Genomic DNA, 72,089 nt, shown 5'->3' with positions numbered 1-72,089 from the left:
AGCAACGAAATCTGGGTCGGGGTCTTCCTCAACTGCTCTATAATTGAGTAGTCATGTGCCTTCATCTTCTTTAAAAACTCCTCTGCTTCTTCCTCCGTTACTGGTTTTTTTATTGTTACAGGATTGACCCTTCTCAATTCTGCAGGAACAAAACACCTTCCCGAATGAGTTAGTCCCTGAGTTTCGCATACTTCTTCCACCACCTCCTTCCCCTTATGCATTACTGTCACTTGACTGTAGCTCCACGACACAGCTTTCTCATTTGTTATCGGCAACTGCATGACCAGCTTGATAACAACTGGTTCTACGTGGACCCCCTTTACCACCAACACTGGTGTGCTTGATACTCCCTGCAGCACTGCCTTGGCTGACTCTGGATTCTTCGCAGCAACAGACGAACCTTTCCCCACTACCACAAATGGCTTGTCATCTACCTTTACCAACTATACCACTGCCTTTCCATTGGTCGAATTTTCATTGGGACTGGCACAAATCATCATTACCGTTTGTGAGGGTGTTTGAAGTTTCCCTCCTTCGTGCACTAATTCGATCATGTGGGCCTCATGGTGCACCGATAACGGGTTTTCATTGATGTTAGGTGCCTCTGGTAACTGAACCTCGATCCTATTTGTGTCAATAAGATCTTGTATGGCAGTCTTCAACTTCCAACACTTCTCAGTATCATGCCCGGGAGCTCCTGAACAATATTTACAGCTTACTGAATGGTCCAGATTTCTGGGAAAGGGATTTGGCAATTTGGGTTCAACAGGACTTAATAAGCCTATCTGCCTCAACTTGTGAAACAGAGTAGTATAGGTTTCGTCCAACGGAGTGAATGTTCTCGGCTTCTGCATCCTTTCGTTTCTGAAAGCCTGCTTTCCGCGGAAGCTTGGCCCTGAAGGATTCTTGTAGGCCCTTGGTGGTGGATATGTGTTTTGTGGAGGGGGGTATATGTTTTGTGGAGGTGGATATGTATGTTGGAGAGCCGGCGCACGCCATTGCGGACGAACCGGAGGTTGGGTGTAAGTTTGGTCATGATGGACGGAAAAGTGGGGTTCTTATGGTGGATAATAGGGTTGTGGAGGGTTGTATGGATTGTGTGGATAGTTTGGGTAATGGGGTCTGGTTTGATAGCGAGGGGCTGGACCTCTTGACCTGGACCAAGTACCTGCTTCGACTGTTGCGACCTCATCTCTCTTCTTTTTCCCGAGCGCACCTCCCGTGCCACTTTGGATAGCCTAAGTTGTGGCCTTGATCGCTGAATAACTCATTATTTTATTGGACCTGAGTCCCTCTTCAACCATGTTGCCCATTTTTACTACTTCATTAAACGATTTACCAACCGACGTCACCAGGTGACCAAAGTAGGTTGGTTCCAACGTTTGTAAGAAGTAGTCCACCATTTCGCCTTCCCTCATTGGTGGGTCGACTCTTGCTGCTTGTTCTCTCTAACGGAATCCGAATTCCCTGAAACTCTCTCCGGGCTTTTTCTCAAGTTTTAACAGTGTGAGACGGTCGGGGACGATCTCAAGGTTATACTGGAAATGACCTGCAAATGCTTGTGCTAGATCATCCCACGTATACCACCTGCTGGGATCCTACCTCGTGTACCATTCTAATGCGGACCCGCTTAAACTTTGACCGAAATAAGCAATCAGCAACTCATCCTTTCCACCTGCCCCTCTCATCTTACTGCAGAAGCCTCGTAGATGTACCATGGGATCACCATGTCCCTCATATAAGTCAAACTTTGGCATCTTAAAACCTGCCGGCAATTGAACATCGGGGAAGGGACGCAGATATTTGTAGGCCACACTAACTTGGCTGCCTAATCCATGCATAATCCTGAAGGATTGCTCCAGGCTTTTCACTTTACAGAGCGCTTTATCCTGCTCCAGGTTCTTAGCTGGCCTCTCAACTTCTGTAGGGAACTGAAAGTGAGGATTGTAAGTGTATGGCTCGGGTGCTTTGAAGGTGAGTTCAGGAGGATAGTATTGATTATCTTGAACTTGAAACACTGGTTCATCAGGTGATTTTTGCAACGTGGCGGGTGGAGGTGCCACGAAAATAGGAACAGTTGGTGGAGGAGGGTTTTATTTGGGTGGTGAGGCTTGGGGATTATAGGAAGTTTCCCCCTGATAGTATTGGGTAATGGGGGAGCTCGCTGATGGACCAGTGGTAGGGTGTTCCGGAGTCCGAGCTGGTGAAAGGGTAGGAGTAGGGGGAAGCATTGGTGGTGTTTGTCCCTTAGCCCAGGCTAGGTGCATCCCAGTAATCTCTTGTCTCAACCTGTCCATTTCCTCCTTCATCATTTGTATCTCCGTCTTTTCCTCCTCAACACTTTTGTCCGAACCAGACATACTTTCCGGAATGGGCCCTTTTGATCTTGTGTGTTAGTGGTAATCTGCCAGAACGTTCTAACGAGTTAACTTTTTTGAAATCTCTTTCTCTGGTATAAACAACAAACTTGTTAGCGTTAGAGCTTAACACATAGTGCAATTTCACATTGGGGAATACAATGTTCCTAGGTAGTTTAACCATTTCTAATATGTTTTTGCTTCGATTGCATGCGTCATTCCGGCTTATGTCCTTTATTTATTCACTTTGCCCTTTCTTTTTATCTCTTAGTGGTGGTCAAATCTTATGTAGATTGCCTACGTATCATGTCTCGCATGAATCAGACCGGGCGTAGTTCTGCCCTAAGTAAAATAAAGACACAATTTTGCATTACCAAAATATGCTATTACAAGCTATTTTTGAAAAAGAAACAAACGAAATACAGACTCCACACTATTAACATTGTTTGATATGAAAAGAGAACAAAGGGGTAGACAACAGACTCTTAAAACAAACAAGTGCAGATTTGATTTAGGGATACATTAAAGCCTTGAATTTTGGTGTCCGCGAGGCATCGTTCGGCCTTTCCGCGGGTTTTGGTGCCAGGCCTCTTTGCAAGCTTTTTAATTCCTCCATGATCCGGTGGACATAATCCATGACTGAGGCAAAAAGGATATCACGGGGCATTTCTTCACATGCTAGGCACTTCGTGGTGATGTAGCGCCCAATCTCATTGATCCTACCCCTGATTCTATCCCTTTCTATGCACAGTTGTTCTATTCGTTGATTCTTTAGTCCCAATACTCGAGTGTTGTCAATGAGCTGATCTTGGAACCTCTCCATTTGTTCTTCCATTCGGGCTATTGAATCATAGCAGCGCTCCCTGTCTGTTCTAGCATCTCGGGCTTGTTTAAGGACCCGCTCCTGAAGAGTGGAGTTTGTTTCTCTTAATAGTCCAATGCTTATTTCAGAATCCCTTATGACTTGTTGTAGATGCTTTCTCCGTGCCATTGTACCTTTTGCCCATCTGACCCGCATTCTTGTTATGCAGGCCTCGGATCTTTCCAAGTCCTCTCGGCTTTTGCTGACTTGATTTCTCAACTCTGCTATCAACCTTTCATCGGAGCGACGTTTCTGTCGGTCGTTGTTACTCTTACTGACTTGGCGAATTCGGGCTTTCAGTGCCTGGTTTTCTTTGGTTAATTTATTCTTTTCACCCTGCTCCGAGGTAACTTGCACGCTGTTCTCAAATTTAAGCCTTTCCACCTGTCGCTTCAGCTTCCCGATTTCAGCCCGGTAACCTTCTTCTCTCGCCAACCAACCCCACTGTTCCTGCGAATCATCCGTAAATTGTTGGATATGAGCTCTTTTAGCAGGTCTTTGACGAATCTAGAACCTTCTCCCAAACCAAGCATTGTACTTTGGGTCGACCTCACCCTTAGCCAGTTCTCGAACCATAGTCTTGGGCTCAAGGAATCTACATTCGTGCCACAGCTTTCTAATTTTTCCTTCGGGGAATACGACTCCTGGGCTTAACTCAATGGCATGCTTGCTTAGATCGTCATCAGTGGGAATTACCTGAAATTTTCCTAGCTGGCGCAATACCCGATGAGGAGCATATGGTTGGATACTGCGAACTCCCATCAAAAGAATATGACATTCCTCGGCCGTCATGTATATTACCTCAGTATCAGGCAACCACCCAAATGCCCATTCAATTTGGTCGGCTGTTATTGACCTTAATCGTGCAAGCCACGCTTCGACACCTTCGGGGAATACAACTCCTGTCATCCGTTTCTCAAAACCACTGATACAGTTTTTTTCGGTCAACCCGTGATTCATGTATCCTACTCGGTGACAGAGGTGTTCTTGCATCCACAACTGGAGTAACAGATTGCATCCCTAGAAGAAATTGCCTCTTTCTCGGCATATAGTTAAGGCTCGGTAGATTTCGGACAAAACCAAAGGGACCACATTACTGTTAGTTTTTTTGATTGCAACATCAGTCATCCCTACAAGGCCTATCTCTATTTTATTATCTTTACGGGGACAAACCACGATCCCCAGGAATGCTGTTATGAACGCCAAAGTACGTCTCGCCTCCCACTTGTTCCTGTTCCCAGCATGAGTTAGTCCGAGGTTTGGCTCTTCAAAACCCTGAGGAGTACCATACCGTTGATATAAGAATTGGAGAGCGCAGCATCCTCTCGACAAATCATCATTTTGCACCTTCCGACTAATGTTCAGCAAATCCAAAAACCCGTGCGGAGATACCGGTCTTGGTGAAAGCAAATATTGTCCCCTTAATTTCCCATTCAATCCCGCATATCCTGCGATTTCCTCTAGTGTAGGTGAAAGTTCAAAGTCAACAAAACGGAATACATTGCGGGTTGGGTCCCAGAACGGTATTAGAGCCTCGAGGATATCTGTCCTTGGCTTGATATTTAACAGATTGACAAAACCTCCCAAAATTCTTCCCACTATCTCTTTACTAGTTGTAGAGGGACCTCGCTAAAGACTGAGAACGGTTCATTTTGATTTGTGCTCATCCTGCACATTTATTAAGGTGATTAAAGGAAAAACTTTTATTTGACTCTAAACAAAACTATCTATATTCCCTTTTCAATTTTGAAGATGAAGGACTCGGTTTTCAGATACGGCCTTTCAGCACTTCAGGGACGAAGATTTTAAGGCTGTGTAGGTCTACCGGTCAAAATCTAAAAAATGACCCAAAGGTGGCTGTTTATGCAAGGTCAGCCTTCCGGCGTCCCATTCGGGAACATTCGGCTATGTTTTGACAGAACAGCGTCACCCGACTTCTTTATGAAGAAATTAAAATTTGACATATTTTTTGGCTATTTTAGCAAAAGGGGAGGTTGGACCCGATGAGGGTTGCCTACGTATCTCACATCTGGTGAGAATCAAACCGGCGTAGTTCACCCAATTAAACAAACTATTTTAAAACATGACTCTCTTTTTTTATTTAATTTTTAGCATTTTAAGCAAAATAAATTAATAATAAAAAAAACTACTTTTAAAAACGACATATTTTCGCTTCCGTTGGCAAATAAACTATTTTCAAACAAAAATCAAGACTCTTTTTCTTTTCCCATAACAGAACAAACTATTTTTCATTTTCCATTTTTGCGGACCAAACAAACTAAAAAATGATAGACCTTTTTTTCCCTTTTTTTTGTTTAAATTTCTAACATCCCCGAGATTCAGAAACCGGTCAACATGCAAGCCCGAGCAAGTAAATACACAGAAAACAAATAGGATGCATCAGGATGGTCTTTTCATTTCAGGTTGCTAGCCCTAGACGGACCCAACCCCTGTGTTGAGTCCCCTAAGTCAACATGCACATGATGCAGATAAGCGTTCCTATTAGGGATCCGGCATGAAGTTGAGTTATTCTAGGTTCAAAACTTGGATGTTTGTTCTAGACCTGGCTTACCCGAATGGACAGCTCGAGCCGAGGGGGAGGCAGCAATCCGGGAATACAGAAGCTTCGCTGGCTTTGCAACTTATCCAAACCTCGTTCTAAATTGGGATTTGACACTATACAGAAAAGAAGTCGTACGAAGTACACCCTTCTTCATGATTCAGAAGACTCAGAGAGGAGATGGGTTTCAGCACAGTTTATATACAATTCATATAATATCAAAGCGGTAAAAGGCAATCAATTAGCACATTAGGCACATATCATTTAACAAAATCAAACAAAGCCAAATACAACAATTATTCCTAGCTCGAATTCTGAACCCTGAACCAGAGATTCTGGGTCTGTTCCCCAGCAGAGTCGCCAGAGCTGTCACACCTCCTGTTTCCTACCCCATAGGGTATAAGGGAGTTTTTCCAATTAAAGGACAATCGAAACGGGATTTGTTTATGTAATTCAGAGTCGCCACTTGGGAGATTTGTGGTGTCCCAAGTCACTGGTTGAATCCTGAATCGAGGAAAAGATTGACTCTGTTGAAAAGTCCGTGAACCAGAAATCCGGATAAGGAATTCTGTTAACCCGGGAGAAGGTGTTAGGCATTCCCGAGTTCCGTGGTTCTAGCACGGTCGCTCAACTGTTATATTTGGCTTATTTTATCTGATTTTAACAATTAAGAACTTATATACAAATTTTAACTTTGAACCGCTTTTATCAATTGTATTATTATTGTTATTATTTTACGGAGAATTACAACGTTGTGAAAACGTATCTCGAACCACTTCACAGTCAATGCACCCGTGGTTATCGACACATTTCGACTCCGTTGAGATTTGGATTTGGGCCACATGAATGCGCACCCGTATTTAAGGAAATAATTTATTAAAGACGCGCCTAAAGCGACTAGCGTATTGCTGTTTTGGGAGGAGGCCGTGAAAATTCATTAGACGGCCAACTCCAAAGTCTATCCGGTTATTGAGTCCTTTTATTGAGGGCCCCGCAATTTGTGATTTATTGTGGCAAGGCACGCCTCCTTTATTTTAAGGACCTAAAGTGACTACATTTCTATTTAAATTAGTCTCTAAAAATAAAATAAAAATCCTAATTAATTACATGCTTAATCGGTCCGTTGTTTATTATTTACCAACTTACGACCATTGTTGAAAAGTAAACATTACCAAAGCTGAAATTGTAAATAAAGTACAAAATTGACAAGCAGTAAAAAAAGAAAACTAAACATCTTATAACTATCCTAAATCCATTTTGTTAAATGAACAAACCATGGGTATTAACAAATTGCAAATATTGGCAACTAGAATTAACTTTAATCGCTAATGCTCTTTTGAACTTCAATATTAACTCATTTTTGAACTCGACTCATGTCTATTGGATTAATATTCTTAGCCTTGCTATATTGATTCACTCTTCAAATATACTAAACCTGCTAATTCTACAAGTTAAGAGTCCCTATGTTTGCCTAAATTTGCGGGTCTTTTTACTTAAAGATTCAACAATTACAAAATTGCGAGTTCAAAACTAGATTTTTGTTAACCAACCAATATTAAATTGATATCCTACATGGATTATTTGCCCAAATGATTCCGAACTAAGGTATTTGATGACACGCATTAACAAAATGACATTATTTAACTATGAAACTCACGCGAGACTAAAAAAAGTTCAAAATACCTACATCTTACTCAAATTGAACACACATATTATACTAATTGATGCTCATATCTTATCAAAGAATTCAATTCCACAATCTAAGGTTACTTATTACTTATTGCTAACAACATGATCTTATAGAAGTAACAGTCATACTTATACAAATGTCTAACATTCATTTAACAACATAATTAAAGTCTATCTAAAACATGCTAAAATTCTGCATCTCATTTCATCTTCAAAGTGTACATCAAAATAATTTGTAGAAGTGTACCTGGTATGGACACAAGAAGAAAAGGGGAAGATCAGTGCAGGAACACAGCAGTAGCATATACAGCAACACAACAGCAACAACAACCAATAAACCCAGGAAATACTAAACTGAAAAACCCAGCAGTACCAAAACTAAACATAGTCAGATGCAATGAAACAGTAGTTTTCTGTTTTTATCAAACACTTCAAAGAAAGCAGCCTGAAACTTTGAATGCAAAAGTTCAGCCTTAATACTTTAACTCTAGCTCTTAATGCACAAGTTTTGATTTTTCTGAATATTAGAGTTCTTTGTTCCAGAATTCTCTTTCTCCCTGTAATTCTTGCTTTTTTTTCCTCTTTTTTAAATTCTCTCCTTTTTAAGTCAGATTCACAGCTTCTTAAATAAGCATTTCAGTTAGTGCATTGTCCACTTAATGTTCTACTTTTCATTTCTTAATTAACCCATTATACTAGTGCTAATTATTTTAACAATTAGTGCACTTTTCAGCCCCTTAAAATCAGCAACAAGTGTCATTCCCATTAAGAAATGTTTCCACTTAGTCTAATAGAACCCTAGTTTAATTAGTGGGTATCCTAATTCCCAAACTAACCCTGAAAACCCTTTGATATTACTGCCTAGCAACTGTATTAAAACTTTTAATTCTGCAATTTGTTCCAGCTGAAAATTAACTCTGACTAACAACTATAACCAAACTTATTGACAACTAAATGACTAAGGTCGAATCCCAGTTGAAACAAACAAAACTGAATTTACAGAACTCTAACAGAATTATTTAAACTGAAATTGAAACTTGCATCAATATGCACATGAATGAAGGTAATATGAATGCATGTTCATTGTCAGCTTAATGACAATGTCCTGAAACTAGGTGGCCATAGATCAAACATACACAACAACATTTGACGAACTTGTTGATTTAACAAACAAGAACGAATTAATCGACGAGAACTAATTAACTGATTACCTACAACAAATGATAACAATCAATCTAAATTAGATAAACAGGCTGTTTCAATCAGCATTAACAGGAACAGGGATTTATAATAAAACAACTAATCGACGAACTTAATCGAATCGATTACACACATTGTAACTCATAACAATTACAACAAACAGAAGCAATGCTAGAATTGGATCAAATAAACAGGTCTAGTGGAGATGAGAAGATGAACTGAAAAGCAGGGAAAATCAATAAAACTAAACTAAGCAGATACCTAGATAGAAAATCATAAATACAGAATAAAGGAAAAAGAAAAATACCTCAGAACCTCAAAATTATATGGACCCAGGCTCGAACTCAGACCTAAGCACTTTGAGGTCGAAAAGACTTTAATCGAAGTGTTCTCAACTGAGAACACCTCGATTAAGGTCTATTAGACCCCAACCCTTCATTTAATTTGGACAAATTCCATGATTTGGAATTTTAGGGTTCTGTTTTTTTCAGATTTAGGGCTCGAACATTTCTAGGCATATTCGAAGGGAGTCAATGGTGGTTTAGGGGTGAGGGAGGCCTGGGGGTCACCTGGTATGAATTTGAAATAGATCTGGGTAAATTCATGTTTGGCTCGAACCTTAAAAAGAAGATTCGAGGAGTTTCAGGAAGATTCGAAGTAAAAGGTTGACAGATCCATGATGAGGGTGGTCAGTGGATGCTGTGGTGTTAATTTGGTGGTCATTGGAACATGTGGAGTTTATGATGAACTCTTCGATTGAAGATTCGAGAAGGTTGGTGATGATTCGAAACAAACGGGTACTGGATTTGGATTGGGGGTGGTTAGGAGGTTCAGGGGTGTTATTTTGGTGGTCGGCGGCGTCGTTGTCGCCGGGTTTCAGGCGAAGGGGAGCTAGGGAGGCTAGGGTTTTGGGGGGCTTCGTCTCAAAGACGATAATGAACAGGAAGACGATGGGGGTTTGGTTTGGGGGGGCTGGGGTAGGATATTTAGTTTATATAGGGGAGGGTTGGTCTTATCTGGGCCGTTCGATCAAGAGAAATCGAAGGTCCAGATCAATTCACTTAACTCAACGGTGTCGTTTGGTTTAAGTTGGGGAATGGGTTGGGTATGGGTTACGGGTAAGGATATTGAATCTTAGCCGTTGGATTGATTTAATCCAACGGCCTTGATGAAAAGTGACCAAACGACGTCATTTGGCTTACCCCTGAGCTGGACTGGATTGGGGTGGGTCTTTTGGAATATTTGGGCCTGATTTTTGGGTCTAGATTCCTGGCCCAGATCTGATTGGCCCTATATTTTAACTCTTTTCACTTTCTTCTTTTAATTAACAATTCCTAATTAAAAATAAAAAGAAACACTACACAATTATTAATTAATATTTACAATAATTAACATAAATTAAAACCTTAAAATAAAATCACATAATGACAACAAATAAATGACAAAATTACAACAATTACATTTTTTGTTTTTGATTTTCCTTCTTTTAAAACCCAATTATGGTTTAATTAATTCCTATTTGTAAGAAATAAAAAATCCTAAGTGCACATGCCACATATTTTTTATTATTTCAATTAATTATAACAGGATAAACATTCACTGACAAAACACAAATAATTATCCAAAAATGCCACGCAAATCCTAAAAATTGTACACCAAGAAAATGGAGGTTTTATTTTTTGATTTCTTTTGGAGTAGTTTTCGTGAAGCAAAAATCACGTGCTCACAAGTGTCTCAAACCTCCTCAAAACATTTTCGAACCCGAGCCAACCAACACGATCACATATAGAACCAATAAACAAAGCAATAAGAAGCAGAAATGGGGGGAAATGGAGCGGTAACTCATGAAACGACCGGCCGGGTCGTTACAGTCGAAGTTAGCATATATATAGTGAGGAAAAATATAAAGAGTAGTAGTGTGAATAAACAACCTTTTTTTTCTTTCCCCAAAAAAAGGAATAGCACAAAGAAGGTTGATTGAGTTGAGTTCATAGAAATTAACATAGTTAAAGGTATGAGAGAAATTCAGTAGGAAAAAGAAAGATGAAAAATTAGAGAGTAATTGCTAGAGTTTTGAAACTTGAAAGAAAGACAAGTATGCGAAGAGAGAGAGCAAAGAATCTTTGTTAAAAGAAAAGAAGCATTACAGGAAGAAACCGTTGCGTATGTGAAGTGGTTCGATGGTCAATTTCAGATTTTAAAGTGCAAAAAATCCCTAAAGCAAGAAAATTCATTTGCTTCTAAATGAGAGTGCCACGTAGCCGATGTAAGTCTCTCAATTATAGATATATATAGATTGGGCCAAATACCAGAAAATAAAAGACTAGCTTACATTATTCTAGCCCAAAATACAAAATTACACAAATAGCTAAGTTGGACCATCTTCCGTCATTTATGTTTGGGCCTTGTGTGTATCATGTGTATCAACAATTATTCAGGAGAGTTACTGAAGAATACACCAAAATCAGCAGTGCCTTTAAGATACCTTAGAAGATGTAGAGCAGCTTGCATGTGTGGAAATCTAGGAGTTTGAAGAAACTGACTGAATAGTTGGACTGCAAAGCACAAGTCAAGCATTGCGTGTGTCAAGAAGTTGAGCTTTCCAACCAAACTTCTACAAGATTCAGGTGAATAGAGAAGTTCACCACAATCAGCCATCAACTTAGTGGACTGATCCAAGGTGAAACCACAAGGGATACTAGTTCACAAGCATAGTCATGCAACAGATCTCTAATGAACTTCTTCTGATGAAGCATAAGACTAGAAGAAGAGTAAGAGATCTCTATTCCCAGGAAATAGTTGAGAATCCCAAATCTTTGATTTTAAGCTGAGAATCCAGAAAAGCTTTAAAAGAAGATACCTCATCCAAGTCATCACCAAGTGGGCCGGGCTGGGCTGCAAACGGGCCAAACGAGTCGATATCGCGGGCAGCAGTCTCGGTCCCGGTGCGGTTCCTAAATAAATAGTTCAAATAATCCCGGGCTAAACGGGTCGGGCCCGCGGTCCAAACAGGCCGGGCCCGCAGTCCAAACGGGCTAAATGAGCCCAACGGCTATAAAAAATTAATTTTTTTCATTAAATACAACTTAAAGACAAAAAGATGTTAAAAAAATATTTAAAGCAATGCCTTGTAATTTTATTATAAAATTGTAACCTAATTTTTGAATTTGGACTCCTAATTTGCAAGTTTTTTGATTATGATCGTTGGTCCAACGGCTAATTTTTAAAAATAGTCGTTGGGCCCGTTTGACCTGCAAATTGCATACAAGTTACATACTAATTTTTGAATTGAAATTTAGAGACAAAATATTGTAAAAAAACATTCAAAGCAATGTCTTATAATTTTATTATAGCAATAAAAAATATGGCAACATCTTTCTTAGTCTTCCTCCCCATATGGAATGAGCACAACAAGGTTAATACCATCATTGAGAAGAAAAAGGAAATAATCAACAAGTGCCAAAAATACAAGTTACATACTAATTTTTGAATTCAAATTTAAACTCCTTATTTGTAAGTTATTGTGATGGAAAACAAACTTGAAAATATAATATTTAATATATTCTAAAAACTTGAAATTAATTTCCATAGCTATCTCTTACAAACTTCATAAATTCTTCAAGGTTCAGAGGAAGTTCTGTTGATGGTGGCAGAAAAAAAACTTGTTCATCGCTGCTTCCGTTGTCGGACGAAGCAGCATCCCAGCAAGTTCAGCTAGCATTTCTTTATAAGCTTTGTCTATCTCTGGTTGTGATCAGCAATTCAACAATTTCTTCTTTCTAACGGATCCAATCTTTGAAAAGTACTGATTTTTCCAAGCTATCCTTCATAGACTATCTATGATCACCGGTTTGAAGTCTTCCTTGACTGAAAGTGTTCTCCGATGTCACTGTTGAAGCTTGAATAATTAAAATGTCTCAGGCCATCCTTAAAAAAATTGAAAAGTATTTTTCTTTGTCCTTCAACCATTGCAAAATATTAAAAGTGCCGTCGGGATTCACTTCCTCGAGCCTCTGTGACAAATAAACTTCAAGCTCATTTAATTATAAAAAGTCATTATTACTAGAACTAAAAGAACCCTAAACCCACCCCAAACACTAAGTCTGCTTACTATCGCAGTTCTTTAGAAGATTGAGAATCAGAAGAAGAAGGAGTTGGAACACTTGATCTAGCCTGATTTATTGCAACTTGATAAGCATTATAAATAGTTTTAGCGTTTGTTCTAATTGAGGCTATTGCTTCCAGAAGTTTAAGCTCCTCATCATTTTCAAGTGCTAAACCCTTATAAACAGTTTCATACCAAAATTGAGGACCTCAAAATTTCATACAAGAATTTAACAAATTTGCAACACCATAACTAGCGGGAATAGGGGAAAAAATATTTTTTAAACTTTCTTCTCATAGAATCAATAACAAGTTGATAAATTTCTCTACCCTGTAAAAATGAGCAAACAAATTTGCAAGTTCTGCATATAAACCAAACAATTAGAAATAGTAGGATAATATTGCCCCAATTTTTTCTTTTATAGCAATATGAAATTTTTTTAAAAATCAACAAGCATTTTAACATTAGCCCAATCCCCATTCGTAAGGTAATCGTCATCATCACTTGCATGTGCATTAAATGTTGAACTTATGGAGTTTCTATAGTCATATGCAACAACCAAATTTTCATATATATTATTCTATCTAGTTGGACAAGGTTTAGAAACCTTTCTTTCTCTTAGGCCACAAGCATCACACCTTCTAAAATATCCTCTAAGGTGGGAGGGCACATATGGTATAAGGAATCATATCAAGGGTTGTCTTGTGCGTCTTCCAGGAATTCGTATTTAAGTTGATTTGAGATAATTTGTATTATTTTGAATTTATTAGACTTATTTAAGCTTAATGTGTTAGTTTATTTGACAACTGCTCTTATTGGCATTTGGCAGTAGTAAACAATGAACTTTTAATCACTGTAAAATTTTAAATTGCAAGTTCAAAAATAAAAAAATCAAAATAGAAATTGCAAGTTAATTTGAAGTATTATTATGTAATAAAAATATGAAATGAAAGGCTTTGAAGTTTGATCCTTACATATTGTAAAAATTGCACGGGGCGCCCTATTTGGTCGCCCCCATTTAACTTATACCCACTTTTTCAAAAAGTTTTAATTTGTACCCACTTTTTAAACAACTTCAAGCCTCTTTCTCCTCCTTCATTTTCTTCTTCTTCTTCAGGTGATAATGATTTTATATGGTGGTTATGAACATATTTTAATGTAGTTTATGATATTTTACAATGGCGAGATGTTATGACGCTTTATTTATTACTATTGCTTAGGGTTTTTTCTTCTTTTTTTCTTAATCACAAAATGAGTTCATTATATTTGTTATTGTTTTGATAAATTGATGATTGAGATTTGTTCCTGATGATATTTGGAGGTTATGTTTCAAATTTGAGCTCATTTGGAGTAGATTTAGATATTAAATCGTATATTGGATTGTTATAATTCAAAGAACAAATTTTTGTTTCTGGGCAATTCGCACTTCAGGTCATTTGGCCCTAAGTGCATAAAAACGTTGGTTGCACTTCAGACCTTTTGGCATTAAGTGCATCTGAAGTGCAATTTTTTACTTTAGACTTATTGGCCTTAAGTGTAGCAAAACTTCTGTTACACTTCAGACCTTTTGGCCTTAAGTGCATCTGAAGTGCAATTTTTTACTTCACACTTATGGCCTTAAGTGTAGCAAAACGTTTGTTGCACTTCAGACCTTTTGGCCTTAGGTGCATCTGAAATGCAATTTTTCACTTCAGACTTACTGGCCTTAAGTGCATGAAACTATTGGTTACACTTCGGACCTATTTAGTCTTAAGTGCATCTGAAGGCAAATTTTCACTTCAGACTTTTTTGTCTTAAGTGCATATGAAGTGCAATTTTTCCAATTCAAACTTATTGGTCTTAAGTGCATCTGAAGTGCAATTTTTCACTTCAGACTTATTAGCCTTAAGTGCATGAAATCATTAGTTGCACTTCAGACCTATTTGGCCTTATTTGCATTTGAAGTGTAATTTTTCACTTTAGACTAATTTTTTTTAACTTCAGACCCGATAAGTCTGAAGTTGATCGTAAAGTAGGTACGCTTGCAAACTTTTTTGCAAGTGGGTATAGGTTCAATTGTGACTCCAAAATCGGGTATAGATGCAAAAGCCCATAATCTTATTAAATTATTTTATGTAGCCACTTAATTTCAATTTTCAAATTCAAATTTAAAATTTAACACTTTAAAGTTTAAAAGTTTAATTTTACGTCTTCAAATACTTATTTTATTATTTAGAAGTTTGCAAACACTTAAGTATCAATTACATTGAACAAGAGAATACAATACACTAAAACAAATTAAACCTAGTTTGAACTGGATAGGCCGAACGCGGATGGGCCCACTAGAATCCAAAAATACTCAACCCACTAAACAACCCGCCCCACTAATTGGAAGGACTATTTTTTCCCATGATCAACCCGGTCCAGCCTGTCCAGATAGTTTATATACATGATAATTTTCCTGAATTTAGTTGACAGACTCCGATAAGAAGAGTTACAATGCAGGTCCGAAGTCAGAGATTCTTTCTCCCTTTTTTAGTAGTTCAAACTCAAGAATTATTTTTCTTGACATAAAAGTTACAACATTAAAAATTAAAAATTATAACTTAATAAAATCAAATTCTTGAAGGTTTATGAAAGTTACAAGGAAGCATAATGGTGCAAAATTCTGAACAATGCTAATTTGAAAAAAGGACATAAAATAAAAAAGAGAAAGTATTTTGGCAAAATACATAGGTTATCACCTGAACTATAGACCAAATCTTTGTTACACACTTTTTAACGGCAAAAATTATCTTACATTCAACCCTGCAAAAGTGTGTCTATGACACATCACTTTGCTTAGCTGCCACTCGCGTGTTATACACAGAAAAAGGGCGAGTGAACTCCAAAAATCTTCTTTTTTTAAAAAAAAAAAAACTTAAAACTTTAACTGGATTTTGAACTCATAAGAACTCAAACATGGAAATTCAAAATTCCTCCTCAAATCGCTCTGTTCAAATGTTTTAAGCTCAAGGAATTAGTTCTTAATCAATTCCAAGCAGCAAACAATCCACATAAGTTTTAATCTTGGATTCGCATCAACCTAGAACTCAACAACTATTTTTGCATTCTGCTCGCCTATGAAGTCTTTTGAAATCAGCAGTTGCTTTCAAAATTCAACCCAAACAATTATTATCCATTTATGCCAACTAAAAATTCGAGTTCGAAATTAAATTTTATTTGTGGCTAGAACAATGGAACCCACCTCAAGTCTATTACATTAAAATCAATATTTTGTTAAATCGACAATTTTTTTAAAAAGTATGGTGTTTTTGAAATCGAAAATTGAATTTTAATCACTTGTTTGGGATGAGATTTGGGTGGAGTAATGTTCACATCACCATTGCCGGCAAGATTCGGAGGTTGAAGTCGAAATATACATTTGATATGAAATTTCATGTTCAAATTCAAGTGGGTGTTCTAGGTCCTTGATGAAGACACTTGCACAAAGCTAAATTTGATGTTTGGAATGAACTGAAATTGATTAGGGTTAGAGCTGTCAATATGGGCAGGGCAGGGCTAGCCCATCCCAACTCATGTGGGCTTTAGCAATTGACGTGCTGGGCCGGGGAGGCCACCATTTTGATAAGCCGGGCTAGCCCACCATTTTGATGGACCTTATAATGGTCAGCCCACCTCAGCCTATGTGGACTGCGGGCCCCCACAACCTGCCCATCATTTTTTTAAATACAATTTTTTATTTTTTATTTAAGTTCTAACCTAAAAATAGATAAATATTTAAAAGTTAAAAAAATCTTATTGGAAAAATTTCACAAAACTTAATAACTAATTTTTATACTATTCCAATATATCACAATAAACACTAAAAAGGTGAAAGACAATACTATATTTCATTCACTAAAAGTCAAAACTCAAAACAAGCTATTTAAAATAACGTCCATGATGCTTATGGGATATCCAACACATCATCTTCATCAAATACATTTGAATCCGCTTGTGAGAAGTTTGTCTTGAAATCTTCACTTTCACCTACATCTACAATTCGTTTGCAATATTAATTAGTTAAATATTAAGAATAATTAAATTTTTAAAACTAATTATCGTTTTAAGACTTCTTTTAATATGATGAGCTTAATAAACTTTAAGCTTGGGATACTCTTCTTGTTATTTTTTGTATCATATACTTTTTGTATTTTATATATTTTAAAATACGTATTTTTATTAGGCCCATGAACCGACCCAGTCCAGCCTCAATCAAGCCTCACGGGCCATGGGTTTACTCGGACCGAGCTTAAAAGCCTCATTTTTAAATGGGTTTCAAAAACTCTAGTCCAACCCTGCTAAATTACGGGTTGGGCTGGACTGGGCCAACGGATCAAGCCCATATTGACGGCTCTAATTAGGGTGGCTTCGAAAGAAAAAAAAGTAACTAAAAGAGAAGTTGAATCTAAAAAAAACATCCAGAAACCTAAGAAGGAAGGAGATGAGGTAGATTTGTAACTCTAAGTATATTTTAAGCTAAGGACACGTGTTGCAGCCCCATTGTTGTGTGATGTAGACATGTTTTATGAAAGTTGTCAACTACAAAAGTGGTGTGTCATATACATACTTTTAAAAAATTGAGTGTGTAAGATAATTTTTACTATCAGAAAGTGTGTAAGAGTGATTTTGTCAGTAGCTCAGGTAGCAATATATGTATCTTGCCGAAGTATTTTCGATTTAGGACGTACCTCAAATTTCAATTTAAAAAAGTATGACCAGTGAAAAATCATATAATTGACCGTAAATAGTTTGGTATTGATTGGTAGTTGTATGATGTAACTAATTTTTTACAAAATTTCACCAAACGAATGATTTTATCTTAAAAAGATTCATTTAATTAGTTATGCAATGTATTTCACTTGATATATTTTTTTTTGGGAATTTTGGGTCCTTCCGTTTCACAAACGGTGCGGTATGTGCGTATGTGGAAGCCTCCTGATTCCAGAATCGTGGAGATAGCAACCATTTAGATGAAGCGGGGTCCATTGGTATTATGACACATGTCATTCTCAAATGACCCATTAATGAGAACAGTCAATGTTCAGTTTGACCAGCCTGCTTCTTCTTCTTTTCTCTTTAAAAAAAAAAAAAAAAATTCTGTGGTTTTTATCGGATGTTACTTTCGGTGGGGAGTTGAATATTTGTCCACAGGGGCCCATCCAATCTGCTTGAATGTTTTTATTCTTCAATAAGACGAAAAGGCAGAGCCTTCGGTTTTAATATTACATTATTAACTTGCATTTTAACCAAAACATTACTTTATATTTGTCTGCTAATCTTGATGCATGAAAAAAAAAAGTTGATGACGCTAGTTTCTTCTCTTTTGTTAGAAAAGAAAAAAGTGTTTCATTGAAAACGTGAGTTTTCATGACAATAGAACTATTGAACTTGGTAATGGTTAGCAAATAATATACTTTCTTCATCTCAAGAAACAATGATCAGATTTAAAGTATAAAGATTAATAATTTAATCCTCGGTACCAACTCGGATATCAATTTACTAAATTGTCAAAAATTATAAATTTAAAAACCACAGAAAAATTACTTCATTGTTTCAATTTTATATGATGATATTGGATTAGAAATTAGTTTTTATATATAATATTAGTCTGATATAAAAGTTTCACATCAAAGTTTAAAACTCAAAATTATTTAATAAATTTAAACATTGAAAGTTATGAGAATATCTACAAAAAAAAATGGAATGTCTCAGAATATAATAAAAACGACAGGTATAATTTGGTGGATATTGTACTATGAATCACAACTCTCATAGTTAAAATATTTCAAAATGACAGGTCAATGACATATATAGGAGTTTTATTTTTTGAAAGAGTATGCTTTAACTTTTTAATGTTGATGAAATTCTCTAATTACATAAATCATCAGCAGTAAGCCGTATCATGCGTTTGAAAATGATTTTAGTCACGCTTCGAAACATGTATTATTAGATATTTTAACTAGAGAAATTAAATACTAGTAGGGGTGTACAAAGAAAAAACCGACAAACCGCATCAATCCGATAATCCGAGTCAAACCGAGAAAAAAAACCCGACTATGGTTTGGTTTGATTTGGTTTGGTGTTGGACAAAAAAATCCGACCATAATTGGTTTGGTTTGGTTTTAACTAAAGAAAGTCAAACCGAAACAAAACCAACTCGACATTACATATATAGAAATTTTAGATATATTTTATATATAAATATACTTATTGTGATGTAATTTATAAATATTTCTTAAAAGATTTCATAATTTTATCTTTTGAGGTATTATTTCAAGGTTGGACTTAGAACTTTTAAATATTCCAATAAGTTTTATAGCCATTAACATTAGTAAATTAATAGTACTAACAAAAGCCCAAACCAAAATCAAATCAATACTAATGCTAACAAAATACATTCAATTCAATACTACGAACGAGAATTTATTAAATATCTACTTTTGTTTTGCAATAATTTAGATAAAAATGCTTAACTTATTTTTATTTTTTCTTTAGCGTTTAGTCATATAATTAATACTCACTTATTAGTTTACGTATTTTAGCATGACTTAGTACTTTTAGATTATGTTTATTTTTATTATGACTTTTAATTAGCAATATTTATATTACATAATTTTATTGTCTTTATTATTGAATATTTTAGGATAATGCCATGACATATCTCATATTTTGTATTATTTTCTTGGAAAATACTTTATATAGTTGTATCTTACTAGGATTGAAGAAATATTTTGAGCACAATTTTTATGTTTTGTTCTATGAAGATTTTATCGGAAAAAAATTCGAAAAACCCCGAATAACCCGAAAATTCGAGAAAACCCGAGAAAACCCGAAAATGAAAAACCCAAATTTTATTGGTTTGATTTAGTCTTTAAATTTAATAATCCGACATAATTAATTTGGTTTGATAATTGTAAAATTTGAATCAATCCGTCCTATGTACCCCTAACTACGAGTATTCAAAATCATAAAGAGAAGAAGTCAAGAAGCTAAGGAACAACATTTCGCTGACACATCGGCTAGATCACAGCGAGTAATGATGCCAACGACTTAAATCCACTACAGTCAATTATAACACAAAAGGCTGAAATTTGAATCCAAACTTTCACTTATGCACATACAGAAAAGATAATTGGTAACTTATTGTGTTTGGTGACAATATGATGTCCACTGAATAATGCCGTTTTTGAAACGTTGAAGTTTAAATCTGTGTTTGAGAACCTGATGTTTATATCGATAAATAAATACATAACATATGTGTTGCTAATTCATAAATATTCTCACTTTAATTTAGCACTTAATCATAGTAAATTAGATTGGTTAGCTAAATACTGAATACAGTTAAATTATTACCGTATTGCAGTGTTGCCAATTAGTGCTAGTTTTAAAGAAAAATATTTATTCCTATTCAATATTTATATCAAACCAAACAATTTACATTGTATCACTTAATAATATTAACTTATAAATATTTGTATATATGACACATGTCTTCGCTAATTGATTTGACAAAACTTTTATGCTTTTAGGAAGGGGTATACAAAGGAAACCGACAAACCGCACTAACCCGATAATTCGAGTCAAACCGAGAAAAAAAACTCGATTATGATTTGGTTTGATTTGGTTTGGTGTTGGGAAAAAAACCCGACCATAAGTGGTTTGATTTGGTTTTAACTAAAGAAAGTCAAACCGAAACCAAACCAACTCGACATTACATATTAGAAATTTTAGATATATGTAATATATAAATATACTTATTGTGATGTAATTTATAAATATTTCTTAAACATTTTCATAATTTTATCTTTTAAGGTATTATTTCAAGGTTGGACTTAGAACTTTTGTATGTTCCAATAAATTTTATAGCCATTAATATTAGTAACTTAAATAATGTTAACAAAAGCCCAAACCAAAATCAAATCAATTCTAATGCTAACAAAAGATATTCAATTCAATACTACGAATGACAATGTATTGAATATGTATTTTTAATTTTACAATAATTTAGATAAAATGCATAATCTATTTTTATTTTTTATTTAGCATTTAGTCATGTAATTAATACTCCCTTATTAGTCTACTTACTTTAGCATGGCTTAGTACTTTTAGATTATGTTTATTTTTATTATGGCTTTTTAATTAGCAATATTTATATTACATAATTTTATTGTCTTTATTGTTGAATATTTTAGGATAATGTCATGAAACATCTTATATTTTGAATTATTTTCTTGGAAAATACATTATATAGTTGTATCTTACTAGGATCCACGAAATATTTTGAACACAAGTTATATGTTTTGTGCTACGAAGATTTTATCGGGAAAAAAATCCGAAAACCCGAGAAAAATCGAGATTGATTCCTTCGACACCTTTCCATGGAAACGGGGGAAAAATGGCTTATTCCGCATCAACCTAAACTCGAGTTTTATTGATTTGGTTTGGTCTTTAGATCTAATAACCCAACACAATTGGTTTGATTTGATAATTACAAAATCCGAACCAACCCGACCTATGTAGACCCCTACTTTTAGAACTATACTCGTCTTGGGTAATGCAAGGCTGATTACCGAAGGAACATTTTTAACTTAAAGATGTTCCGGAATCAAACTTTAAGAGATAGACTATTCCATAAAAAAAGAAAGAAAACGCTTAGCCATATAGGAATTATTCTTGAAATTTCTTTTATAGTAACACTCAGGGGAACAGAAATAAAAATGGAAATCTTACCACTTCCATTTCTTTTAAATTTGTGTGGAAATGGATAGGAATTATGGACCTATTTTGAGTAAAGACCTAAGATTAGGGACAACGTGGAGAAAATAAAAGTTTCAAGATAGAGTTTTGATTCAAACGATTAGAAATTGCGATGCTACAAGAAGTATATCTGTCATATAATCCTGAAGAATTTGTTGGTCGACCCAATATTCCGATTTTGCTGTTTCTTGTTGGGCAAATTTTCTAGGCCTAATACTCTGTCATTATAGCAACGCGTAAACAAACATGATTGTACCAAACATTGAGGCGCCACAAATATCTCTTTAGTTATATGCTGGTAAATGAGAAAACATTTATCCACTCATATTATTTATTAAAAATGGATTGGATTATAAACTTTTTAAAAACGAGACAAATATGGATAATAATCATATAATCCACTTAGAAAATGAATAACCAATGGATAACTAATAAGTTTAACTTTTATATTTGTAAAGCTTCAAATTGGGAGTTCCTCAAGTTTGGAAGACTCCTCAAGTTTGGAAGACTTAGAATTCTCTCGAAATTGATCATATTCAAGAAGCCGCGGATAATATGGACGCCGATTAACTCATTTTTTATCAGTATTAAATATGGATCGGGTCGGATAATTTATTCATTTTTTAAATTGCCCATTTTACACCGTACATATCCAATCTGACCCGCACGTTTGCCACCTCTAGTTGGCACCAACCTTACATTCAACCAATCGGGGCAGAACTACAATCGTGGAGGGGGATCAATTGAATACCATTATACGAAAATTCATATAGTGTATATACATTAAGTATTATTACATTTTATATCTATATATAAATATTGAATATCCTAAAAGAAAATTTTTCTAGCTTTGGCACTGAATTCAATCATATACATAAATCATCAGTTTGATGCATATCCAAGAATGACTTTTCTACACATATAATTAATGTCTTTAAAAAAATATAAATTTACTAAGTTCTAATTTAATGTTATAAAAGAATAGTAGGTGTGGTGATAGTTTACCCAAGGCTTCTTAGTCATCAATTTTAATGGAAAATTAAGAGAATAACGGCAGAGCGACAAATCGAGATCAAAGTTGGTACTAACAAAACCATCCACCGTGTTTCTCCGATTTTTCCAAATACAAAAACTAAACTACAAACAACACCCCAACAAGTCATGGTGCTGGAAATGAGCTACATTTTTCTATGATTGGCGACTAACATATATGCACGATTTGCCTTATTTTTTTAAATAAAGGATAAGTACTACGCACGTCTAAGTTGTACAACCTGGAGTGGACAAAGCCAACCCACTTCCCAGGCATCAAATTAGAGTACAGATTAATGCTGTACTGCTAAGTAATATATGTACTAGAAACTCAATTCCAAATTCTTCAATCCTTTACATATTGGGGGTCAAATGTTAGAAGGAAAAAAAATAAAACGAAGCTAAATAAAATAATTAAAATAAAAATAATGACCTAGAAAACAACCCAAAACTAAGAAAAAGGGAAATTCTTTTCTTTGGAAAAATTTAAAACCCAAAAAGGCAAAATAAAAAAGGGGGCAAAACAAACCAACCTCAAAAATTAACATACCTGTAATCTCAAAAGTATGATTTGATGTTCAATAATCAGGCATGAGTTGACTGATTTTGCCTTCTTCAGCATCCAATTTTTGCTCTGTAACTCTCAACCATATACAAACAGCAGTAAAACTTAGGACCAAACTCAAAAAGCCACTTCCTAATCCGATCCCTACAATAGCCAAAACGGATAACCCATTACTCTTTTTAGGTGGTAATGGGTACCCGTAAAGATCCTTATTCCCATCAAACGAACTGCCATTGAATCGGGGCAAGTTTCCGCTCCGGTTACCCAGTGACACCGGTATTGGACCCGACAATCTATTATTCGATACGTCAAACACAGATAACCGCACAAGGAGGCCCAGTTGTTGCGGAATAGGACCAGTGAACTGATTGTCATGGAGATCGATGACGTTAAGGTAAGCGCAAATGGCGAGCTGTTCAGGAATTGCGCCTGAAAGTTGGTTAGCGGACAGGTTGAGGACAGCGAGATTGACGAGGAACTGAAGTTCTATTGGTATTGGGCCTGTGATGGAGTTGGAGGAAAGGTCAAGGGCTTGAAGATTGGTACAATTAGATAAATAAGGAGAAATGGTACCCTTAAGGGAAAGATTTGAAAGGGATAGCTTGTAGATGCGACCATTATTACAAGTTGCCCCTTGTAGATATGAAGTGAACCCATCACAAGGTTTAGCGAAGGAGGATTTAGTCCAGTTTTGAAGATTTTTCAAAGGGTCTTGTAAAGATTGACTGAGATGGGTCAAGCACATCTCGTCGTTTGGATCTGGTGTACAAAAATGGAAAATAGTGCAGGTAAGAAGGAGCACAAGTAGGTTGCTCCAAATACCCATTTAGCTTACACCTATTTCTGAGAGCTTAACGAGAAAAAACTGTGCTTAAGAATGGAGAGAAAGGGAGTGAGAGAATCAAGAATTTTGTAGGGGGTTGTGGCTCTCTTTTTTTAGTCTTTCTGAAATTTGTGTAGTGTTGTCAGCAAACAACGTTAGCAGCGGCAGAGGCAGAGCCGCAGAAAGAGAGAAAAAAAGCAAGAGAAAGGGCTTGTGAACTATATTTGCGTTCTCGTTATAATAGGTGTGTTTGTTTAATGAAGAAGTGGGATCCTTTTCTTTTGGGAGAATATAGTGAAAATAGGCGAGAAGAGTGAAGACGCAACCAAAAAAATAAGAGAGATTTTCTGTTATTCCATTCTGCGACTGTTGATAGACTGTACCATTTAATTTATACTAAGAAAAAAACGAGTATGTGGAGGGAGAGAATTAATAAAAAGTGTCGTGTTGGTTTAGGCTGTTTGCTGAGGAGGAGAGAATGAGGTATTTATTTATGTCATACTTCATGTAATGGTTTCTGGCCAAATAAGAGAGAGAGCACTGGGGCTACTATGGCAAATCACCAGAAAAAGGATATATAGAAATTAAAGAATTGGAAGAGTGTTAGGTGAAAGTGAAAGGAGAAACGAAAAATGGAGGCACGAGAGGGAGTGGGTGTTGAGTTATTCACTCTTTTGTGTGTTGTGGAACACACTTGAAGGACTATGAAAACGACTATTCGATTTCTTGTCCTGTACCCACTTGACACTACATAGCTTTTTCTTTCCTTTTTCTCCTTTCTATGTATTTTTCAAAAAATTTGTTAGCTCACACTCAACATGAAATAGTCTAATTCTTTTTTATTTCTAAATTATTGTATTTGTTGATTTAATAGATTTGATAAATATATCTATAAAAAAAATCTTATTTACTCCTCGAAATCTTTTTTATATCACATATGGAACATTATTGGCATTACTCTCAGTTGAGACTCATGATTGTAATTCACATGGTTAAATTAATAGTCATGATTCTTGTAGATCTAAAGAAAAAGACCCCCCCACCCCCCCCCCCCCCAAAAAGTGGAAGCATACAAAAGCATAATAGAAAATGGTACAAGACTTTCTATTAATGCTGTATTGTGATCCGGGCCCGGGCCAAATGGGCCTGGGCTTGAGGCGGGCCGGGCTGAGGCGGTCCTGGGCCAAACGGTCCCAATGTGTGGAACCGGCCCACGGCGGTCCTAAGCCCACATGGTCTCGGGCTAAATGGGCCGGGCTTAACGGGCTTTTTCCGTTTCGAGTTTTTTTTTTTTATTTATCTAAGGCACTTTCTTGTAAACTATATATGTATATAGTAGTATAACGGGCCGGGATGAGGCGGTCCCGGGCCAAACGGTCCCAATGTGTGGAACCGGTCCACGGTGGTCCTAAGCCCACATGGTCCTGGGCTAAATGGGTCGGGCCCGCGGGCCTAACGGGCTTTTTTGTTTCGGGCTATCTTTTTATTTTTTTTATCTAAGGCACTTTCTTGTAAACTATATATGTATATACTAGTATAAATTGCTTATATATAGCTATATAAATATATATAGTATATATAGTATGTATAGTATGTATATATAAGGGTGTATTATGTGTATATATAATTATATATTGCCTTATGTAATATATATTAGAGGATGGGTAACAGGTCTGGGTCGGGGAGCCGGGGGAAGAGTAGTAGCTTGGCTACTAGATTCACCAATTTTTTATTTTCCCTTATCCTTACCACCAAAAATATTTTTCAAAGAAAATGTCATATTAATTATAATTGTACTAAATAAAACTAACAAAACTATAATATTAAAACTTAAGAGTTGGAACGCGTTTACCGAATTGACGAACAACTTCTTGAAAATTGAATATCGTTGAAGACTTGAATACTTCAATTCACCAACTTCACAATTTTTCACGAAATTGCAATAATAAAGCAAGCAATTATAGAAGAAAATTAGAGAGAGATTGAGAGAGATTGATGAATTTGTGAGTAAAAATGAAATGGGGGGGTATTTATAGTTGAGAATTGGAAAAAAGTGTAATTATAAAAAGTTTGGGGTTAAAGCAAAGTTTGGGGGCCAAATGGCTATTTTTTAAAGTGGCCAACGGATAAATTTTGAAGGCCAACGGCTAGATTTTAAAAATCTGACCGTTGGTCTTTTTTAAATTTTTTTTTTAAAAAAAATTAGCCGTTGGAGCCCGTTAGGCCCGTTGGGCCCGGTTGAACCGGCCCAGGCCCGCCTGTCGGTCCCGGGCTCACGGGCTAATTGTCTTGAACCGGCCCACCACGGGCTTTTACACCACTAGAGCCCAGGCCCGGTTGAACCGACCCGTTTGACCCGTTAGGCCCGCGGTCCTGGGCTAAGTCCGGGCCACAATACAGCCTTACTTCCTATGCATTCGGTCTTACACAAATCAAATAAAGAAAAGATATGTTTGTATATAATTATTTATCACTTTAAATATAATTAAGTGATATGTTTTGTTACTTTAAAAGATTGAATTGCTTAATTTAGTATAATTACGTGTGTGAATAAGTTTTCCAAAAAAGAAAATGCTGCCCCCAATTTGGTTAAGCTGTTATGGCAGTGCTTAGGAATAAAAGGGAAAAGGAACAGAAAGGCAGGGATAAAAGGAAAAAGGAACAGAAAGGCAAGAGTTATAACTGACTTATCTCACACTAAACCATAACCATCCTTTAGTGCATTTTATTAAAATTCCGGCAATGGAACAGTAGTTTCTTTCTTAGCTGAGCTAAGAATGCAGCAACAACAATGGCGGAAGCTCAGTACCATGAACTTGAAGCTATTCAATGAGAAGAGAAGAACATTCTGGAAGAGAATTTCTATATCATTCATTCAAAAAATCTATGTAAACTAATGGGACTCCTCCCACTATATACAAGTATGTAAAGACAGAGCTAAGCTAACCAACTAACCACTAACTGACTCTAATAAAGCTAACATTAATACACTAACTATATAAATTAGTGGAAGTTATAATTAATCTTAACACTTCCTCCCTCAAGTTGGAGGTGTTGCAAACATAGCCAACTTGCTCAATGTGGCACCATGTTTGATTTCAGTTAAGGCTTTAGTCAAAATATCTGCCAGTTGACTGTCTGTTCCAATGTGGTGGAGTGAAATTAACCCTGTTTGTAATTGATCGCGCACAAAGTGACAGTCCACTTCTATGTGCTTGGTTCTCTTGTGGAAGACTGGATTCTTGGCAATGTGAAATGCAGATTGACTATCATAGTACACTGAAATAGGCATTGAAAAAGGGACATCTAGTTCTTCAAACAACCTGTTCAACCATACCAGTTCCCCCATTACTTTCCTTAAAGCCTTGTACTCTGCTTCTGCAAAAGATAGTGATATAGTTTCCTGTTTCTTAGACTTCCAACTAATATGACTATTTCCCAGAATCACCAAATAGCATGTAATGGATCTCCTGGAATCTGGACAACTTGCCCAATCAGAGTCACAATATGCTCTGACTGTACAATCTGCATCCTTATACATGAAGATTCCCAAAGTGGGATCAGTTTTCAGATATCTAAGCAGATGAAAAGCTGCCTTCAAATGTGGCTCTCTGGGCTCTTGCATGAATTGACTCAAGTGCTGAATACTATATGCAATGTCCAGTCTAGTGTTAGTTAGGAAATTCAGCTTTTCTACCAGTTTCTTGTAGTATGATGGATCCTGTAGAATGATACCTTCTTTAGCCTTTAGCTTTATTATAGGGTCTAAGGGTGAAGAACAAGACTTGTAGTCTAGGCAGTTATACTCCTTCAGCATGTCCAGCACAAACTTTCTTTGAGAAATTATTACACCATAATCCTTGTATATTACTTCTAGCCCCAAAAAGAAGTGCAATTGCCCTAGATCTTTGATCTTAAACTGCTCATGCAAGGAGTCTTTCAACTGTGTGATCTCTTCTTGATCAGTTCCAGTAAGCAACACATCATCAACATATACTGCAACATACACGAATGAATCTCCATTTTCTTATAAAAGAGTGAGTAATCATTCATGGAGTGTATATATCCTTTTGAGCACAAAGCCTCAGTCAGTTTTGCATACCACTGTCGACTAGCTTGCTTTAGACCATAGAGAGACTTGTTTAGTTTGTATACTAGTCCAGGTTTGTCCACAACAAGTCCAGGAGGGGTTTGCATATATACTTCCTCATTAAGGTCCCCATGGAGGAAGGTATTGTTTACATCTAACTGAGATATGTACCAACCCTTCTTCACTGCTGTGGCTATTAATGCTCTCACTATTGTCATCTTCACTACTGGGGAGAGTATCTCTGTGTAGTCAATTCCTGCCTGTTGTGTGTAGCCTTTCACAACTAATCTGGCCTTGAACCTTTCTATACTACCATCAGCTTTATGCTTCACTTTGTAAACCTACTTGCATCTTATTGCTTGTTTTCCTGGTGGTAGAGCTACCAGGTCTCAAGTATGGTTGGAATATAGAGCCTCAAACTCCTGTTTCATTGCAGTTTGCCATGCATAATCAATGGCTGCTTCCTCATATGATGATGGTTCCCTATCATGACGAATATTTCTCACAAAAACCTGACTATTAGGAGTTAGTAGATCAGAGGCAACATAGTGGTTTATAGAAAACAATGCACTAAGGGAGTTGGTATTTGGTTTAAGTTTAGGTAGGGAATGTATATAGTCTTGTAGATAACTAGGTGCTTTGTGTTTTCTTGATGACTGTCTCAGTTGTATAGGTTCTGCATGAGGTTGTTTAGTATGATCCTGTGATGAAAATTGTGTTGGAGAATTAGGTATCATGGATGAGGAATGATCATGTGTAGGTGACATGAGATTAATTGTGTTGTCAGCATTACTCCTTTGAACACTCAAATGTTCAGATGTTTGATGTGTAATGTTTGTACTGTCAGAAGGTTGCTCGCATAGAGGTTCAATGAAAGGAATTGAATGAGGGACACAAGATTAGGGAGATATATCCAAATTAGTTGCAAATGGAAAGATAGACTCATTGAAGACTACATCTCTGGAAACAGTGATCTTTTTAGTAGCCAGACTTAGAACTTTGTATCCCTTTGTGTTGAAGGGATAGCCAACAAAAATATGTGGTGTTGTTCTAGGTTCAAATTTGTCTCTATGAGGCTTAGGTACAGTGGGGTAGCACAGATAGCCAAAACTTTTTAGGTGAGAGTACTTTGGATTTCTCTTATACAACAGTTCATATGGAGTTTAATCATTAATGGAAGTGGAAGGCAACCTTTATGAGGAAGGTTGCATAGAGTATACATTCACCCCAATATTTTTGGGGCAGTTTAGACTGAAAGAGGAGACCCCTGGCTGTTTCAAGGAGGTACTTATATTTTCTTTCCACTACACCATTTTATTGTGGAGTATAAGGGCAAATTCTTTGATGTATGATGCCTTTGGATTGAAATAATATGTTTGTCTCTGTGTTGGTGAACTCCAGTCCATTATTTGTTCTCACAGCTTTAACATTTACTCCAAATTAATTTTCCACCAAACTAAAGAATCCCTTAAGAACTTGATAAGCATTGCTTTTACTGGATAGGAGATGAGTCCAAGTGGACCAACTAAAGTCATCCACAATAGTCATGAAATATTTGTACTTGTCATGTGTGGGCACATGATATGGTCCCCATAAGTCAACATGTAGAAGCTCAAAAATCTTATTGGTTATATTAGTTTTCTGAGGAAATGGGAGCCTTTCCTGTCTGGCCATTGGGCAGATGGTACAATTAAAGGGTTGTTTGGAAGAAAAAGTTACAGGGATAGAGGAAATACTTTTCATTTTCACAAAGGGAACATACCCAAGTCCGTTGTGCCACAGAACATCCACATTGTTTCCAACACACGGATGAGAAAAAGGACTAGGACGATTAGAAGATGAACTCTTAGAAAGAAATTGCTTTTCATTGCCTGCACTTGGACTATTTACAATTGAAGATGAGAAAATACACTTATTGACATGAGATGTTGTATTTACAATAGAATGAAGTGGACATTGTGTATTACAAGTGCAGTGAGTGATAGGGGTGGACAGGAAATCAATGACACTTGCTTCAGGACTTGTACTATTGTTCTTCAAGAACCTTAGGCATAAGATGTAAAGTCCATCTTTGACTCTACCAATCACCAGAGGCCTCTTCATTGAAGGGGCCTACAGTATACAACAGGATTTGATGAAGGCAACAAGACAACTAAGATGAGAAGCTAGAGAATGAACAGAAATCAGGTTGTATTTAAAGGAAGGAACAAACATCAGAGTGATCTTAGGAGTAAGTACAACATTACCAATCTCAGTCACCTTCACTTTGTAGTCATTTGAGAGAATGACAAGTAGGGGATAAGGTAGAGTTACCATATTGGTTAATAAAGATCTATTAAAGGTCATGTTATTTGATGCCCCTAAATCTATCATCCATGAATCAGTCTTGTTTTTGAAACATTCACATGAGAGTTTCCCTAAATCAATAGAGGATGTGCAAGCTATGATACCTGCAAAGTTTGTTGATGAAGTGTTGACATTGTCTGAGTTGTCTCTCCCTCCTCCTGATTGGAACTGTTATAGTAGATTCACAAGTTGACTGTATTCTTTCTTTGTGAGACTGACATTTTGAGCACTACAGTTCTCATCACCAGTATGCTGAGCATCTGTGGCTGCTACATGTGCATTAGCCATTCCTCCATTTCCCCTATTGAACCTGGTACTTTGGTTTACACCTGAGTTATTCTCATAGTTATAGTTTTGTCTTGGATTTTGATTGAAACTGGAAGCTTGGTTGTGACTTAGATTTGGATTCTGATTTTGGTTGGAGCCTTGAGGATAGCCATGAAGTTTATAACACTTCTATCTCGTGTGTCCTAGCCTCTTGCAGTAATCACAAAAGGGTCTGTTTCTATAGCTCTGAGAGTTATTAGGTGAATAATTTGTCTTTGAATGATGTTTGTGTTGACATTTAGGGCTGATAACTCAAGAGCTAAGTGGTTATGAGGCTTAATTTCTCTCTGTCTTTCCTCTTGAATTAGCAATGGGAAGGCCTGTGCAATTGTGGGAAGAGGATTCATCATGAGGATACTTCCTCGAAGCACAGTGTAGGTCTTATTCAGTCCCATAAGGAACTGTATTAATCTTCTTTCCTGTTCTGCTTTGTGCATACTTTCCCTCGCTCCACATGTGCAATTGAAGGTGCAATGAGATTGAGTAATTAGAGTAGTTAGTTCTTCCCACAACTTTTTCATTTTTTTCTAGTAACCAGTAATATCAAGAGCTCCTTGAGACAAGTTGTTAATCTCCTTTTGAATTTGGTAGAGCTTTGTTCCATTTGTCTGATCATATCGATCTTCAAGCTCTTTCCACAACTCGATTGCATCTGTCACATATTCGACACTGTCTGTAATCTCTTTCGCCAAGGAATTCAAAATCCATGAAGTCACCATATCATCATATTTGTCCCACCATCGATAGTTTGAGGAGTCTGGATCTGGATTTTTATAGTCACCATTGATGAAGCCTAGTTTATTTTTCACCAATAGGGCTCTCATTACACCTCTTCTCCATGAGAGATAAACAAATCCATCAAATGGAACTGGAACTAGGCTATTCCCGGATTATCAGAGAGACGCATAAAAAGGACTACTAGTGTCAACAATTGGATTATTAGGAGATTCAGCCACAGTCGGTGTAGGCTATTCAACATCTATATCAGTAGCCATCTCTTACGAGGTGTAAAGCTCAACTAATCAACCAACACAAAATTCTAACTACAAATCTAGAATTCTGATAGAGGATTCTAATAGAAATGTATTGAAATCGATGAGATTAAAGTCTGCATGTACATGATCAAAACAAAATCGAGGATGATGAAACTAGATTCAACAGATTTGGAAAAAATGAATCGGAGCTTCTGACCTTGCTCTGATACCATATCAAAATTCCGGCAATGGAACAGTAGTTTCTTCCTTACCTGAGCTAAGAATGCTGCAGCAACAATGGTGGAAGCTCAATACCATGAACTCGAAGCTATTCGATGAGAAGAGAAGAACATTCTGGAAGAGAATTTCTACATCATTCATTCAAAAAATCTATGTAAACTAATGGGGCTCCTCCCACTATATACAAGTATGTAAAGACAGAGCTAAGCTAACTAACTAACCACTAACTGACAGCTAACTGACAGCTGTCTATACTCGACCACTAACTGACTCTAACTAAGCTAACACTAATACACTAACTATATAAACTAGTGGAAGATATAATTAATCTTAACACATTTCTTGTAGATTCATTCTGAGTAGCGTTTCTCTGAATTAATGATGTTTTCTTTTGAAGAGAATTTCTTTTTCTTGTTCTTTCTTCCCCTAGAAAAAGACTTATACAAACTAACTTCATTATTGTACCCAATAACCTACTACTTGCTTATATGTTCAACCATTGTCTAAGTAGGGCTCACATGATGTGACTTTTGGTGAATAGTTTAAAAGGCAGCAATTGAGAAGGAGAAAATACAATGAAGCAGCCAAAAAAACCTTTCTAATATTGTTGCTTGTTGCTGAGCTCTTAGCAAATACTGCTGTGGAATTGTGGCCAACATTATAGTTATTAAAAGTACTCCCTCCGGTCCATAATAAGTGATCTTTTGGCCTTCGGCAAATCTCTTAAAAATATACTAATTTCTGGGCTGGGAGGGGGGAAGGGAGGGGGGAATAAGTATTGTGACATACTTGATTATGTAAAAAGGACACATTTTTATCCAAATTAATAAGGCAAAAAAGTTATTTATTATGAATAGTAGGGAATACTATTGATGAATTTTGTGCGGGGATCAATTCTCACTATCATCCTACCTAATCCTATAATGTAATAGAATTTTCTTAATAGCAAAACTATCACATATTTTTAGTTTTACATGTAATGACCCGACCTGTCATTTTAAGAATTAGTGTCTCGTTCAATGGCTAAGACCTTGAAAAGCTTCATAATATACATTATGACCCGCATGTATGGTCGAGTTTGGTTTTCGTAAGATTTGGAGTTAAATTTAAAAAAAAAAACAAATTCTCATTTTGAAGCTCAAATGGAAAGAGTTGACCGGAGAATTTACTTTTGAGAAACGATCTCGGAATGGATTTTTAATGATGCCAATAGCTTCGTATGGCAATTTCAGACTTAGACGTGTGTCTGAATTTGGATTAGAAGTCTGTAGGACAATTCGGCGTATTTTGGCGAAAAAAGAAAGTTGACGTGTTCTAATTATATTATTTTAAGTGCGGAAGGGGTCTATTAACATGGTGGATACCAATTGGATATGATAATAAGTGTACAAGGCATATTATAAGATATATGGGGTCTAAAGAATGTCCTAAGATAAGCCAAATTGGAAAATTTCATAATAGACTAAAATTTTAAGAGAATGCGCACAAGACCCTACTTTGGACGAGCATATATACATATATATAAGGTGTTATGCGATTCAAAACCTGTTAAATTAAAGATCTTTGAGTCTAGTTTCCAACGCTTCAAACAATCCATCATTTGGACATTCCTACACAAAGTTATGACTAAATTACCAAAAGCTGGAAAAATGCGATTCTGTTGCTAAATGTGCGATCGCAAAATAACTATGCGAACCGCAAAATCATTCTACGATCGCAAAATGGTCGCAGAATGAAGCAGAACAACCCAGTTCTAGGCACCGAGTTTTGCAACGCATCTGCGGCCTGCATACCCATAATGCAATGGATTATGCGATCGCATACCTGATTTCGGAGGGTTAATTTTTTTATTTTCATAACCTGACCCCATTTTGATAAATAGGCTTTGGGGTTTATTTTGGATCATTTTTGAGCAAAAATCTGATGCTTTAGAGTGAGAGAGGGAGCCTTAGAGTGAGAGAGGGAGCCCTAGAGTGACCATTCTTCAATTCTTACTCAAATCTTTGAAGATTAACAAGGAATTATCACAAGATCTTCATCAAAGAGGTAAGGTTTTATACCCTAGTTTTCCATTTTGTTTTTGGATGATTTTTGAGCAAGAATTTACGAGAAACTTGAGATAAGTCACTTGTGGTTATTGTTAGTCAATTATATGGGATTATCATCGAATATTTCGACTAGATTACTCATTTTTGGGTTGCAAATGGTAGAAATCTTCCAAGACTTTAATTGAAAATTTGAGGGTCGAGTGATGTCGGAATTTAGCAAAATTGGTATGGTTGGACCCGTAGTTGGATGGGGTTCATATTCTGTGATTTTTGTTGAGTTCCGCGTTGCGGGCCCGACGGGAATTTTTTGGACATTTTTTCTATTTTCTTGTCTTAGCTTCGACTTCATTAGTTAAATTAGTTGTTTGTAGTTATATTTACGTTATGTAATTGATTTGACTAGATTTGGGCCACCCGGAGTTGGATACTCGTGGCAAGAGCGTGATTTCGGATTTGATTTGAGCTTGGTTCGAGATAAGTATCTTGCCTAACCTTGTGTGGGGGACTTCCTCTTAGGATTTGAGTCTTTTGTATTGATTGTAGTTCGTGTACGCGAGGTGACGAGTGCGTACTCAGACTTAATTATGGAGAATTGAAATTTTAGGGTTCTTAGGTTCTTATATTCACTAAAGATGGAGTTATTCTTGATATGACTGAGTTCCTACTTATTAGTTTCATCTCTACATGCTTAATTGAAATTAATTGTTTCACGATTCACTCTTATTACCTAATTGACTCCTATTTGACTTAACTAAAGAGTTTTGCCTCTCCTATTATCATATTATATTTTCATAACTGTTTGACTCGTGTTGATTTCCTTATTATTGACTTGTATATTGTGGGATCGTAGTTACATGTTAATTTTTCCGTTGTTGAACTGTTCCTTTTATGCAGTATTCTTTTCTGTGGTTATTCCTTTGAGCTGGTTCTACCATTTTCTCGTGATTTACAGCCCCTGAGTTGATTTACTTGTCTTACCTTGTATTATTGTCATTTGTTGTTGTTATATGTATTGCGGTGATGTTCGATCCTTTTGTTGTGATGTAACTGTTGATTCTGTTGGTTGCGTTGTGTATTTATTTGGGACTACGGATGTGAGATTCCGGTAGATCGCCCTTATCTGTTTATTTGGGACTACGGATGTGGGATTCCGGTAGATCCTCCTGCACATTTATATGGAACTACGGGAATGCACCCGGTAGATTCCCCTAGTACTGGGTATTTACATTTGGGACTACGGATCGGGATTCTGGTAGATCCCCACGCATTATGAGTTGGACTACGGGACTGCACCCGGGAGATCCACTGGATATTTATATTTGGGGACTACAAGACGGTATCTTGGGAGATCCCCGGTTGTTATCTCTATGCTAAGTTGTACTCCTTCCGTGGTTATTTTGTCTCCGTTGTAATTGTTGTTATCAATTCAAGTGTTTTAACGGTTTAGATTACTTTATGGCTGTGATCCTTTGTGTTGGAATCCATAGTGTTTACAATACCTCGCCTTATTTTTATATATATTTCAATACTTCAAATTTCAACAATTGTTACGTTTTTAACCCAATTAATTTCTCAATTAAATTTTCCTTAAACCGTTTGAGGTTGTATTTTACTTAAAAAAAAGAAGAAATTTCTACTAAGGTAATTTATTAAATCCCTTGTTGAAGGTGATAATCATCTGATGTTGTATTTTAATTGAAAATGGTACCTTTTTTATTCAAATGATTTCTAATAATAACTTCGTCTTTTCTTGTTGAGTTCTTAGTTGGTTTATAAACTGTAATCTACTTTATGTTAGGTAAATGAGACTCCTTGAACATCTTAACTGCATTGGTTATGGACCCTATGTACTGAGTAGCATGAGAACGTCGTTGCGCAAAGTGAGATAGAAATTTGTGGGCACGAGGTGCTGGGTGTGCTAAAGGTTTGGTAGTTGAGGTTATGATACGAGACATCGAGTTTGAGATGGCTGGAATTGTGCATAAAAAATGATATGATTTATTGAGTTGACATCGCCTTTCTTATTTGAATACATTTTACTTATCCGTGTCCCAGCTATGTTGGTATTAATTTATTTGGTTATCTTCGTTTCTATTCGTGTTTTCCTTTAGTGTTCTACTGTTTGTGGTTAAGTTTCTCCCTGCTGCTGATATTACCCTGTTATTGTATTCCCATAGTTTATCGTTGTATCTTGTTCAGTTTATTTGACTAGTAGATGCTTTGACTGTTCCTCGTTACTACTCTACCGAGGTTAGTCTTGATACTTACTGGGCACCGTTGTGGTGTGCTCATACTACACTTCTGTACATTTTTATGTACAGATACATGTATTTGATCGATAGTAGTTGTGCGGGTCATTGCGGTGGAGACTCAAGGTAAACCTGCTGCTGCGTTCGCAGGCCTCGGAGTCACCTTCCTATTTTATATTCACACTGTTGTACTTATTTCCATACGATTGTGTTTAGAAGTTGTAGCGAAACTCTGTAGAGCTTATGACTTGTACTACCGATTTTGGGAATTGTAATTGTTCAGAGTTATATAATTTGAAGTTAGTGAATATCAATGTTAATTTTGTAAATGTTAGGCTTACCTAGTAGGGAGAAATTCAAAAATAGCCAGATTTACAACTGGTCGTTCAAAAATAGCCCAGTTTCAAAAGTAATCGAAATTTAGCCACTTTTCATGTAAAGATAAATCTGAGTGAAAATACTGTTCAAAACCTGGAAAGTACGCCAGTATATTATACTGGAGTTCCAGGATAAGTATGCTGGAACTCCAGCATAATATGATGGAGTTCCAGCATAAGTACACTAGAACTCCAGCATAATATACTAGAGTTCCAGCAAGTATAATTGTCCAGTATAATATACTGGAGTTTGGAGCACCGGTGCTCCAGTCTCCAGTATGTTATATTGGAGTTAGCAAAGTATACCGGTCCAGCATAATATGCTGGAGTTCATACACAGGTGCACCGAACTCCAGTATATTATGCTGGACTGGTCTCTGTTGCAGCAAAATAGTGGCTATTTTTCATTGACTTCGTAAACGCTGACTATTTTTGAATGACCAGTCCAAAAACTGGTTTTACCGTGCAATTTTTACAAGAAAATTTAGAGACTAGGTGCCATCACGATTCCTTCGGGCGGGATTTTGGGTCGTGACATTACATTTCCTTCTGAATCTTATATTTAACTTTGATTTGTTATTGTTGGCCTTTTCATTTATTAAAATAAATGAGGGCATTTTCTTTTATTACTAATTCACAATCTTTCTATCCGAACTTATAATGCAACATTTTACAGTTTTTCTTTTTCTTTTTAGGTAGCAAAAGAACGTAGAAAAAGCGACCACAAGCCATTTTACAGCCTCTGACTGAAAAATAACTAGTACTCTGGAGTATCATAGTAAAACTGCACGACATTGAAATTCCAGGACAATGGCTATGAATAATTAACCTAAATAGCAGTCCACTCAATTACTTAACTAAGGATGCCGAAAAATGTATAGTATATGTATAATATGTGTACAACTATATATAATTAGTATATAATTTATGTATATCGACTAGAAAAAGTAACTAATAAAACTGGACGGCTACTTTTATAATTACAAAAATAGCTTTTCTGAATGGGAAACTATCAACTATGTCCATTTACAAGTAGCTCATTACAAAAATTGGTCAATTCATAAAATATTACTAATATTAGCCACATATTATTAATATTAGCCAATAACTATTTGTAGCAAAAAAAGTCAAATTTTTGCTTTCTTTTGAGTGGGTGTTATAAGAATAGATTGATTACATTTTAATGAGCTTGAATCTCAGTTTTGAGATGATTTGGTGAAGTTTTGAGGTGGTTTGAATTGAAAATTTGTGTATCACATATGTATCATATTTGTATCAATTGAGTATCACATGTATATCCATGTATACTTGTGTATGAGATACATGCGTGATACATGTATCACAGAAGAATTTTTTGAACTCAATTTAATTATGAATTTTAATACAAAACTAGTCCAAATCACCTCCAATTTTCCTCAAATTTTGTATATTGACTTACAACAACAACAACAACAACAACAACCACCCAGTATAATCCCACTTAGTGGGGGTCTGGGGAGGGTAGTGTGTACGCAGACCTTACCCCTACCCTGGGGTAGAGAGGCTGTTTCCAGTATATTGACTTATATATATGTTTTCAATGAATTTCAACTATACCCATGGAAGAATTTCCTTTTTTTGCTTAGATTTTTGGAATATTGTATTTTTTTGTTGTATTTCATCATCTTATTTGCTACCTTATCCATAAAATTTCCTTTTCGTCTTGCATCTAATGTTGCTAATCACGCTTAGAAATATGGAAGTTGATTTTTGCATGTGATTCTTTGAGAGAAAAAACCTTATTTATTTGATTTTTCAATTTTTATATGTACTTGGCTAGTTTTGGTAAGTCTATGACTAATGACTAGATGTTGGTAAGTTGAGACTTATTTGGGATATTTGTGTAAGTTTCCCTTCAAAAAATTCTTCTGCGACACATGTATCAAACATGTATCACGCATGTATCTCACACACAGGTATACATGGATATACATGTGATACTCAATTGATAAAAATATGATACATATGTGATACATAAATGATACACTGTAACGATCCGGCCGGTCGTTTCATGAGTTACCGCTCCGTTTCCCCCATTTTTGCTTCTTATTGTCTTGTTCAGCTGTATTATGTGATATCGAGTTGGTTGGTTTGAGTTCAGAGAGGTTTTGGTAAGGTTTGAGACACTTAGTCTCTTTTGAGTAGGCTAAGGTTGGAAAAGTCAACCAAATGTTGACTTAAGTGAAAAAGGGCTCGTATGTGAATTTCGATGGTTCGGATAGCTTCGGTAGGTGATTTGGGACTTAGTAGCGTGATCGGAATGTGTTTTGGAGGTTCGGAGTAGATTTAGGCTTGAATTGGCAAAATTGGAATTTTGGCATTTTCTGGTTGATAGGTGAGATTTTGATATAGAGGTCGGAATGGAATTCCGGAAGTTGGAGTAGGTCCGTTGTGTCATTTGTGATGTGTGTGCAAAATTTCAGGTCATTCGGACGAGGTTTGGTAGACTTTTTGATCGAAAGCGGAATTTGGAAGTTTTTGGAATTCTTAGGCTTGAATCCGATGTAAATTTGGTGTTTTGATGTTGTTTTGAACGTTCCGAAGGTTGAAACAAGTTTGAATGAGGTTATAGAATATGTTGGCATGTTTGGTTGAGGTCCCGAGGGCCTCGTGTGAGTTTTGAGTAGTTGAACGGGTCATTCCAAGTTGAAAAGATTGCAGAAAAATCTGCTGTTAGTGTTGCAGACAATTGTGCTTCGCGTTCGCGAGTGGACCCTCGCATTCGCGAAGGGTTGGGATGTAAGGCAGGAGTGTTGGCCTTCGTGTTCCCGATGAGGGTCCCGCGTTCGTGTGATGACCCAAAAGGTTATCACTTGTTTTAAAATAAAACTTCTGTATTTTGAAGCCTTGAAAACCTCATTTAGAGTCACCTTGATTTGCGTGCACAGTCCGGGCGCGTAGCCAGAAAGCTTAATTATGAAATTTTGTGAAAAATGATGAGTTTTGACTGTAAAATGAATAAATTTGACTTTGGTCAATATTTTGGGTAAACGGACCCGGATCCGTGATTTGGCGGTCCCGGAGGGTCCGTAGGAAAATATAGGACTTGGGCATATGCCCGGAATCGAATTCCGAGGTCTCCAGCCCGAGAAATAAATTTTTAAAGGAAATTATTTTCTGAAAATATTTAAGGAAATTTGAAATGAAGTTTGATTAAAAAGAGATGGTATCGGGCCCGTATTTTGGTTCTGACGCCCAGTACAGGTCTTATATATGGTTTAAGTCATTTTTGTAAAGTTTGGTTGAAAACGGACGTCGTTTGACGTGATTCAGACCTAAATTTCTAAATTTGATACTTGATGAAGTTTGAGAAAAAGTTCTTGATTTTGAGGTCTGATTCATTGTTATTTGAGGTTATTTTGGCGATTTGATCGCACGGATAAGTTCGTATGATGTTGCTGAGTTAGTACGTGTGTTTGGTTAGGAGCCCCGAGGGCTCGAGTGTGTTTCGGCAAGTTTTGAACTTGGGAAAACAAAATTGCAGGTCTCTGAACCCCACCAGTGCGGTCCGCGGTCAACCTTGTGTGGTGCGCGGTGAAGGCTGTGCGGTCGGGGTCGGCTTTTTGCGGTCCGCACAGGGCGCTGCAGTGCGGTCCGCGGTCGGTTGCGTGCGGAGCGCGGTGGAGACCTGTGCGGCCGCGGTCCATTTTGTGCTGTCCGCACAGGGTACTGGACCGCAACACTTCAGGAAGGCTTGTGCGGCCGCGGTCCATTTTGTGCGGTCCGCGGAGAGGGTCTGAGAGGAGTATATTTAAACGGACCTTTCAATTATTTTTCACTTTTCAAAACCCCAAAAACATAAGAGGCGATTTTTCAAATAACCTTTCTTCTCCAAATTAATTGTAAGTCATTTTTAACTAGTTTTCTTCAGTCTTTAACATCTTTTAACATGATTTCAACTTCAAATCAATTATTTTCATGGGGGAAATTGGGTGTTTTGGGTAGAACCTAGGTTTTCACAAAAATGGGGATTTGGACCTCGATTTGTGGTTCGATTTCAAAATAAATTACATATTTGAGCTTGTGGGGGAATATGTAATCGGGTTTTGGTCCGAATTTTGGGTTTGGACCAAGCGGGCCCGGGGTCGATTTTTGACTTTTTGGGGAAATCTTTATAAAACCTATTTTCATGCATTAGAATTGATTCATTTAGCATTTATTGATATCGTTAAGCAAATTGTGGCTAGATACAAGCGAGTTGGTGGTGGAAATAAGAGGTAAAACGGTAATTAAGGCTTGAATTGTGTTCGTTGCATCGAGGTAAGTATTTGGTCTAACCTTAGCTTGATGGATTAGGAGTTGTGTAAAAAAACGGTAATTAAGGCTCGAGTTCGACGTATAGGCATGGTGACGAGTATTTATACGTTGGTGTCAAGCATGACCGTGGGTCTTATATTGTGATTTTCATGATTTCGTGGTATTATTCATGTCTTGGTGAAGATTTCTAATTGTTGTATAAAGTTTGTGGAAAGAATTGTGACCTATGAACGTTGAGGAGCATTGGCCCAGTTTGTATAGTGAAATTGTGAAAGTATAAGTGACAATTGAACTTTTAGAACTTTGGCTCGAGTTGTGAAATGAGTTGTGAAAGTATAAGCGATAATCGAACCTCTAGAGCATTGGCTCGAGTTGTGAAGTAAATTGTGAAGTAAAATTGAGAAAGAGAAGGGATCCTTATGTTGTCACCCTTGCCGGGATTTAATTATTTATTTGTTGTTCTCTTGTCGGGATTCTTATTGCAAAATTTCCTTTATTTGCTTACTCTATTGTTTGTAATTATTGTTTGGGTGAGGAAGAGAGTTAAAGCACGAAGGGTGATGTCGTGCATTGTTTGTTATTGTGAAGAAAGGGTGTAAAGTACGAAGGGTGAAGCCATGCCGCACGATGTACCATTCCGTGCCGATTATATTGATTATATGGTGAGGAAAGAGAGTAAAAGCACGAAGGGTGATGTCGTGCATTTGTTAATTTATGATTCTTTGTTGATATCCGAGTTATGTTGTTTCTTTCATTACTTGTTGTTATTTGATTTACTTCGAAGTTATTGATTCCCTTACCCTATTTGCTTTGTGATTGTTGTTTGGGTGAGGAAGAGCGTAAAGCACGAATGGTGATGCCGTGTATTGTTTTGGTGAGAACGAGAGTAAAAGCACAAAGGGTGATGCCGTGCAAATTGTTGATTTCTGCTTCCTTGTTAATATTCTAGTTATGTTGTTTCTTTCCTTACTTGATGCCTTTCTATTCGGAACTATTATCTCCCCCACAGCATGTTTTCCCCTCCCACATTGACTGGTTATTTCTGTACCTCTTTTCCGCTGTATATATATATATATATATATATGAACTGCACAGGTCTATTTGGAGTCTGGTCCTAGCCTCGTCACTACTTTGCCGAGGTTAGCCTAGACACTTACCAGCACATGGGGTCGGTTGTGCTGATACTACACTCTGCACTGTGTGCAGATCCAGGAGCAGCTTTTGGACAGTAGTTAGAGGGCTTCCTTCAGTCCACCCGGAGACCCAAGGTAGACCTGCAGGATACCGCAGGCCCTGGCGTCCCCCTCTATCCCTTTTTCTCTGTTTCATTTTCTTTTGTTCAGAAACAATGTATTGTATTTCTTCAGACCTTGTATGTAGTAACTCTTAGATAGTCTATGACACTGTGATATCAGGTTTTGGGGTATTTGAGGTTTTAAAAGTTGTAATAGACGTAGCCTTAAGATATATAATTGTTGACTTCCGCTTATTTATTTAAAATTCCTCTTTTATCATATTATCGGCTTGTGTTTGTTAAAAGAGGCAAAAATGAAAGTGTAGCAAGTAGTTAAGGTTTGGCTTGCCTAGCTCCCATTAGCAGGCGCCATCATGACTCCCGAGGGTGGGAAATCCAGGTCGTGACAGTTCGCGAAGGACTGGGTCTGTGTTCAACGCGTTCGCGAAGGTTTGAGTTGCTGAGGCATCGCGTTCGCGGGGGTCGTCGCGTTCGCGTAAGAGGATTTTTGGTTAACGGTATTATTGTGCTTCGCGAACGCGAGGCTTTGACTGCGTTCGTGAAGAAGGATTTTAAATCGCTGGGCAGAATGTTTAAAAGGCCATTTTCGCGACTTTTGGCCTAAGTTCACCATTTTTTACTCGATTTTGGAGCTTCTTGAGGGATATTGAAGAGGGAATCAAAGAGAACTTCTTGGAGGTAAGAATTATGGACTTAATACTCGATCCTATTGTGATTTTTACCTAATTAAACATGAAATTCTGGGGATTTGAAGCCTAAAATTGGGGAGTTAGGGCTTGCAAACTTGAGACCTTAATCTAGGATTTGAGGGGCCATTTGAGGTCGGATTTTGTTATTCTTGGTATATATGAACTCGTGGGAGGATAAGGATTCCGTTGATGTAATTTTTATCAAATTTCGAGACGTGGCCCGGGGGTCGGTTTGGACCAATTTCAGGATTTTTGGTGTAATTTGATTATTTTTGCATGGGCTTCGTTCCTTTAGCATATTCTAAAGTTATGATTCTGATTTTGGGTAGATTCAGTGCGAGTTGAGGCCGAGGCGAGAGGCAAAAGCGTCGCGGAGTAGTATTTCATCCCGGTTGAGGTAAGTAACCATTATAAATCTGGATCTGAGGGTATAAAACCCCGATATTTCACATTATTTTGATAAATGAGGTGACGCACATGCTAGGTGACAAGCGTGTGGGCGTGCACCAGTAGGGATTGTGACTTGGTCCGTCTCGTAGCGACTATTAAGCTGCGTATTTGATTTGAAATCTTATGATATTCCGTATTTTTGAGATTAATACTATATATTGGGCTGTATGCCACGTTAGGGGCCGTGTGTCAACCTGTTGAGACCCTTAGAGGCATTTTTACTGTAGCACCCCGGAAAATTTCGAAGTACTTAAGCGCTATTAAGATAGTTGATGTGTGCTAATTATATTATTTGGTGTGCAGATGAGGACTATTAATATGATGAATATTAATTGGATGTGATAATGAGTGTACGAGGTGTATTTGAAGTGATATAGGGCATAAGGAGAGCCCTTGGGACAAATCAAGTTGGAAAATTATATGATATACTAAAGTTTAAAATGAATACGCACAAGACCTAACTTTGGACAATCATATATACATATATATAAAGGTTTTTGTTATAGATAACCTATCAAATGAAAGGTCTTTGAGTCTAGTTTCTAACTCTTCAAACCATTTATCATTTGGACATTCCTACAAGAAGTTATGACCAAATTACCAAAGGCTGGCGGAGGAGTGTGCGGATGCGAAGCATCCGAGGCCGCGTCCAAAAAGAGGGGCTGGCAGTGAAGTGCTGCCATAGCATCCGAGTCAGAATCCGAGCTCCTAAGAGGAGTGAACTGGGGATGCAAAGCATCCGAGGATGCATCCGAAATAAGGGCCTATAAACACAATTTTGGGGTCCATTTTCCCCATTTCATTTGGACAAATCTTGGGGTTCTTCTTCACTCTCTCAATACCTCCAACTCCTCCCATCTTCAAGATAAGCAATCCCCATTATCTTGGTGCGAAATTCCATCATTTCTACACTAGTATTGATGAAATTTACACATAAAATACTTAGATCTTCAAGAGATTTCTTCAAGAACTCAAATGAGGGTTTTGCAAGATTTCTTCCAAAAAGGTAATCCTACACCCTTAGACTTACATGTATGGATTTATTAAGGGAATATGAGTATGAATAAGTATTGGAACTCTTTGTATGGATATTGGAAGCCATAAGTTCCCCATTTAATTACATAACTATTGTAGAGATTGAAAGATGATTATTTAATGGAACTTTGTTGGTTGGGTGTGGATGGATGGTCATATATGTGATGTTGGAAGTTATAAATTGGTTAATCATGATGGTAGGATAAATTATTGATGAATGGTGGTAGTTGGATGAGCTAGTCATATGGTGAAGAGATGTAGAGGTTTATGCCTATAAAGTGTTTGATAATATGCCTAAATGGCTTAAGTTATGGAATTTGTTACTAATATTGGTTCCATTGGATGTTGCTATTATAGATTGAAAGTTCTTAGTGTTGTGGATCATTGTAGATATCGACATGTTGGTGATGTTGAGCATTTCAATCAATGTTGGGATGATGGAGGAGGATTGAAAGCTTGTGAATATTAATAAAGCGAAAGTAGATTAAAACTTACTTTTCTTGAGGGACTTTCTCTAAAAGCATGTTTCAAGTTAATACTTAAGTTGTTTGCAAATGTGCTTTCATGCTTGTGGGGACAAACAAGTACGGATGTCTCCATGTACTAAAATATTATGTTGCATATGTAGTGTCATGTCGTTATGTAAAATTTTATTGTAAATATTGTTGGCTAAATGACACTCAAGGTAAATGTATAAATTTTTATCAAAACTTATGTATTGACAAGAGTATACATATTTGAGTGCTAAAGAAAAGTTTTCATGGAAAGTATTTTTTTTGGAAATTGATGTGCAGAATAGCCCTTGTGGTATCTTTTAAAGATTGATGTTAAATTGCTAAATGCTTTAGCATGTAAAAGGTTGTTTATTTAATTTTTGTTCAAATGATTTGGATTTTCTATAAATACTATTATTTGATAAAAATAGATCCTTTGAAGCTACTATGCTATGAAACTATTTTTGAAGTATCAAATGTTTTGGGAGTTACTTGTGTTCACCGAGATTGACTTCGGATATATTGTGTTCATCATCATGAAACTATACGTGCCAGCGTAGGCGTAGATGGCCACTTTGTGGTATAGACTGGCAGAGTGCTCTCCCTCGAGAGAGTACTATTTTGTGTTATTATTAGCATGGCTGAGTCGATTCGTACGACATTACGATGAGACGACTTGAGCAAGTAGGGTATATGACACTTGCCGCTAGGTACATAACCTAGTTGACCTTCTTATATCGGTGATGGTATGGTACTCCCAGTGAAAGGCAATGATGATTTTCTTATGTTTAGGCTTAAGGAGCCGAAAGTAATTTCAATGACTTAAAGCAAATGAAATGATTTTGTATGATTTTATCCAAAATCTTGGATTCGTGTAAGCATTTTAAAACTTTATATTGTGGGTTATATTTCACTTGGCTTTGGTTCAAAATGACAAGGGTCATGAATTGGTAGAATTTTTTATCGTTTTATTTCAAATATTGGTGCATTATTTTTATAAAGTTTGTCTGAAGAACTTAAGTTAGAGAGAGTCTATGACACTTATTGAGTACTGCTATAGTGTACTCAGCTTTACATGTTTTAGGATGATGTATGATACGTGGCATGCGGTCAGACCAGGATGACTCTCTTTCCAAGGTATTATGAAGCACCACTTTTATTTCGTGGTAGCTATCATGTTCTTCCTTATTTTATTTTGTTGGAATTACTCCAACTATTTCTATTCTTTGGTATAGAGGCTCCATAGATAGTTGTGAAAGGTTGTAGTAACGGGGTTATACACGACAATCATGAAAGCATATTTATTTTACTTAGTCTCATTGTTATTATCATGAAAGGGCGTCATGTGTGATTTTGAATTGGAAAATATTTTATCATTTAATTTGAAAATGTATAAGATTTTCAAGGAGCTTCCGCAGTTAAATTGGTTTTCATGCATATGATTTGGGTGCATCACATGGTTTGGTTCCCTCGGGTCGGGTAGTGTGCCGGGTGCCGGTCACATAGTTTTGGGTCATGACAAACTTGGTATCAGAGCCCTAGGTTCTATGTCGAGTCCTAGGAAGTCTATGGAGCCATGCCAAGTAGAGTCCCTCTTATCGGTGTGTTGTCGGTCACACTTATATCGGGGAGGCTACAATGACATCTAGGGTGTTTCACTTTCTTCATACTACAGATCGTGCGTTTGTGCCTGAAGTGAGAGTACGGATTCTCGATCGTATTAATTACCTATTGTGGAAGATATAAAAGTGACAAGAATAAAGCTCAAGGTTCAAGTTATAATACAAGATATTTTGGCTAATAGTCAGAAAGTGTCAGATTTGTTCAAATGGAAACATAAGTTGAGAATAGATTGGGACTGATTCAATCAACACGTATGACTTGGTGAATAAGAATTATAATTCGAATACTGAGAAATTATGGGAGGAAATAAAGTGATGATGTCAGTTAGTATTGTCAGGATGGTGTTATGACTTATAAAGAATTTTACTAAAGGATGCGAATAAGAGCACCTATGTTAGACCCTAGATTTTAATTCAAGATTGTTGGTCAAGATGTTGGAACGACTGTTTACTATGGTAATCACCATTAACGAGTTTAGTAAAAGAACAAAAAAAAGAGAATATTGTAAATGAAGATGTTACATCTTAAATTATCATGACAAGATATAGAGAGGTGATATGGATCTAATTGATAAGTGAATATGAATTAGTCAAGTTTATGGTAAACATAATATGATTCATAAGAAGTATGGCATAGTTAAGACAGTGTCAATAATGACCAAAGTCACCTTCTCAAAAGAAAAAAAAGAAAAAAAAAGCTTTCTTGATCATCCGAAAAAGGAATGTTACAAGATGAGGAGATGACCCTTAATTGTACTTGACATCGGGTTTCCCTTAAGCATGATAGGTTATCGTCATGATGGTGTCTTATGTAATAGAAGTGGCATACAAGAAATAAAGTACCACGTGTAAGTACGAGTTGAGGATAGACGAAGCATGCCATATGTAAAAGATGGGCATGACAACCTTGAGTTCCTCCAGATGATGAATGTGATACAAATAAAGGTCAATCTCTAGTTATGCATATCAAGGTATGCGAGGATAAAGTATGTGAACTTAAAATGGATAAGCGTGAAAATATTAAGGCATGAGATGCACAAAAGGCATAACCTTGGAGGTTATAAGAAACAATATATGTTGTTAGAGAAAAAAATGACGTGGAATGATAATCTTGAGTTTTCCTAGTCGAGGTATGTCTTATTTTATTCTATTAAAATGCTGAAAGATTGAGAATTTGCACGAATGATCTCAAAGTAACTCTATATGTGCCCAATATTGAAAGAGCAGTTAACTTGTGAGTAAACAAATCATTATGATTAAAGAAGAATAAATATTGAAATGGCTCATGGGCTAAGTTAAAGTTGTTGGAAAGTTATGCATATAATGTGTACGACGTAAGGCTCAAAAATAAAAATTGAAAGCGGTTATGGTACTGATTGGAGATTGAGAAATTATAAGAATTCTAAGTCTACATGATAATGTGTCATAAATCCCTAATATGATATGTATGGACAAGGTCAATGATACCATGAAGAATGGGAAAATGCAAGTATATATTTATCATATGAAACGTGTTGATGTAAATATGTAGTATGAGCTATGGCCAAAGAGTTCGCATTATGATGTAAATATGAGATAAGACCCTACAGGCATGACATCTTTATCATAAGTATTAGCCTTCTCGGTGGGATACCATCAAAATAAAGTTCTATGAAATGACTTAATAGCAAGAAATATAATTTCAAGATATGGGTCAAATCCCATATATATATATATATATATATATATATATATATATATATATATATATAGAACATGATGGTGGCATAAAGATAGAATGTGTAATTCTTACATTTAGCATTGTGAAGATGGTATATGTTGTGAAATGTTATATAATGATATGTGGATTTAGCCTAAGGGAGTCACACTAGTTCAGCATCCTTAAGCGTGAGATGAGAGGCGCAAGGCAATTGTACTTGCTAGAACTGTATTAGAGCATGGATTGAAGGGTGAAATGTTATAAGAGATCTCAATGGTAGGGTGAACATGAAAGAGTGAAGTGGTAACTATAATGTTGTCGTAAGAGCGGAAAATAATGGCCCTTAGCAATATATGTTGTAGCTAGTAGCGACGTGATGCTTGGATACGAAAATGAATAAAGAAAGTTCCTATGAATATAACCAATCTATCCTATTGTCATAATAATGAGCATATCGGCATAATGATGAAATAAAAGTCAATGTACGATGAAAGATGAAGCGCTAAAATAGAGATTTCTAATTGGAAGGGATAAATAACCTATTGTAGTGGGTGAACAAATTGATTGTCATTTAAAAGTTCTATGTGAGATATAAGTTTAATATTGACTTCGAGTGGCAAGTAAGAATTTGAATTGGGTTTACTCCTAAGTGGGGGAGCATCGGAACAGAAAGGATTCACCTTAAAGATAATGGTTTGAGAAATAAGATATTTTATTTACTAGAGTCAAGATGAAGAGAAAACATTCGGTAACTTCATGAGGGAATGAGTACAATTACCATAAAGTTTTTGCTGGAATTCAAAGACTCATTACAAGTAATAGTTATGATGTTCTGCATCAGGGATATTAAAAGTTATGTCTGATAGTCAAAGATTTAATGGGCAACTCGAATGTATTCCTACAACTTTGGGGGCATGTGCGATTTGAATTAAATTCAAGTATTGACGGAGAACAATGAAGTACTTTAAATTGTACGTGGGATTAAGTGGAATAAGAGGATATTTTAATGTGTGCACACTTTAGGACGAAATGAAATAAAAAAGGGTAATGTAATGCGCATTCTTGAATGAAAAAAGACTCTTTTGTACAAGAAAATAAAGTATGCCAGTAAAGGGCATGTGTTTAAAGAAGAGCATCAATATTAAAAGGGTGCAAGTACCATCGTGATAACAGTGACTCTCGACTGTTGAAAACTTACGGGCTACGGTAGCATGTCTATGGTGCGCATGGAAATAAATGCAATCCCAAGTTTTGGTAGAAAAATATCACAAGATACTCAATGGGGTCAAGAAATTATTAAGAATTAAGAAATAAAACTGGAACACAGATGTCCGTGATTAGGTGGCAAACTAGTGTCATGAAATCGAACAAAGTGAGTTGGATTACTTTCAGAGTAAACTTGTTAGTAATAATAGCTATCAAGTTATGAATCTAACATGAGATCTAAAGGTATGAGCGAAAGTAAGGGTATTAAATTATCATATGAAGGATAAATCAGAGACAAATATTTTATTAATCTTTAGAAGGAATAAAATGATATTCCAAAATAGTTTTGATGATTAGAGAATATTAAAAGTCTTAAGTGGGAAAACTTTTCCTGGAAACAAGACTCAAAAAGAGTAACAGATTAATTTAAAAGTATTGGTTATAAGAAAATTTCGAGACTATGAGTCGGAATGGATAAGTTTACAGGTACCAAGCGGGCAATATAATTTTGATCTCACCAAGCATGAGCCATAGCTTCGAGGAAGCTGCGAATTCAGGCAGCATGGAGATGGGCCATTCTACGTCCAATCACAGAGAGATTCTTGATTTATTTGAAGATACTTTTCAAGTAAAACTTGACATATGCATGACTAAAGAAAATGCATGCATGTATAATAATGATGTTGGAGCTATGTGTAGTAGCTATTATTGATATAGAGTGGTATTCATATATGTCACTAGTTAAGAGTTTCAAAAGATTTACATTTGATGCACTTATGGTATATGTACGACTGAGTGGAGTCAAGATGGTACATTATATTGTGTATTATTAGTTGTTGAGCAATATTATTATTGATTCCCGTGTGGAGGCTTGTTCTGGACAGGTTAAAGTTTTTGGATAGTCCTAGTTATCGAGGAAACTCTGCCAAATTTTTTATGAATTTGTAAAGATATCCAAATTTTGAGGACCATAAGTAAGTTGAGATTTTGGAAAGAAAGTATAAGACCCATGTAGTCATAAGTGCATATGCATAATAGTTGGAGGTAAATGAATGGTAACTCTATTCTTAGAAGTGACTTGTAAAACAATCGAGGACGAATGTCCTTAAGTGGGGGAGAATGTAGCACCCCAGAAAATTTCGAAGTACTTAAGCGCTATAAAGAAAGTTGATGTGTGCTAATTATATTATTTGGTGTGTAGACAAGGACTATTAATATGATGAATATTAATTGGATGTGATAATGAGTGTACGAGGTATATTTGAAGTAATATAGGGCATAAGGAGAGCCCTTGGGACAAATCAAGTTGGAAAATTACATGATAGACTAAAGTTTCAAATGATTACGCACAAGACCTAACTTTGGACAATCATATACACACACACACACACACACACACACACACACACACACACACACACACACACATATATATATATATATATATATATATATATATATATATATATATATATATATATATATATAAGGACAGCCTATCAAATGAAAGGTCTTTGAGTCTAGTTTCTAACTCTTTAAACTGTTTGTCATTTGGACATTCCTACAAGAAGTTATGACCAAATTACCAAAGGCTGGCGGAGGAGTGTGCGGATGCGAAGCATCCGAGGCCGCGTCCGAAAAGAGGGGCTGGCAGTGAAGTGTTGCCATATCATTCGGGTCAGCATCCGAGCTCCTAAGAGGAGTGAACTGGGGATGCGAAGCATCCGAGGCTGCATCCGAAATATGGGCCTATAAACACAATTTCGGGGTCCATTTTCCCTATTTCATTTGGACGAATCTTGGGGTTCTTCTTCACTCTCTCAAAACCTCCAACTCCTCCCATGTCACGACCCAAAATCCCAACCCGGTCGTGATGACGCCTCTTGTGAGGACAAGGCCAGCCAATCAACAAAATAGTACATCTCTTTATAATTACTTAGCAGGAATAAGTCAAAATCATGGGCAATATAATCTTAAATGCGAAATAAACGTGATAAAACAAGGAAAACCCTCCCAACTCAGCCCGAAATCGGGGTGTCACAAGTCATGAGCTACTACAGAGTTTACTAATATTTTACAAAGTCTGGAATTATCATAAATAACAAAGATAAGGGAGAAAACGGGGCTGCAGACGTCAACAACTACCTCGTTACTCCTAGTCACCGCCTGGTCTGGAAAGAATCAGCGCTCAGGAGCGAACTCAGCTCTGCATGTATCTGCACACATGGTGCAGGGAGTAATGTGAGTACTCTAACCCAGTGAGTAATAAAAATAAATAACGACTGAAAACATATAATCTCATAACGGCACAATATAGCGCTATCCTAAGCAGTAAAATCAGTTATACAGTAAAATAGTGAGTATCAGATAATTCTTCTTTTAAAACAGTAAAGACAAATAATTTCCACAATAAGGATAAATCAAAAGCTTGCCCCTCAGGCTCAATATGTAAATCTCAGTATAGTATCAGCCCCTCAGGCTCAATCCCAACTCACCAGCACACAACATCAGCCCCTCGGGCTCACTCCCAACTCACCACACACAAGCAACGGCCTCTCGGGCCCACTCCCAACTCACTTGGGTACCCTGCACTCACTGGGGGTGTGTACAGACTCCGGAGGGGCTCCTATAGCCCAAGCGCAATATCAATAGGCCTGAAAGCCTTCACACATCACACACGAGGCCTGAAAGCCTCCTCATATAATACTCGAGGCCTGAAAGCCTCCTCACATCACTCAACATATCCTTAAGTATGGCCCTCGGCCTCAATCAATCCAGAAAATAATCATAAGCCTCTTGGGCATCAGTAAAACAATAGTGCTCAGCTCAACAGCATTATAAATATCATTAAATCTCGAGTTGAGTATAAATGTAGCTGAGTTCACAAAATAATATAATTCAATTGGACTGAGTTCAAATAATATTTCAATTCGTGAGGAAAATAGTGATGTAAATTTACAAAAGATTTCAGATAATTGGCACGAAGCCCAAATATGGCAATAAGCCCAATCATAGTGAAAAACAATAAATCTTTATCAATTACGCGGTAAAAATATCAACTGGGATGGACCAAGTCACAATCCCCAATAGTAAATGACCCCGCGCTCGTCATACAACGCGTGTCTCATCTCAACATAGCAGTATGTGCAATCCGGGGTTTCAAACCCTCAGTGCATCATTTAAAATCATTACTCACCTCAAGACGGTCCAACGTCTACTCCGATATGCCCTTGCCTCTCGAATTTACCTCTTCGCGCGTCGAATCTCAAGATTTCCCAAGATTTCTTGCTAAAAATCGCCCAAAATCCGAGCTTGGAAGTCAAAAAAAATGACCAAACTCGGACTGCTGGACATTAAATCTGTGAAGAAATTTTCGGTACTGTTCATGCGGGGCACTGTTCATGCGCGTGAGGTCACTGTTCACTGTTCACCCGCGCGGTTACTGTTCACTGCTGCAGAAAATACAGCAGCTTTTAAGAAATTTGCAGCACAACCATTTTTCACTAAAATGACTCTAACTCCATCATACGAACTCAGAATTAGACGATTCTTGTTCCTATGAGTCACAAATAATAATACGAACACAACCCTTCAATCGAAACTCAATTCGGAGCTCGTTCGCCCAATTCAATACCCATTTCACTCGTTAAACAATTAACTCACATTTCACGTCAAAAACCCAATCGCGACTTGATGAAATTAAACCAAAATTTCCAGATCAGTCCTATAATTCATGATTTAAATTCTGGAAGTCTCGAAATCAAATTTGGATCTCTAGAACTAAAAATGAACCTTTAGATCTTTACATTTATGCTCAAAACGACAAAAATCTTCCAAAAATGACCCGTTGGGCATCCGAAACACACCCGAGGCCCCCGGGACCCCGACCAATAATACCAACCAGTCCCAAAATATATTACGGACTTGCTCGAGGCCTCAAATCACATCAAACAATGCTAAAATCATGAATCAACCTCCAATCCAAGTTTTATGAACTTTAGAATTTCCAACTTCTATTTCCGATGCCTAAACCTATCAAATCATGTACGATTGACTTCAAATTTTGCACACAAATCCAAAATGACATAATGAAGCTACACAAATTCTCGGAATTCCATTCCGACCATCGGATCAAAATTTCACCTATCAACCGGAAATCGCCAAAATACTAACTTCGCCAAAATGAGCTAATTTCTTCACCGGACCTCCAAAATTAATTCTGTTTGCGCTCCTAGGCCTTAAATTATCCCCCGAAACTAACTGAATCATCGAAATTCAATTCCGAGCCCTCTAACTCATAAGTCAACGTCCGATTGACTTTTCCAAACTAATTCTTCCTTAAAGAGACTAATTGTCCCATTTCATACCAAACTCGATCCGAATTGACTCAAATTCACCAAGTACATATATTGAAACATGAATAAGCATTTAACGGGGAATACGGGACGAAAATACAGGAAACGACGGTTCGGGTCGTTACATCCCATCTTCAAGGTAAGCAATCCCCGTTATCTTGGTGCGAAATTGCATCATTTCTACACTGGTATTGATGAAATCTACACATAAAATACTTAGATCTTCAAGAGATTTCTTCAAGAACTCAAAGGAGGATTTTGCAAGATTTCTTCCAAAAAGGTTATCCTACACCCTTAGACTTATATGTATGAATTTATTAAGGGAATATGAGTATGAATAAGTATTGAAAATCTTGGTATGGATATTGGAAGCCATAAGTTCCCCATTTAATTACATAACTATTGTAGAGATTGAAAGATGATTATTTAATGGATATTTATTGGTTAGGTGTGGATGGATGGTCATATATATGATGTTAGAAGGTATAAATTGTTTAATCATGATGGTAGGATAAATTATTGATGAATAGTGATAGTTGGATGAGATAATCATATGGTGAAGAGATGTAGAAGTTTATGCCTACAAAGTGTTTGATAATATGCCTAAATGGCTTAAGTTATGGAATTTGTTACTAATATTGGTTCCATTGGATGTTGTTATTGTAGATTGAAGGTTCTTAGTGTTGTGGATCATTGTAGATATCGACATGTTGGTGATGTTGAGCATTTTAATCAACGTTGGGATGATGGAGGAGGATTGAAAGCTTGTGAATATTAATAAAGCGAAATCGAGGTAAGGTGATTAAAACTTACTCTTCTTGAGGGACTTTCTCTAAAAGCATGTTTCAAATTAATACTTAAGTTGTTTGCAAATGTGCTTTCGTGCTTGTGGGGACAAACAAGTATGGATGTCTCCATGTACTAAAATATTATGTTGTATATGTAGTGTCATGTCGTTATGTAAAATTTTTATTGTAAATCTTGTTGGCTAAATGACACTCAAGGTAAATGTATAAATTTTTATCAAAACTTATGTATTGACAAGAGTATACATATTTGAGTGCTAAAGAAAAGTTTTCATGTAAAGTATTTTTTTTGGAAATTGATGTGCAGAATAGCCCTTGAGGTATCTTTTAAAGATTGATGTTAAATTGCTAAATGTTTTAGCATGTAAAAGGTTGTTTATTTAGTTTTTGTTCAAATGATTTAGATTTTCTATAAATGCTATGATTTGATAAAAATAGATCCTTTGAAGCTACTATGCTATGAATCTATTTTTGAAGTATCAAATATTTTGGGAGTTACTTGTGTTCACCGAGATTGACTTCGGATATATTATGTTCGTTGTCATGAAACTACACGTGCCGGTGTAGGCGTAGATGGTCACTTTGTGGTATAGACTACGACAGAGTGCTCTCCCTCGAGAGAGTACTATTTTGTGCTATTATTAGCATGGCTGAGTCTATTCGTATGGCACTACGATGAGACGACCTGAGCAAGTAGGGTATATGATACTTGCCGCTAGGTACATAACTTAGTTGACCTTCTTATGTCGGTGATGGTATGGCACTCTCAGTGAAAGGCAAGGATGATTTTCTTATGTTTAGGCCTAAGGAGCTGAAAGTAATTTCAATGACTTAAAGTAAATGAAATGATTTTGTATGATTTTATACAAAATCTTGGATTGGTGTAAGCATTTTAAAACTTTATATTGTGGGTTATATTTCACTTGGCTTTGGTTCAAAACGACAAGGGTCATGAATTGATAGAATTTCTTATCGTTTTATTTCAAATATTGGTGCATTATTTTTATAAAGTTTGTCCCAAGAACTTAAGTTAGAGAGAGTTTATGACACTTATTGAGTACCGCTGTGGTGTACTTAGCCAGGGGGCCCCGCTTACTTTACATGTTTCAGGATGATGTATGATACGTGGCATGCGGTCAGACCAGGATGACTCTCTTTCCAAGGTATTATGAAGCACCACTTTTATTTCGTGGTAGCTATCATGTTCTTCCTTATTTTATTTTGTTGAAATTACTCCAACCCTTGGTTCTATTCTTTGGTATTAGAGGCTCCATAGATAGTTGTGAAAGGTTGTAGTAACGGGGTTATACACGACATTCATGAAAGTATATTTATTTTACTTAGTCTCATTGTTATTGTCATGAAAGGGCATCATGTGTGATTTTGAATTGGAAAATATTTTATCATTTAACTTGAAAATGTATAAGATTTTCAAGGAGCTTCCGCAGCTAAATTGATTTTCATGCATATGATTTGGGTGCATCACATGGTTTGGTTCTCTCGGGTCGGGTAGTGTGCCGGGTGCCGGTCACGTGGTTTTGGGTCGTGACATTTACTATTTTCCTCACTCTATTTGTTTTGAAAGCATATCCTCAGTTATGTTTTACCTGTTTATTGTTTAAATCTAATTTTATCACTCTACTTCTTAAAAATGTGAAAACTGTTTGGGGTGAGTTCCCTGATTTTCACTGATATGCCTGAGTGGCTGTGAGGTTAATGACTGAGAGAGGTGGAGGACCTAATGGTGAGGATTATATATATATATATATATATATATATATATATATATATATATATGGATCGGGCTGCACGCCGCAGCAATATATATATATATATATGTGCTGCGCGCCGCAGCGATATGACGCTTGGACTGTAGGAGCCCCTCCGAAGTCTGTACACCCCCAGTGAGCGTAATCGACTATAAACTATGGATCGGGCTGCACGCCGTAGCGGTTATTATGATTATTACTATTATGAGATATTATTGAGCCGGAGTGCTGAGTGTGAGTATTGTGTGACGAGAGCTAAGTCACGAGTGATTGAGAGGCTTTGCCCGAGAGGCTATATTTATGAGTGATACCTTGCTCGAGGGGCCCATTTATGACATTTTTGCTGTTTCCACTCTTCTTTTATAATGAGCCTCTGTTGAAAACTGCTAAGTAAATGATTTCAAAGTATTTCGATTGAAATTGAAGTTTACGAAGTAACTAGCTTTTAAACTGTTGAGTTTGACTTGATATTCTGTTGAATACCCTTATATATAATTTTTAACTACTCGTCACTACACTCAGACCTTATTTACTTTAGTTACTTACTGAGTTGGCGTACTTACGTTACTCCCTGTACCTTGTGTGCAGATCCAGGTGCCCAAGCGGCAGAGTGAGGGTCCCCACCATTTTCAAAGCTTACCGGAGACTGCAAGGTAGCTGCACAGCGTCCGCAGCCCTGCTTTCCTCTTTCCTATCTTAGTTTTCTGTATTTTTAGACTTATTATGTATTAGTCTGTCAGATTGGTTTGCATTTAGAGGCTCTTGACTTGTGACACCGGATTATTGGGTTGTATTGGTATATTTATACTGTTTTCCGCATATTTCAGTTGATATATATATATCTTATGAAAATTCGAGACTTAATCAGTTTTAGAAAATTGTTTTATGAAAAGAATTTATTGTGGTTTCTTGTTGGGTTGGCTTGCCTAGTACTGTAATAGGCGCCATCACGACCGAGTTATTTGGGGTCGTGACATACACAGTGTGATACACATATAATTTTTTTTTCATGTTCAGTTTTTAATTTGAATTTTCAATTGAAACCACCTCAAAACTTCACCAAATCATCCCAAAACTGAGATTCAAGCTCTTTAAGATGTGGCCAATCTATTCTAATAACACCCACTTAAAAGAAAGCAAAAATTTGATATTCTTTTGCTACAAATAGCTAATTGGCTAATTTTTGTAATGAGCTACCAATAAATAGATATAGCTGGTAGTTTTCCTTTTTTGAACTCAATTTAATTATGAATTTTTATACAAAACCAGTCCAAATCACCTCCAATCTTCCTCAAATTTTATATATTGAATTATCTATATGTTTTCAATGAATTTCAACTATATCCATTGAAAAAGTTCCTTTTTTGCTTGGATTTTTGAAATATTGTATATATATATATATATATTGGTATTTCATCACCTTATTTGCTACCTCATCCATTAAATTTACTTTCCGTCTTGTATCTAATGTTGCTAATCACACTTAAAAATATGGAAGGAGATTTTTGCATATGATCCTTTGAGAGAAAGAACCTTATTTATTTAGTTTTTTAATTTTTATATGTGTTTGACTAGTTTTGATAAGTCTATGACTGATGGCTAGAAGTTGGTAAGTTGAAACTTATTTGGGACATTTGTCTAAATTTCCCTAAATATAATTAGTTTGGGCCCAATATCGTGTTTTGCCTAATGACGATCTTAATTTTCAGGTCTCTCAGTTCGACCCTCATGTTTGCATTACACTATTTTAAAGAAACGTAACATAAAATACTGATAATTTTATGAAATTCATATTATTTAAATAATTTATTTTATAATTCAGGTTATTTGAAAGAATAAATAATCAATAGACGTTGCTAATGCTTTTGGTTAAGCGCAAATTTGCATGCTTTCACTAGACGATTTTCCTTTGTCAAAATACAGCCTAAAAATCACATTAAAAAAAGAATGATATAGAGAAAAGCACAAAAAAAAAGTTCAAAAGCTGTGTGTCATCTGATGGTAAAAATTGCACGGGGCGTCTTATTTGGTCGCCCCCATTTAACCTATATCCGTTTTTTTAAATTTTTTTAACTTGTACTTACTTTTTAAATAATTTCAGCTCCCTTTCTCCTCCTCCTTCTCCTCCTTTGTTTTCTTCTTCTTCTTCTTCTTCTTCTTCTTCTTCTTTCTGAAGATTAGCAATGTAGTTAATGTTAATGATTGGCTATGTACTTGTTTGTATGGATTTTCAGTTCCTCTTCTCCTTCTTGACTCTGTCCATGCTTCCTCCTCGCCGCTGGTGAAACGAGAAAATAGTTTTCATTGTACCAAATTAAACACCCATATTGTACGTACCTGATTTGATCTTCTCAAGTGCTTCATATAATGCATTTTTGTGTTTAGACTTCAACACTATAATATTTTTTGTTGGGTATTAGTGCATATTACAAATGAACTAAATAGAGCTGAAGTTCGACAGTTACAAAACAATAACTTCAGCTCTAGAGCTGAAGTTTGCCGGTTAAAAAACAAAAAATTTGCCAGTTACAAAAACAAAAACTTCAGCTCTAGAGCTGAAGTTCGCCAGTTATAAAACAAAAACTTCAGCTCTATAGCTGAATTTCGTCAGTTACAAAACAAAAACTTCAGCTCTAGAGTTTAAGTTCGGCAGTTACAAATAAAAACTTTAGCTCTAGAGCTGAAGTTCGCCAGTTACAAAACAAAAACTTCAGCTCTAGAGCTGAACTTCAGGCCCGACTACTAGAATGCTGAAGTTTTTGCGTGATTGCCTTTGCTACTTCAGCCCCGTATGCTGAAGTTATGCGAAAAAGCGGATACGCTTGCAATTTTTTTTACAAAGCGAACACAAGTTAAAACGTGATACAAAAAGTGGGTATAAATACAAATGCCCCATATGATGTAACAAGAATCTTCTACAAATAAACATACTGCTGGGCTTGAAAAAGGATGCATCAAATTCATGGGTCAACTAGGCCAGCCTGAAAGTCAAGGGCCTACCATCCATGGAATGGAAGAGGACTAAATCAAATATTATATTGATTTTCAAAAAATTCACATCAAATTATACGAAATTGAGGAAGACATTGAAATGACAAGTTTGTTTAAAGTCTGTTTCGCTTTGGTGTAATTTTGTAGTTTCTTGAACATTATACTATTTTTTTTTGGTTTCCCACTCGATGTTTGGTATTCGCATTGAAGCCTAATTATATCCAGATTCGCGACACGTATGGCCTCATTCGGTGGGAAGCTTTCCCTACCAAGGATTTTTCCATACCCAAGACTCGAACTCAAGATCTCTGGTTAAGGAAAGAACAGTCCCATCCACTACACCACATCCTTTAGTGGTTGAACATTCTACTAAATATAAGGTACCTACCATTCATTGAAGAGGCCCATAAAATAATTTTTGAAGAATTAACTTAAACAGTCGCTCATTCAATTATTTAAATTAGAAATAATCAGTAGATGTATAATATATGTATAATTATATATAATTATTGTATAATTTATATATACCAGATAGGAAAAGTAAATAGTAAATTTGAATTGCTATTTTGTATAAAATTCCAATATTTTTGTGGGTGTAAACAATGAGGCCTGGCCTCACACAGTCATACCTTCAAATTTATGAGGCCACCTCTTTTTATTATCATTTGGCCTCTCGAATAATAAATCAATAAAGTGCAGTAGTACTACCCTCCAGCTGCCACCTGGTCCCTCAGACAACAAATATCCGTTTCCTTGGTCAATAACATCTTGCTTCTTCCTTTGTCACTTACAACCAACTTACCAAAGTTTTCTTGGAATATGCTAGACAATGTCATTTTCTGTGTGCATGCAAGTGTGATAGAGATTGAATATGACTTGTGTTTTTTGTATGTAGAAGTAGGAACATTACTAATCTCTTGAATATTTAATTCATTTCTTGAATTCATTTTTGTTTCTTCTCGAATTAATAGACGAAAGAAAAGAACCTACTTATTTTAGTGTCAAATAAGATTTAGAATCGGTGAATTCTGTTTTTATATGCTTGCCAATTTTTATGCACATAAGTAGTCCGAGCTAAATATAGTGGGTTCTATCAAAATGCTACGTCTAGTCTGGATCCACATTTCCACCCGAAGAATGAATATTGATTGCTTACACTGGGATGGTCTGAGATGAGGATGGGTGTGAAAAGAGTACAAAGGTGAGTACTACTTAACATATTGCAAGTTAGGTACATACATGTGCTCTCAGTAAAATTGATCCGCTGGTGAAATTTATTCAATTAATTTCGTACAAGTAACAGGGTTTATACATTGATAACGACATTCATGGTGGATCTCAAGGTACTATAGGTACTATTCAATCCTTTCATAATTGGTCTGTATATTTCCACTTGTGTTGTACCATTGCTAAGTATTGAAAATGGTGGATCACCACTTGTTTGAAGTGCCTTACATTATTGGTCATATTTCTTATTCTCCTTTCTTTCTAAGTCATATATAGGAATTAGAAAAGATATGGTTGTTTGACTAGCTTTAGTAACACTTCAAATTGGTAACTTTTCTCAACTAAATAAAACCTGCAAGGGAATTTTTTCTAAATTAATGTAGTGTCTTTTCCTCAAAATTTTGGTGAACGAATTCAGCTTTGAAAATCGTCTAGCTACTTAATTTAATTTTGCTGGAAAGGAGGTTAGGGTGACGATAAATACAAGCTTCTAACATTAGGAAAGAAGACAATTGTGTCAAAATCTTCTGGAAAAACTTGGTATGCCAAAGTTCAAACATGAGGCAACATCTTAGATCATTGATGGGAAGAGGTTGTTGTCTGGTTGGATATTATGTTATTTATGCTCGACAAAACCTTTTTATCTGGTTTGGTCCCGATTGGGATTTACGAATTCAAGGGAGGCACATGTAACGACTTTTTCTATTATTAGCCTGAGGAAAGAATGCCTGAAAAAGATAGCAGAAAGCTAATCAATAACTTCTTGTGGTACTTATTATTATTAGTCTCCACCATTCTCTCATTACCACCAATCGTTTGCCTTTTTTTGATTTGTTTTTAGGATATTCAAAATTTGCTGAGTTGGCCAACAAGCTTGTGGCGCTACTTATCTTGTTGCTAGCAACGGTTGTGCATGCTTATAACAGATTAATTTTTCTCACAATGTTAACAGGAATGTGCTTTTTATTTTTTACGACTAGTATTTTTTAGTGAACTGGTAAAAACTTTGGCTCGAATTGGAAAATCAAATTTCCAATTTTACTATATAATAATGTGTCCGTGATTGATCATATTATCTCCTTAATAACTTGAAATTTTCACGCCTTAGAAAATGTGATGATCAATATTATTACTAGTGTTTAGAGGATGTGACTCTATCCAGTTATCTATTTTCCTCGCACAAGCTGCCATGGCTTAATCATGTATCTTGATTTAGATGCCAATTTTAGACTTTGCCAGAAATAGATTTTGATCTATCATTAATAGAAAACAGAAGTGTTATTTGGTGAAAAGAAAATATTTATTAAGTAAATATTGTTGACTTGGTACGAAATTTATTTAAAATGCAAAGGAAGACCTTGCAAAAATTCGTAAGTTGGATGCCGTTTGAGAAATTCTGCACGGAAAATTTTATTTTCCAATTGATATGACCTTTTGGGAGGAAATCTACTGTTATAAAGAGGAAACTTCCGGCGACGGTAAAAGAGTAGCCATTGGAGATCAGATTACGGAATCGAATTTAGAGATTGTGATTCGCAGAAGACATATTCTCTCTTCTTGGTTCCGTGGGTGTTTGTGTGTTTTGCAAGTATCACTTTTGTGGCTGTTTGGTGGTGGTAGGGAGGTGCACACACACAAGCAGTAGAGTAGCAGATATACGTCGGGTTCCACAGCATCGGGAGTATATCAAGTCGAAAGTTCAAGGTTCTATTCGCGGGAATTGGTATCTCCTGCCTCCTGTTTCTCTATCTCCTATATTAATTACTTTGTGGCCGTAATATTTCGTACTAGTCTTGTCAGTCTAGTAGTGGCCTTATAGTTACTATTTGCGCCCTTTGCTGTCCTGTGTGGTGTTTTTTTCTTTTTCATTTTTAGACCTTCATAGGTATAGAGTCTATGGTTTGTAATGGCAGAGTAGGGTCATGTCCTCGGGGAGGTCGGGTGGTGGGGAGGGGGGTAAGGAAAGGGTCAGGGGGTGGGACGGGGCCCAAAGGGGGTAATGGGAACAAGATCGCCTGTAGGTTGAGAATTGGATCGTGGAATATAGGAACGTTGACGGATAAGTCTATAGAGCTGGCGAAGATTCTCCAGAAGAGGAGGGTCAATATAGCGTGTGTACAGGAGACTAGGTGGGTAGGATCGAAAGCGAGATATGTAGAAGGGTATAAATTGTGGTTCTCCGGAAGTCGTATTTAATTGGTGGTTGTTGTTGTTGTTGTATGACCTTTTGGGAGGGCTAGGTTAAGTAGAACAATTTTACGGCTACAAAAAAATTTAAAAGCGACTTAAATGTATTTCTATAAAATGTGACGATTATAGAGTTTGAGGATATAGTTGAAGTCCAATAATTAGCACATCAACAGATCAAGCTTTGCTAGGATGCATCAGTTTACAGACTTAACAGAAGTTGGTCAATTGTGTTGGGCCAGAGTCCGAAAACATGAGCTCCTGGAACGTCGTTTTTATTTGTTGGGCTGTGTCAGCTCATATACCTAGCAAAGGTCCAACAATCATAACCGCAACACTTCACTATTCGTCTGAGATGAGAATTAGACATTTGAGAACTTCTTGACAATTTTTCTTTGATATTATGCGATTTGTCATAAATCCACTTGCGCGGGAGGTGGATGTCCAATTTGCGAGATTTGGAAATCTTACCATATCTAGATTTGTCTTGCCATGTCTAAATTCGTATTAGTTTTGAGACTCATAACTAGATTTATGAAGTTATGTAACAATGCAATAGTATCTATAAATAGGTTCGTTCCTTTCTAATTTTATCATTCTCTTCTATTATTAATTGTAGTTAATTATATAATTCTTGTTATATTACTTTTATTTCATAACACCATTAATATTTTCAAGATACACTTAAACGTTGAGATGGCTATAGAGTCAAATTTGGCTTATTTAAGCTAACTAGAGGATATTAATGCTATACATTTTCGAAGAGATGGAGTACATTACAAATTTCCATTAAGCTTGATTGACAATAGTACAACATAATAGTGGAGAAACAGTGTTTGTGAGAGCAACATCAGATTAAAAATGATGATTACTTAACCTGAACGAGATGAAAATATTCGGCTTTTGCATGCCGACAGGACATCATAATAACGTTCAGCAAAATCTATAACCGCACCGATAATTAGGGTAGGTTTTTTATTTTATAAAAATAAATCGAAAAAATACTGAACCATACCGAATAAATTTTACATGTGGAAAATATATTTATTTAGTAAGTTTAAAAATAATAATGCATTAAATTTTCTTTGGGCCTTGGAATTATGAAAACTATTACAAGCCAATAAGTAATTAAACTCAAAATACTAATTCCTAAAACTTATTATGCTACTTCTACTTAAACTAAGTTATTTCAAGTATCTTTATTAGCAAGACACAAAATATTCTAATGATTATGAGTAGCAAACTACAATGTATTGAATATGTTTCCTTTCATATAATTTAGATTTATCTTTTTGAATATTTAATCTTCTATAAACTTTATTCTTGAGTCCCAACTTGGTATATCTTTCAACTCGTGTGATTTATATTTTCTTTGCCTTTGTTTGATTTCTTTTACATTATTGTAGAATAGTTGATGGATCTATACTCTAGCCATTTTTTTTAATTCATCATCCTTTAAACAGTAAAAATATCTAGAAAATTTTGCTAAGTCTTATAAAAGAACGTATGTTATTGCATTCTATTTCTACTGGTGAATTTTACATGATATTAAAAAAATACCGAAAATTAACCAAATCGTACCGATACCGAAGAGAAACCGATATGATTGGGATGATTTCGAAAAGTCTAATTTTGGTATACATAATAGAATAACCGAAAAATTGGTATGGAACAAATTTTATAAAATAACCGGCCGAATCGAACTATTAACACCCCTAGTTACAGCAATATATGTGGCTTCGTTTTCAAGACAAATCAATTAACTTAATTAAGCCAGTTCGTTTCACCATATTCAACCGCATCGCAGCTGTAAGGAGCTAGAATCCTTTTGATGATGCTTAAAACCAAACTTTGGCTGTACTACAGGAGGATTGCTGTAGGAAAATCTGCTATAATAAGCTACAGTAATTCATTTAAATTGTTATAAAATAAAAGTAATGCAGTAAAGTAAAATGTAAATAAGAAGAGATAGAAAGAAGGGATAAGTGTTTTCTTCTTTCACTTTGGTGTATTTTTCCATTGCAATTACATGGCCTTTTATAGGCATAAAAAGTAAAGATGATGGACATAAAGTAGGAATTTTAATCTTTAAGTTATTCACAACATGTGCATCCAATGTAGCATCCAAAGTAGTATCCAATGTACAAACTATTCATAACACTCCCCCTTGAATGTCCATGTAAGATAATGTGCCTCATTAAAAACTTACAAAAATAAATAAATATTGGGATTTACATAGTTATTTATAATATGCATTGCTTGCTGCCTCATTAAAAACCTTACCAGGAAAACCCAGTGGGACAAAACCTTGGTTAAGGAAAAGAGTACAGCGTGTAGTTACTCCCCCTGATGAAAAATCACTTAATGTCTCGAAACGACACATTTCAATCTTATATATCAGCTTTTCAAATATTGAGGTTGGTAACGCCTTAGTGAATAGATCAACCAAATTATCACTTGAACGAACTTGTTGTACATCTATTTCACAATTCTTCTGAAGATCATGAGTGAAAAAGAATTTCGGTGAAATGTGTTTTGTTCTATCTCCTTTGATATATCCTCCTTTCAATTGAGCTATGCATGCAGCATTGTCTTCATACAATATTGTTGGAATATTCTCTTTCGAAGAAAGACCACATGTTTGCTGAATGTGTTGAGTTATAGATCTTAACCAAACGCATTCACGAAGATTCTCGACTTGCTTCGTGAATGACTATTATCTCTGCATGATTTGAAAAAGTAGCTACCATAGTTTGTTTTGTCGAACGCCATGATATGGCTGCACCTCCACTTGTAAATAAATAGCCTGTCTGAGATCGACCTTTGTGTGGATCAGACAAATATCCTGCATCTGCATAACCAATCAATGATGGCTTGGATTCATTTGAATAAAATAAACCCATATCAATGGTCCCTTGGAGGTATCTGAATATATGTTTAATACCATTCCAGTGTCTTTGTGTTGGCAAAGTACTAAATCTTGCCAATAAGCTTACTGAGAAAGCTATATCTGGTCGGGAATTATTGGCAAGATACATTAATGCCCCAATTGCACTAAGATATGGTACTTCGGCACCAAGAAGCTCTTCATCATTTTCATGAGGTCAGAATGGATCTTTCTTTATATCAAGTGATCTCACAACCATCGGGGTACTCAATGGATGTGCTTTATCCATATAGAATCGCTTTAAAATCTTTTCGGTGTATGTTGATTGATGGACAAATATTCCATCTTTCATATACTCAATTTGTAGACCAAGACAAAATTTTGTCTTTCCAAGATCTTTCATTTCAAATTCTTTCTTCAAACAGTCTACTATTTTTGGAAGCTCCCCAGGAGATCCAATGATATTTAAATCATCAACATACACGACGATTATAACAAATTCAGATCCAGACCTTTTTATAAAGACACAAGGACAAATTGGATCATTCTTGTACCCTTCTTTCAACAGGTATTCACTCAGGCGATTGTACCACATACGACCTGATTGTTTCAATCCGTATAAAGATTTCTGAAGCTTTATTGAACTAGTTTCTCGAAAACTTTTATATGCTTCTAGCACTTTAAATCCCTCAGGTACTTTCATAAAAATTTCGTTGTCTAATGATCCATACAAATAGGCTGTAACAACATCCATTAGATGCATATCAAGTTTTTCTTGCACTGCCATATTTATGAGATACCTGAAGGTGATAGCATCCACTACAGGAGAATATGTCTCCATATAATCAATTCCAGGCCTTTGGGAAAACCCTTGTGCCACAAGTCGCGCTTTATATCTAACGACTTCATTTTTATCATTTCGTTTTCGCACAAAAACCCATTTATACCCTACTGGCTTTATGCCTTCAGGTGTTCGAACTATGGGTCCGAAGACTTCACGTTTTCCAAGTGAAGTTAACTCTGCCTGGATAGCGTCTTTCCATTTTGGCCAATCATTTCTCTGTCTACATTCATTGATAGATTTTGGTTCAAGATCCTCATCTTGTTGCATTATTTCAACAGCAACATTATAAGCAAAAATGTTATCGATAACAATATTATTTCGGTTCCATCTTTTCCCGGTTGAGACATAACTTATTGATATCTCTTCATTTTTATTATTTTCAGGTACCTAGACCTCTCCTAAGGTCTTATCATTTGTTATGTCTTGGGGCTCTTCTTGAGCCACTACCTCTGTGTTATGTTCACTTTGATCACTTGCTCCTTTTCTTTTTCGAGGATTTTTATCTTTAGAACTGATTGATCTACCACGTTTCAAGCATGACTTAGACTCATTTGCTTTAATTAATTATCCTGCCGGGATATCAACTCGAATTGGAGCATTAGCAGCTGGAATATGTGACTTAGTCACCCTTGGTAGGTTAGTAAATGCATCTGGCAATTGATTTGCAATATTTTGTAAATGAATAATCTTTTGAACCTCTTGTTCACATTGATTTGTTCGAGCATCTAAATGAGACAGTGATAATGCATTCCAATCTATCTTTTTTTTTTCAGCTGCTTATTTTCTCCCCCTAATGTTGGATATACTGATTCATCAAAATGGCAATCAGAAAATCTTGCTGTAAATAAATCTCCAGTTATCGGCTCTAGATATTTTATAATAGAAGGAGATTCATATCCAACATATATCCCCAACCTTCTTTGAGGACCCATCTTTGTGCGTTGTGGTGGAGCAATTGGAATATATATCGTACAACCAAAGATCCTAAGATGGGAAATATTTGGCTCCTGACCAAAAGCCAATTGTAATGGGGAGACTTTATGATAACTTGTGGGCCTTATCCGCACAAGTGCTGCTGCATGCAAAATAGCATGACCCCATACTGAAATGGGAAGTTTTGTTCTCATAAGCATTGGTCTAGCAATTAATTGGAGGCGTTTGATAAATGATTCTGCTAGACCATTTTATGTATGAACATGAGCAACCAGATGCTCAATTGTTATCCCAGTTGAAATACAATAATCATTAAAGGCTTGGGATGTAAACTCACCAACATTATCAAGACGAATTGTCTTAATTGCATAATCTGGAAATTGTGCTCTTAGCTTTATTATTTGAGCCAACAATCTCGCAAATGCCATATTGCGAGTTGATAGTAAGCACACATGTGACCATCTTTGAGATGCATCTACCAAAACCATACAATATTTGAATGGTCCACATGGAGGGTGAATGGACCCACATATATCACCCTGTATACGTTCCAAAAATGCAGGGGATTCCATCCTAACTTTAATAGTTGATGGTCTAATAATTAATTTTCCTTGAGAACATGCAGCACAAGAGAATTCCTTAAATTGAAGAATCTTCTGATTCTTCATTGCATGTCCATGTGAATTCTCAATTATTTTACACATCATATTAGAACCAGGATGGCCCAATTGGTCATGCCAAATAATAAAATTATCTTGATTAGTAAACTTCTCGTTTACTATGGCATGTGTTTCAATCCTGCTAATACTTGTGTAGTATAAGCCGGAGGAAAGAGCAGGTAACATTTCAAGCACATATTTCTTACCGGACATTATTGTAGTAATATAAAGATATTCAATATTTTCATCATTTGCAGTCTCATTATGATAGCCATTTTGGCGAATATCTTTGAAACTTAATAAGTTTCTTTGAGATTTACTACAATATAGTGCTTCATCAATAGCCAAATTTGTTCCTCCTGATAGTAATAAATTGGCTCTTCCAGAACCTTCAATTAATCTTGTACTACCGGATATTGTATTAACATTCGCTTATTTCATTACCAAATAAGAGAAATATCTCTTATCTTTTAAAATAGTTAGTGTTGTAGCACTATCCAGAAGACACATATTATCTTTATTAATCTTGAGTTCAACTGAAGACTGGAGAATTTTCATATTCTTCATAAAAAAAAAAATAATACATCATAAGAAATATGAAAGACAAGCGGAAAAAAAATTAAGAAATACATTAGGAATGTAGAAACTAGCAACACATGATGCATTAGGAAAATACACTCAAGAAAAATAAATTAGTTGCAAACATAAAAATAACAACTTTTATAGCTTCATTCCCCAGTAAGATGATTAGTTCTTCAGTCAATATCCTCAAAGAAGTCTCCAACTTCTAAATGAGTAATATTTGTTAGGCCTTCAAAATCATCATCTTTATATGCAAGATGTGCCTTAGAATCATATTTATTTGAGGGACCTGCTTCATCATCATTATTTTGAAAGGTCAAGTGTGCCTCCACATTATTTTCTTTTTTCTTGAGGGAGGCTTGATAAAGTTTGACAAAATGTTCTGGCGTACGACAAATGCGTGCCCAATGACCTCTCATACCACATCGGTGACACATACTAGTTTTACCTTTTGAATGATTAATTTGAGAACCCTTATTGTTCTCCAATTTATTTCCACCATAATGACGATAATTGTTTCGCCCCCTACCACGTCCACGTTTACGACCATGTCCACGACCACGGTAATTATTTTGTTTTCTTTCAAACTTATCATATGTTGTTGCAGCATTCACTTCCGGAAATGGAGCTGACCCAGTGGGACGAGCTTCATGATTTTTCATTAATAGAGTATTATTCTGCTCAGCCACAAGTAGGCATGTGATTAACTCAGAATATTTCTTAAAACCTTTTTCATGGTATTGTTGTTGTAGCACCACATTTGAAGCGTGAAAAGTAGAAAATATTTTTTCCAATAAGTCCTCATTTGTGATAGTGTCTCCACATAATTTTAATAGAGAACTTACTTTAAAGATAGCAGAATTATACTCACTTACGGTTTTAAAGTCTTGCAACCTTAAATGTATCCACTCATACCGAGCTTTCGGTAATACCGTAAGTTTTAGGTGGTCATATCGATCCTTCAAATTAATCCATAATTCAAGTGGATCTTTTACGGTTAAATATTAAGTTTTTAACCCTTCATGTAGATGATGACGAAGGAAAATCATGGCCTTCGCTTTATCCTGATTTGATGCTTCATTTCCTTGTATAATAGTATTTCCAAGACCTTTAGCGTCAAGGTGAATTTCAGCATCAAGAACCCATGATAAATAGTTCCTTCCGGTGATGTCATGTGCCACAAATTCAAGTTTTGATAAATTTGACATAGTGAAAACTATCATAAAAGATGAATAAGTTAGAGAAATATATAATAATAAACAATTAATGAAAACAAAACGATTAAGGTAAAAGAAATGAAAATAGAGCTATATCATGTTAACAATCTACTATTTCATTTTATTCTTGCCATAAAGTAGAAATTACATACTTGTTTCATTTCACTTTATATTATTGATATATATGTGTTAATAGAATTGAACGTGACTAACATTATTTATATGTTCCAATAAATATAAAGTAATTAAAAAATTATTGCTTGTCAATTCATTTCTCACAGTTCTTCAAAATGCCTTAAAGATATGTTTTGATCCAGGGAGTCCATGACATTAGTGCATAGCTAGTTTGATGACTTTGAGGTCCTCTAAGAGTTGAGCACGGAAGGAAATAGTTATTTAATCACTGCAATGTACTTAAACTATTTAAGATGCCCAAGCGCACAAGTAATCTGCAAGCAGTGAGCATATGATATGTACTGCCATAAATAAGATGATTATAATGATACATACCTTAATAAAATATGGCTCAACTTAGCGGGAGTTAAGAATAAAATTAGAGTTTCGTGCTGATAACGTGTTATAAAATAAAAGTAATGCAGTAAAATGTAAATAAGAAGAGATAGAAAGAAGGGAGAAGTGTTTTCTTCTTTCACTTTGGTGTATTTTTCCATTGCAATTACATGGTCTTTTATAGGCATAAAAAGTAAAAATGATGGACATAAAGTAGGAAATTCAATCTTTAAGTTATTCACAACATGGACATCCAATGTAGCATCCAAAGTAGTATCCAATGTACAAACTATTCATAACATAAATGACGTTTTACAACTTATGTGGAAGATTATCGAATATGGATAAACAACGTCCATAAAAGTGAAATCAACAGCACAAATTAAAAATTTCCAAGATGCATGTATGACCGACTAATTCCTCGCTGAATATATTACCGTGTATTACAAAGAAGGAAAAATAAATGGTATGCTTCTGCTGGTAAAATCAACTAACTGACATATTGTAACACTCCTCAAATCTATAAAAGTTTTAAAATACGCTAAATATAGAATTTAATTTTTTTAAATCTTACCTTGAGTGCATAAAAAATTATATTTCTATTATGGATTTAAATTCTTGTGATTGATTTTTGAGTTACTTCCTTATTTATAAACTAGTCTTATGATACGCGCTTTACGCGTGTACCTACCTCGAATTGAAAAATTGAATATTTGTGTTTTTAGAGATTTGAAAATAAAAGAATTGATCCTATAGGCTATAGAAAGATATTGATACGTGACCCTGTTAAATTTAAAAATGAATAATGTTAAGTTAATATCTTACAATAAATAACTTAAAACGTAAAAAATATCTTGAGAGTTGTCATTTATCGAAATAAATAAAAAGATAAAGAAATAATTAATGAAAACTCATTTAGAATATATTTGAGCACTTATTATTTCGTATTTGTATATTTACCAATTTAATTCTTAGTACTATATTATAACCAAATATTGCTCTATTCGGATTTCCTTTACTGCCAGTGGTCTTCTTATCGAAACAATTAAGCCAAAAGTTTTATCAACCCGAAAATAATTTTATTTATTTGATAAATTTAGAAAATAATTAAATTGGATTAGTTTTACTAATTAATTCATTCAAATATTTAGCTCATTCGTAGTTCTAAATATTTAGCTTTTTATTATTTTATTTAATAAGAATTCTATTTTAAAAAAATAATACAAATATATAATATTTCATTTTTGCATTTTTGTGCTTATAGAATCATTTGTCAACCACTTTTTTTCTCTTTATATTCTTAAATATTTTCTTAATTATTTGTTCGAATATTATCTTAGTAGGAACACAATTCAAATATAAGATGAAATGTTAAAGGTAATTTTTGTACTTCATATATATTGTTAAAGGTAATATGGACGGTATTACAGTTGTGTCCATTATTTAAATATATAAATAAAATAATTTATTTAATGTAAATCTTACATATAATTATCAAATAAAAAGGTAAGTCTTAGATATTAAGAGTAATCTTGAACCAATTTTTCCCCTTTTTTGGGGATAAAAGAGCAAGTCATTTTCTTCATCTAAATTTCTTTTATTGTTGCTAATAAAATAATCTCTCTCTATATAAAGGAAGGAATGAAATAGATGAGTTGACACCTCTCTTTAGCCAAGAATCACATTTATCTATTTTCTCAAATTTTTGGGGTTTTTCCTACCGTTTCTACTTATATTCCCATTTATTTTGT

At 35.8% G+C, this 72,089-nt stretch overlaps 1 protein-coding gene across 1 annotated transcript; it reads right to left on the bottom strand.

The window, feature by feature from the left end:
* Positions 1–22,624: 22,624 nt before the first annotated feature.
* On the bottom strand, positions 22,625–24,683 carry LOC107800653 (receptor-like protein 44). The gene has a single exon (XM_016623868.2). The coding sequence runs from the start codon at positions 23,975–23,977 to the stop codon at positions 23,165–23,167; it is 813 nt and encodes a 270-aa protein (XP_016479354.1). The 5' UTR covers positions 23,978–24,683; the 3' UTR covers positions 22,625–23,164.
* Positions 24,684–72,089: the final 47,406 nt, after the last annotated feature.

This window comes from Nicotiana tabacum, chromosome 3, assembly GCF_000715075.1.
Source record: "Nicotiana tabacum cultivar K326 chromosome 3, ASM71507v2, whole genome shotgun sequence".
Lineage (NCBI taxonomy): Eukaryota > Viridiplantae > Streptophyta > Magnoliopsida > Solanales > Solanaceae > Nicotiana > Nicotiana tabacum.
This window is presented reverse-complemented; position numbering and strand designations above follow the sequence as displayed.

What these genes read in the sequence shown, in the direction of transcription:
- LOC107800653 (XM_016623868.2), bottom strand. Translation starts at nt 23,977, where the DNA reads ATGGGTATTTGGAGCAACCTACTTGTGCTCCTTCTTACCTGCACTATT.